We start from the raw sequence: 72,089 nt of genomic DNA, 5'->3' as shown, positions 1-72,089 counted from the left end.
CAATTGTTTACAGACAGATTATTTCACTTATAATTCACTATATCACAATTCCAGTGGGACAGAAGTTTACATACACTGAGTTGACTGTGCCTTTAAACAGCTTGGAAAATTCCAGAAAATGATGTCATGGCTTTAGAAGCTTCTGATAGGCTAATGAGTCAATTGGAGGTGTACCTGTGGATGTATTTCAAGGCCTACCTTCAAACTCAGTGCCTCTTTGCTTGACATAATGGGAAAATCAAAAGATATCAGCCAAGACCTCAGGAAAAAAAAATGTAGACCTCCACAAGTCTGGTTCATCCTTGGGAGCAATTTCCAAACCCCTGAAGGTACCACGTTCATCTGTACAAACACCATGGGACCACACAGCAGTCATACCGTTCAGGAAGGAGACTCGTTCTGTCTCCTAGAGATGAACGTACTTTGGTGCGAAAAGTGCAAATAAATCCCAGAACCATAGCAAAGGACCTTGTGAAGATGCTGGAGGAAACCGGTACAAAAGTATCTATATCCACAGTAAAACGAGTCCTATATCAACATAACCTGAAAGGCCACTCRGCAAGGAAGAAGCCACTGCTCCAAAACCGCCATAAAAAGCCAGACTACAGTTTGCAACTGCACATGGGGACAAAGATTTGTACTTTTTTKGAGAAATGTCCTCTGGTCAGATGAAACAAAAATATAACTGTTTGGCCATAATGACCATTGTTATTGTTTGGAGGAAAAAGGGCAAGCCGAAGAACACCATCCCAACCGTGAAGCACGGGGGTGGCAGCATCATGTTGTGGGGGTGCTTTGCTGCAGGAGGGACTGGTGCACTTCACAAAATAGATGGCTTCATGAGGAAGAAAAATGATGTGGATATATTGAAGCAACATCTCAAAACATCAGTCAGGAAATTAACGCTTGGTTGCAAATGCGTCTTCCAAATGGACAATGACCCCAAGCATTCTTCCAAAGTTGTGGCAAAATGGCTTAAGGACAACAAAGTCAAGGTATTGGAGTGGCCATCACAAAGCCCTGACCTCAATCCCATACATTTTGTGGGCAGAACTGAAAAGGCGTGTGTGAGCAAGGAGGCCTACAAACCTGACTCTGTTACACCAGCTCTGTCAGGAGGAATGGGCCAAAAATCACCCAACTTATTGTGGGAAGCTTGTGGAAGGCTACACGAAACGTTTGACCGAAGTTAAGCAATTCAAATTTTCCTGGTGCACCAAAAAGTGTCAAGGGAAGCCAGTTTGGATTTGTCATCACTCCTATTGTGGCGACTTGTTGTGTTGTCCTCCAGTGGCTAACTCGCTTAAATTGGCCATTTCCTAAATTCTTATGGTCTGGCTTGGCTTTTTCTGGCTTGGCTTCCCCAGTGATTTACCCAAGCACAGCTACTGAATTAACTACTAAGACCGCCATCCATTGCGCCTGTTCTTTTCTGGCTCGGACAAAGATGGATAGACTTTTTTTTTTATGCCTGCTTCGTTGTGTTAGATACACAGACTGCATACGCCGCCGCATATGAGGAATGCACACAGCACGAGACCGCACGTGAAAGTTATCTACTTTGAAATCTTGTAAAAAAAAAAAATGGAATACAGTTCTCAGCATACTTAGGCAGGCTAGCCTAGAATGACTAAAGACGGTACAGTACAGAGATGATGTTAGATGGTTGTCTGGCTGGCCAACTTGGTCTCGGAGCATTTCATATTTTTTCCGAGACACTGCATTTAGTATATGTATTCATTTGTGGATGTCCAACCATTTTGTATGATATGTTACGAATTACAATTCGTATTATATGTTACGAATTTGCATAATGTACAATATGTCACGAATTACCAATACTTAGGACATGTTACAAATTTGCTATACATAAATGTTACGAATTCTAGCTAGGTGGTTAACGTTAACTAGGCTAGGGGTTAGGGTTAAATAGGAGTTAGGTTAACAGGTTATGGGAAGGGTTAGCTAAAAGGGTTAGGGTTAGCTAATATACTAAGTAGTTGCAAAAAAATGTGTGTAAGTATAGTGGATATAAAAAAAGTTGCTAATTAGTGCAAATGCTAAAGTTATCCGTGATGAGATTCGAACTCGCAACCTTTTGGTTGCTAGATGCCCACCCATCCGCCCCGACCAACCAGCCTACTAAGTAACCATTTGTCTTATGTAACCATATCAAACGTAACATATCATACTAATTTCAGTGTCCTATGTTACTCTAGTCTATGAGAACAGGCTGGGCTGGCTGGCTGCTAGTGCCTGAGCAGAGATGAGATGACTTTAAGGAATGAAAAATTATAGTGATGTACACAACTGAAATATTTTATTATTTCATCATAATTGGACCTGACAGAGACAACGGAATATTTTCAATGTTTTGGCAATTGAATGTTCACTATTTTTGGCTTTGGAATTTCAATTAAAAAGCTCTAATCATTTTACTTTCATTATTTCATAATGCATTTAATGTGTAAAAAAAAWAAAWAAWYSRAAAAWKGGRWTTWAAAAAAWKKTTTWWWWWWAAAAACAGAACAGTCCTCAAAGCACACATCGCTCAGCAGAACTACCGTTTTTTTTAAAACTTTGGTTAGTTAACAAGGGGTCACTTGATGCTATTCAAACTTTTCTAATTTTGGATAAAACTTAGAGGTTGTGATTGAAAACATGCGGAGATCATCCATTCACCTACTCTGCATCTCAAAGACACAGTGGTTGGAACCAAAAATCTCAAATTTGGACTCATCAAACCAAAGGACAGATATCCACTGGTCTAATGTCTATTTGTTTTTTGGCCCAAGCAAGTCTCTTCTTATTATTGGTGTCTTTTAGTAGTGGTTTCTTTGCAGCAATTCGACCATGAAGTTCTGAACAGTTGATGTTGAGATGTGTCTGTTACTTGAACTCTGAAGCATTTATTTGGGATGCAATCTGAGGTGCAGTTAAATCTAATGAACCTATCCTCTGCAGCAGAGGTAACTCGGGGTCTTCCTTTCCTGTGGTGGTTCTCATGAGAGCCAGTTTCATCATAGCACTTGATGGTTTTTGCTACTGCACTTGAAGAAACTTTTAAAGTTCTTAATGTTCCTGATTGACTGACCATCAAATCAAGTTTATTTTATATAGCCCTTCGTACATCAGCTAATATCTCGAAGTGCTGTACAGAAACCCAGCTACAACCCCAAACAGCAAGCAATGCAGGTGTAGAAGCACTGGGCTAGGAAAACTCCCTAGAAAGGCCAAAACCTAGGAAGAAACCTAGAGAGGAACCAGGCTATGAGGGGTGGCCAGTCCTCTTCTGGCTGTGCCGGGTGGAGATTATAACAGAACATGGCCAAGATGTTCAAATGTTCATAAATGACCAGCATGGTCAGATAATAATCAGGAGTAAATGTCAGTTGGCTTTTCATAGCCATAATTAAGAGTATCTCTACCGCTCCTGCGGTCTCTAGAGAGTGAAAAAAGCAGGTCTGGGACAGGTAGCACGTCCGGTGGACAGGTCGGGGTTCCATAGCCGCAGGCAGAACAGTCGAAACTGGAACAGCAGCAAGGCCAGGTGGACTGGGGACAGCAAGGAGTCATCATGCCCGGTAGTCCTGACGCATGGTCCTAGGGCTCAGGTCCTCCGAGAGAGAAAAGAGAGAAGGAGAGAATTAGAGAGAGCATACTTAAATTCACAGGACACCGGATAAGACAGGAGAAATACTCCAGATATAACCAACTGACCCTAGCCCCCGACACATAAACTACTGCAGCATAAATACTGGAGGCTGAGACAGGAGGGGTCAGGAGACACTGTGGCCCCATCCGATGATACCCCCAGACAGGGCCAAACAGGAAGGATATAACCCCACCCACTTTGCCAAAGCACAGCCCCCACACCACTAGAGGGATATCTTCAAGGCCGAGTATAGCCCACAAAGATCTCCACCACAGCACAAACCAAGGGGGGGCGCCAACCCAGACAGGAAGATCACGTCAGTAACTCAACCCACTCAAGTGACGCACCCCTCCTAGGGACGGCATGAAAGAGCACCAGTAAGCCAGTGACTCAGCCCCTGTAATAGGGTTAGAGGCAGAGGAATCCAGTGGAGAGAGGGGAACCGGCCAGGCAGAGACAGCAAGGGCGGTTCGTTGCTCCAGAGCCTTCATTTCTGAAAGTAATGATGGACTTTTGTTTCTCTTTGCTTATTTGAACTGTTCTTGGCATAATATGGACTTGGTCTTCTGTATACCACCCCACCTTGTCACAACACAACTGATTGGCTCAAACGCATTCAGAAGGAAAGACATTTCACAAATTAACTTTTAACAAGGCACACCTGTTAATTGAAATGCATTCCAGGTGACTACCTCATGAATCTGGTTGAGAGAATACCAAGTGTGCAAAGCTGTCAAGACACAGGGTGGCTACTTTGAAGAATCTCAAATATATTTTGATTTGTTTAACACTTTTTTTGGTTACTACATGATTCCATATGTGTTATTTCACAGTTTTAAGGATCTCACTATTTTACAATGTGTAAAACCCTTGAATGAGTAATGCATCCAAACTGTTGACTGGTTGTGTGTGTGTGTAGATAGATGGGAAAGGGATTAATTCACTCTTTCTATCTGTCTCATTCATCTCACATTGACTGTCTGCCTCTCTCTTAGGGATGTCTTGCCATTCACTCTAAAGCTTCCTGAAGCCATCTCTGCAGCCAGGACGCCAACAGGCTTGGAGGAGGTGGCCAAGCTAGGAGCAGGTGAATGTCCACTAGACTGATACTGTACATTTGTATTGATTTAATTCATATCTGAAGCATGAAGATTTAAAAGTGTAGCCTCACTCTGTAGCTGGATGGTCATGCTAGTTGACTGTAGTCACTTTAGAAAAGTCTTGTGAGTACTTTAGGTCTAATCCCACATTCTGTTTAAACCAAAGCAAATGTTCTTTCCTTTGGCTGTTCTTGTAAATCACATTTAACCACATTCTCCAAGTTAAATTAGTAAAAGCCCAAAGCTCTGTGTGTCACCCATAGGAATAATGCCCTCTGAGCCCCAAATCAGTGGCTGCTAGGCACATGATGAGGGGAGCATTGGGGCCCTGGAACACGATAGGCCTCACTGGGGCTTAGACCTCTAACTCGGTCACTGTGCAATGTGCTCTCTCTGTGCCAAAGCTGTAATGTCGCACTGCCTCTGAAAGAGCCAATGTATAGCCATACTAGCCTCGGTGACACACTGATTTGATAACATACTTACTTTGGTGTGGTTTCGAGTGGATCTTCACACACAAACGGCCCACTGTGTAGCTTTTCCCTCTGATTAACGTGAAGAGACCGCATTGAGACTTAAACAATGCTGGGTTTGTGTGTGTTGAGGTAGATGCGCGTCACTGAAGGTTTACATGGATTTTAATGATGTTCATATAGGTGACCATGCTCGTGAGACGTGTGTAGGTAGGCTATGTCGCGTCACTGAAATATGGCTTTGGACATAACAAAAGACACCAGTGCTGAGTTCTGACATCTAGATCGGTACCTGTGACGTGGGTCTGATTTCAATACAGTTGGGCTGTGTCTATCTATGCTTCAGAGAAAGTAGACTTTCTATCATTCTGTCTATTCAACCATTTGTCTGGTTAACAGACCAGCAGAAGGTGAGCTTGATTGAAAAAGAAGTGCACATTAGCTGGACATAYTAGCAGATGCTTGATAAGTAAGTTTTTCAAGCAGTGAACCATAAGCAGACATTTCTCTTTACCATGAGGCTGAACTTTAGCAGTATTTATTCACTCTGTCATCATCTGCCTGTATTTCAGGTTTCACTCGCCTCATATTCCTCAGCTCACTCTAGATTTTCCCAGCGGACAGTTTTTTAGACCAGAACGTTTCCCCGTTAGGCCACACCCTCCCAGTGCCTCAGGTGTGTAACCTGCGAGACAGGATTTTAGATGCAACAAGTTCACACCTCGCAGACAAGTTATTATTAACACATTAGGGATGAATGTGTGATTTTCATCCAAGACGTGATTTTCTACATTATTTTATGTTCAGAACAGGGGCATTGGGATTTGATCTTAACGGAGAACTGCATTTCCTGATTTGGCGTCGTTTTTCATCAATGCTCATTAAGAAATGAAGGCAAACGAGTTGTCCAAGCACGCCCCCATTCTCATGGACGGGGCTGTAGTGGAGCAGGTTGAGAGCTTCAAGTTCATTGGCGTCCACATCACCAACAAACTAACATGGTCCAAGCACACCAAGACAGCCGTGAAGAGGGCACGACAAAACCTATTCTCCCTCAAGAGACAGAAAAGATTTGGCATGGGTCCTCAGAACCTCAAAAGGTTTTACAGCTGGACCATCGAGAACATCCTGATGGGTTGCATCACTGCCTGGTATGGCAACTGCTCGGCCTCTGACCGCAAGGCACTACAGAGGGTAGTGTGTGCGGCCCAGTACGTAACCGGGCCAAGCTTCCTGCAATCCCGGACCTCTATACCAGGCGGTGTCAGAGGAAAGAGTCCAGCCACCCTAGTCATAGACTGTTCTCTCTGCTACTGCACGGCAAGCGGTACCGGAACACCAAGTCTAGGTCCAAGAGGCTTCTCAACAGCTTCTACCCCCAAGCCATAAGATTCCTGAACAGCCTATCTAATGTTAGCTAGTGAATATTTCTGTCAAATCACAGTTATGCCAAGATGGCARGAACCAGTGTCTGGAATGTGTTTCATGAGACACTTGTTCTACAACACCTTGCAACTCGCTAACATTATCCAATAATGTAGCTAGCTAGTGTAAACAACTCGCTGTCATCAACAACACCAGGCACAATCTCCACGTTTTAATGTGTATCTAGAGTTTGATGTAATCCAGATCCTGGCCATATGATTGAACAACTTTACGGAAGCCAACTATTTCCCGATCAATATGTGCATTGCACCTGAAGCTACTGCCAAAGATCCACGGTTGTCTGGTGAATTCGTTTTGCATGGCCAGATTTGCCAGGTAGGCGGGTTTGCTCCTTTAAAACCATTCCATTAGTCTTCCTAAGGAGAGGTCCCTGCCCGGGACATCGGGCCATGCAAAGCAAACTAGCCCAGTTTTTTTCCAGAAAACATGGTTCCACCACGTGTTAATAGGCAAAAAGGAGCATGAATTGTTTATATAATTGTAATCTAAAACAACCCCCTTAAATCATGATGCATTCACTTGCCAAACTCAATTTTGGATGTGACTTTATGACCAAAATTATCCTATTTACACTTAGTAGTCAATTTTAACACACATTGTTTCTGACTCATATCGATGCCACACAGGCTGTTTACAACCAGAGAAATCGGTTCTAAGGGGCAGTTGTCCTTTAAGACCAGAGGAAAGAGTGCCCTTTACTGGCCATGCAATACCACCTCTCGTCTCCCATCCATCCTTGCTTAGCTTCAGATCCAAGCCAGCAGTGGGATGCATGGTGCTATGCTGCTGACACTTCTCAAACTTTTATCAATAATAATATTTTCCAGAACACAAATATCATTAGATGCCACTGTGCTGTTGTTGACAAGGCACCAAAATGGACTGTAAAGGTAACTGATTAAGAAAATGGAGGAGCTGCTTAATGAAAGAATAACGAAAATCAGTCACGCAARAGAAGTCTGGAGGAGTTGGGTAGGAAAAACTTTGACAGAGCTGGCGCGCGAGTGAGGGGGTGACTGGGGGAGGAGAGAATGCTCTGTTGACAGCCCGCCCCCACGCACTTATTAGCATGTGTGAGTCATAACACAATCCGTGTGTGTGAGACACGACTGCAAGGCTGGACAGAGGCAGCAGTGTGCTCTAAAGTTCTCACACTACTAAAACTACGGCAAACTAAAATCAGAGCTTGCCTTTGTCTTCTGTGAGTACAGTAAGTCAATGTTTGCTCTTACATTGTGATGTGACTTTGGCTGTGTCTGGTACGGCTTTGTGTGTTTTATTGTTCTATAGAGTGAGTTTTCTCTGTCTAGTACAGCACTGTTGTATGAGCTCTTCGGTTGGATGTGTCTCATGTAGCAGTAGGTTTAGTTCTGTCAGAGTATCATTGTTTGGTTTATGGCTTTGGTTGCGAAATTGGTGGCTGTGTACAGTCGTGTCCAGCGCTGTTCTTCGTTAGTCCTTTATGGTTAACGTTATATCGTACTGATTGGAACGTTACTTTGTTGGCATTATGCAGGTATGGTTGTATTTATTTGCAACATGTATTAATGTGACGTAGATAATAGGCATTGGTAACGTGGTATGATAACAGTAGCTTAATTGACTCGATGGTGTAACGTTGATGTGTATTGGCGTTGTTGTGCCTACTTTTTAGCTGTATCAGTGTTATTATCAGGCTATTGTAGCCTCCGTTTTTAAAATGGATAGTTCAGGATTTATCTACTTCCCCAGAGTCAGATTAACTTCTCGATTCCATTTGTATGTATCTGCTCCAGTGGAGATTTTGGCATGCACATTATTAGGGTGAGGCACATGGGCTACTAACAGTTTACTACACAACATACACTTAGTATTACAGTTTTAGCTACAGTATACATATCTACCTGACATATATTGTATGCTGCTGCATAAATTATGTAATATTTAGGACTCACAAGGAGGTCCTTCGTGGGCAAATGTTGTCATCAAAGTCTGGCGTTCTCTGGATTTATGGTGCTTTCAAGACAACTGAGAACTCGGGGGGGAAAACGAGGTCGAATCATAACGTCAGTGATCTTCAGGTCGGAGCTCTGGGAAGAGGCCCGAGTTTCCAAATTACAATTCCGAGTTGGATGACCATTCAAAACGTATTTTCCCAGTAGGAGCAATTTTTTTYCCTCCAGCTTCCAGTTGTCTTGAATTCACAGAAGTCAGATTTCAGAGTTTCCAGTTGTCTTGAACGCGGCAGAAGTCGTGCTGGATTGACAGCATGGCCAATGTTGAATGTTTATCCTTTTAAACTTGGAAAAGAGACCCTTAAAACCAGATTTGGACCACACACCCTCTCCACTGAATAGCATTTGCAATGCTTTCAGTTAGCCACTGATTCCTTCCAAACCACTCATTGTTGAATTTGGAATTTCCAACATGTTGTGTAATGTTTATGTCCAATGGATTTTGCGGCGATGTAGGGTCCCCATGAGTGACAGAACACTGAGCCAATCACGGCGCAACTAGAGAACATTACCAGCCCCTACACTGTATCTTCTGCTGGCTGCACCACCACAGAAAGCACTTGAGCTAGGCTGAAACACCTGCATTTTGGAGCTACCTTAAGAAGGCAAGAAAGAGACCATGTTTTTAACTCAATGATAAAAAATAAACTTTGTTTGCAAGCTGATATGTGACATAAATGCCAAAATAACATAATAAATAATATATGTTTTTTGTTGCCCATTTTTCATGTTATTTTGGCATTAATATGTGTCATCAGTTTGTAAAAAATAATAATAATTGAGTTAATAAAAAATAATAATAATTGAGTTAATAAAGCCTCATACAAACATGGTCTCTTTCATACTGGAGCAGATCAGTGGCGAGCCCCACCTGCCCTGAATGACGGGTTGCCACTGATCTGCTCCAGTATGAAGGAAGTTACAGGTAGTTTCGCGAGCCAATGTTGGCTGTTCCTGTAGACTTCGTCATTGCGCTAAAGCATGTTAGCAACTTCCTTCAAACTGAACACAGAGACATAAAAATGGTATCCACACATTCATCTGATACTGGGGAGGTATATAAAGGGAGTCATTGACAAAATCCTGAACTATCCCTTAAATGTGTTTCTATTATATTACAGTATCATGTTACCCTTATGTTTTGATGTTGTGTAATATYAGGCTGACTCTGGCAGTGTTTGACCTGTAATGTTATTGTGAGTTAGGGCAACATAGAAATAATATTGTCATGATGTTAATGTAATGTTAGTGTTATGTTACAGTAATGTTGCTGTTGTAGTGTCTGAACCTCTCTCTCTCCTGCAGGGTTCTGGGACTCTGAGCGTTGCCGCAGGAGGAGTTCTCTCTCCTCGTTGTCCAGGACAACCACCCACGACCAATCACCTAGCCTGAGGCCGAGATCCGTTTACACCCCCCTGGTCACCCGCACCCCGTCCCAGCTGGAGTGTTCCCAGTCCAACGGGGCTCTCTGCTTCATCAACCCCCTCTTCCTAAAGGTTCACCACCCAGAGGGTGGCAACCACACCTTTCCCTCCTACACCAGCCACCACAACCCCCAGCACCTAAACAATAGCAGTACAGCTACAACTGTACAAGTACAACAACAGCACTGTACCAGCAACCCAGAGCGACTTAAAGACAGCCCTCAACCCCATAGCGACAGCCCTCAGAGTGATAGCCCTGGCAACAGCACCCAGCATCATAACAGCTGTGTCAGCGTGAGCCGGGCTAACAGAGTTTCCCTCTCGCCACCTCCTCGCCCCCCACCTCCCTGCTGTGCCCCCCGTCGCCCTGCCTCCCCTCAACGCCAGCGYAGCATGCCTGAGAAGATATCTTGGATCAACCCCCCCAAAGAGAAGGACCGGGTGGGAGAGAGGGAGAAGGGCAGTAGCCTTCTCTCCCGCCTGGGCTCCTCTCTCAGCATCAGCCCTTCCTCATCTTTCCTCTCCTCCTCTTTCCTCTCCTCCTCCCCTCCCAAGAAGCGCAGCATCAGTGCCCCCATCTCTATCCCCCTGTCCCTCTCCTCCCCAACTGACGTCGACTGCCGTCTTGCTCTCGATGACCAGACTATTCAGAACGCCATATCTCTCAGTCTGGCTAAGCAGGCACTGAGAAACGCCACCAACCCCGATGACAACACAGAGGGAAACAGTCCGTCCACTCAAGACCAAGCCCTCTCCTGCCAAGAGGAAGGAGGAGGAAGAGGAAGAGGCGGAAGAGAAGAGGACTGCATCCAGCGCCTGAGCGACATGAGCATTTCCACCGACGACTCCACCGACTCAGTAGACTTCTCCCAGGGCTTCTTCCCCCCACTCGCTGAACCCAGCCCACCCACCACCAATAACCTGGTGCTGCCCCTCACCCACCCYTACAGCAGCATGGAGGAAGATGATGATGAAGACGAAGCAGACTTTGGAGTGAGAGTGGAGAACGACCAGGACCTGACCATCACCCCTCCCGGGCTGCGCACCAAACGACGAGCCAGTACCGGAGCCATGGTCATCCAGCAGGCCCTCAGGGGCCACTTCCGTAAGATGAGTGGGGTGTTCAGCTCTCTCCTAACCCCTGAGAAACGGGCCATACGGAGAGTCCTGGAGCTGTCCAGGGATAAGGGCTCGTACTTTGGCTGCCTAGTGCAGGACTACTTGAGCTTCTTGCAGGAGGGAGGGGGCTGCCAGGCCTGGCAGTGCCACGCCTCAGGGCTGGAGCTGCTGCAGACGCTACGCCAGTTCATCACCCAGATGAAGAGCTACCTGCGGCAGAGCTCTGAGCTGGAGCCCCCCATTGAGTCACTCGTCCCAGAGGACCAAATTGGTGAGTGGGGCGGGGTGTGTGCAAATATGTGCGTTTTTACTGTTATACAACATTTCTGCAACTATTGGACATCAGATGCTGATTAACCGTTGCTAATTTGCTAGACGTCACAGATMAAATGTACGTGAACTTCAGTTGTTCCATTGTCATCTTTGAAATGGGTAATTAGTTGACATTGAGACAACCAAACAGCTAAAGAAAATATWTTTTTAAACTATCAGATCTGGAAATATACGAACTGGACTAGACTGTATGCCTATAGACAGGGCGAGAGCAGCTCAGTGCGCAAGTCTGTACGCATGTGTGTGTGAGCTGGCCATTGTGGTTAGGATTATGTATTTAATCTCAGGCTGAGATGAGTCCTGTGTCAAATCTACACATCAATATATATATATATATATATATATACACCATTACACGAAAAGCAAACACAATCATAGAAAAAAACATTCTTCACTAAAAAGGTTCTCAGTCTTTTGAATTGCCCTATAGGTGTCAATTCATCTCATTTTAGAGAGCCTTGGACATTATTCCACAAGTAAGTTGGAAAAAAAACGAAAAGCAGATTTACTTAACTCTGTGGAGATCGAAGGGATCTCCAGGGTTGGCCATCCCTGAGAGCGGGTCTGGTATCTCGTACGTCTGTAAGCAACAATGAAGTAAGGTCTGTTTTGGAAGTTCATGCAGAAGGGCTCTATAAACAGAGTGCAATGCATCGATCTACAAGACTTCAAAGAGGGCCAGCCTACTTTTTGATACATAAAGTAGTGATGTGAACCGATTACGGTTCTCTGTGACACTGGCATATCAAACACCTGCCTAGGGGAGGGGCTTAAAGATATTCATGTGTGGGCATTATTGGGGTTGGAAACTGGCCCAAATTGTAAACAATGAAAACAAAGCCTGTTTCCGCTAGAGGATAATTCTGTGAACTAGCTAACATGAACTCAGCTGTTCCCACTGGTCCTTTTGACAGAATTGGCAGGTGAAGAAGACAAAATAGCGTGGAATTGTGAAGCAGTAACACACATGGGAGGCATCTTTTGATCCTTACATTACCATTCTCCTGTTTGCTGTGTGTCAGTAACAATCATCAAAGAGATCTGTCTTTAAGACAAAGACAGTAAAATCATTCTGGTTTCTTAAATATTCTTGATTGACAACCAATCCCAAGAATTTCATAGGCTACTTCACGATTACTTTTTCTGCAGTGTTTGGTATTGGAATTGTTTCGCAAAGTTTTCGTGGTTGCAGAAAGTGTTTTCAGTTTAGCTGAATGAATTGTCTCTGCAGATGTGCTTCAGTCTCTCCCATGTGACCATTACTTCTYTCTCTCTTTCTGTCCTTCTCTTCATCTCTCCCACTCCTCCAATCACAGATAAAACCTTTATTGCATGCCCCTAAATAGCTCTCCCTCTTTTTCTCTCTCTTTTTGTGTTCAACACTCGCATGTGTCTCTGGGTGTGTGAGGAAAGAGCATGGAGAGAGGAGGAGGGGGGGGAGAWTGGGGACCCTTGTCTCTTAAACCCACACGGCAGGTTTTTTCCCTTCTATTGCTTTMATTTCTATGCTCAGTGCCAAGTTGCGCAATATAATGTTCTGAAGCTCTGTTTGTGAGAAGTTTGCGGAAGGGAGACGCTATTGCCCAATTCCAAATGGAATGTTTGCGCTGCATGTGTGCGCCCGTGTGTGTGTGTGTGTGTGTTTGCTGCTCTGTGACGCACATTGAGGCTATATGGCACTGTGGTGGCACGATCAGTGTTGGATGTGTGAATGTAGTCACTTCTCTCCAGCTCTGTCTGCCTGTTTGTCTGCTTGCCTGTACATAACAGTACATAACTCAGGTCCACGCGGAAGCTCTGCAGGGAGGATGTTCTGAGTGAGATTAGGGGCGAGAGAGGATGTTTATTGGAAGTGGAAGGGCCCTCTCAGATAGTACGAACTGCATTGTTGTGTGGTTGGAAAGTAGCCTAACTATAAATAACTGTGTGACCTTGGCTGACGCTAACTCATTCCTAAGTGGGCTTGCTCCTCTGTGTCGAYCTGTCCCCTCTGTCACACCATACAACTCATCACTTACTTACTGTAGGTGTAACYGGTGTGAAATGGCTAGCTAGTTAGCGGTGCACGCTAGTAGCGTTTCAATTGGTGACGTCACTCGCTCTGAGACCTTGGAGTAGTTGTTTCCCTTGCTTCGCACATATTTTGTGGGGAAATAGGTAATTATGCTTAAGAGGATGACTATTGTCGATGTGTGCAGAGGGTCTCTGGTTCAAGCCCAGGTTGGGGCGAGGAGAGAGATGGAAGCAATACTGTTTAYACACATTGACCTCAAACTTCTTTACAGACTAGTGATGGGGGAAAAATCTATATAGTCAAATCGGGATATTATTTTTTGAAGGTATATTGTACAGTTTTGACTATCACAATATTATTTTTACACCAGTTGGCTGTTCCAAAACTCCAGTATTTGCCTTTGTACCTTGTTCTCCATCTTCTTTTTAAATAGGGAGCCGATTCATTTTCAGCACTTTTTTTTGACTGATCAAACTTGTTTTCTCATGGCTCTYTTGTCCCTCTGCAGCAGACATATGGTGAGCAATATGTTTGGAACCTTCGAAATCACAGTATCGAATCGCAATAGATATCATTTCGCCACCTAAGTATCGTGATAATATTGTGATGTCCCTGGCAATTCCCAGCCCTACTAATGCCCACAYACTCCCAACATCTACACATCTAGCATGTCTATAGCCTATAAGCCATACAGTTAGGCTGGTGTAACCACTGCATTAGTAGGCCTACACTACAGGATTACATGCGACCACTCCATGGTTACATGTTATTACATTCCACAGTGCTAATGACCAGAGTTATGAGCAATACYGGTACGTAAGGAAGTATAGTAACTGGAGGCACAGTGTTTAAAAACCAAGTCTAGCGAAAGTGGAAAAACATGCATGCAAAAACAAAGGCCACGGGGTATTTTGCGTGTGTGTGTACATATGTGCTCCCACTGGGAAACTCATGCGCTGAGCCCAACTGCAGGCCTRAGGTCTTGAAATGCTAGCACTGCATTCCAGGGCTTTTAACCACTTTAACAGAACTATAGGGTGCCAGACGTGCTCGACGTCTGCATGGAAAAGACAGGGAAGCGACGGAGAGAGGCTGACCTCATAAAAGATGACAGGGTGATATCCAAGTTGACATGTGTGCTTTGAGGTCTGATTGCCAGTGATTGTCATGTCTGGTTTAATCTGTTGGGTAGTTTACTGCTTACTGGAAAAAATCTATCTATTTTTAAACAATACTTTTGATAATGATACAGTGATGTTACACCTACAAGGAAATGTGTGCTTATCTTGAGTTACGGAACGAGGAAGGACTCGTTGATACGCACATTCTGAGACTTGAGTTGTAACTTTCGAGAAGTTTAGATAACAAATGCTTGGGACGAGAGACTCGCCTTTGACAATCTGGCAGACGGGATAGGAAAGAAAGAAAAGTGGGTGTTGAGTGAGTCAAGAATTAGGGAACGAGTTGAACATTCAGTGTTGGAGGAAGCTGTGGCTCAGTCTGCAGATGTCTTCAGTATAATCTGCTGAGTTTGCCCCATTCAACTGCACAGTCAGTACGATCTTTCTCTGTGGGGCTTATTCAGCTCTGTGGTTTGGATTCCCTGTCTGCGTTTATCCTGTGTATATTATGATATCATGGCTCCTATTAGCCAGTCTCTTTGAGTAAGCTTGTAAAAGCTGAGGTCTACGTAATGTCTTGATGACATGATATGGATTGAATCCCAGTCCTACTGCTACCAGGAATCAAGTAAGACTTCTGCAATTCATTAATCCTACAGATGGATGGTGCCATTTCAGTATTTGCTGTCAAAATAATAGTCTCTTTCTCCCGCTCTCCTCCATACAGACTATGTCCTAGAAAAAGCCATGCATAAGATAGTCCTGAAGCCCCTGAAAGGTGTGGTGGGGGCGGCCCTCCAGGAGTTCCAGGTCCGCAGCGGGGCGTGGCAGGAGCTCAAGGAGAACCTCTCCTTGGCCAAGGCCCGGCAGCCCCATGAGATGGGCGTGGCCAACGCCTTCCCTCCAGATCCAGTTAACATAGAGAAAATCCGTCACAAGTTCCACACCATGTGTAAACTCTATTCACCTGAGAAGAAGGTGACCATGCTGCTGCGCATATGTAAACTCATCTATACCATCATGGAGCACAAGTCAGGTACGTAGTAACACACGTATGCATAAACAAGACCAATCACATATGTGTATACACGCATACAGTGTACACGGAGGGTACAAAACACCTGGAACACCTGCTCTTTCCATGACCGTCTGACCAGGTGAAAGCCATGATCCCTTATTGATGTCACTTGTTAAATCCACTTCAAGTCAGTGTAGATGAAGGGGAGGAGACAGGTTAAAGATGGATTTTCAAGCCTTGAGACATGGATTGTGTATGTGCCTTTGAACCTGGTATGGTAGTAGGTGCCAGGCACACGGGTTTGAGTGTGTCAAGAACTGTAACGCTGCTGGGTTTTTACAGCTCAACAGTTTCCCAAATGTGTCAAGAATGGTCCATCACCCAAAGGACATCCAGCCAACTTGACACAACTGTGGGAAGTATTGGAGTCAACATAGGCCAGCATCCCTGCGGAACACTTCCGACACCTTGTAGAGTCCATGCCCTGAGGGCGAAAGGGGGGGGTGCAACTCAATATTAGGAAGGTGTTCCTAATGTTTGTAAACTCAGTGTAAATGCATGCACATACACACACCGACTCTCAAATCAAATTTTATTGGTCGCATACCCAGGTTTAGCAGATGTTATTGCGGGTGTAGCAAAATGCTTGTATTCCTAGCTCCAACAGTGCAGTAGTGTAAAATAATGGATTTAAGAAATATTAGCACSAGCAATGTCGGAGTCTGGAGTATAAATGTGTATATGTGTGTGATATATAGACATTATGGACAGTATTTGGATAGAATATTTAGTATATCTGTAGAATACAATAGTGTGTGTATATATACACAGCAATAGTTGAATAGGATGGCATTGACTAGAATACAGTATGATAGTATGAAATGAGTAAAACAGTATGTAAACTATTAAAGTGACCAATGATTCCATGTCTATGTACATAAAGCAGCAGCCGCTAAAGTGCAGGGTTGAGTTATCGGGTGGTAGGCGGCTAGTGAAAGTGACTAAGTTCAGGGCAGGGTGCTGGGTGGAGGCCGGCTAGTGATGGCTATTTAAGTCTGATGGCCTTGAGATGGAAGCTGTTTTTCTGTCTCTGTCCCAGCTTTGATTCACCTGTAAGACCTCGCCTTCTTGATGACAGCTAATACCAATGCTGTGTGTGTGTGTGTGTGTCTCAGGTTGTCTGTATGGGGCAGATGACTTCCTGCCCATGCTGACCTATGTGTTGGCCCAGTGTGACATGCCTCAACTAGACAACGAGATCCTCTACATGATGGAGGTTCTGGATCCTTCTCTGCTGCATGGAGAAGGTACAGCACACATCTGCTTTACATCTATTTCCTTCCTAAACTTTCCCTTTCATTTTATTGTAAATTGTAATGTTCAAATAAACTAAATATCGATTGTCATTGACCGCTGTTGTAGCAGTGTCAGGCTGCAGAGATGTTTGACCCTCCTCTCTCCTGTGTTCCAGGTGGATACTACCTGACCAGTGCGTACGGAGCCATGTCCCTCATTAGGAACTTCCAAGAGGAGCAAGCAGCTCGTGTACTCAGCTCTGAAACACGCAACACACTCCGCCAGTGGCACTGTCGCCGCACCACCCAGCGCAGTGCGCCCTCCGTCAATGACTTCCAGGTAATACACACACACACACACACACACACACACACACACAGACTGGATGCTTAACTCTAAGTCCCTGAATAAATGCATCTGCTAAACAACCGTATCTTTACATTTTTTCTCAGAACTACCTGCGGGTAGCGCTCCAGGAGCTGGACAGCGGTTGCACTGCCAAAACTCTGCAGGTGCAGCCCTATGCCACCACTGAGGAAATCTGCCAGATCTGCGCCTACAAGTTTAAAGTTCCCGACCCTGAGAATTACGCCCTAATCCTGCTCACTGAGGGCTCATGCCAGCAGCTAGCCCCCGACACACACCCCCAGAAGATCAAAGCTGAGCTCCACAGTCGGCCCCAGGCCGCACCTTTTCACTTCGTCTTCTGTCGGGTGGCTAACCTCAATGACCTGGCCGCGACCTCGTTTGAACCCCAGTCCAACCTCAATGACATCACACTTACCAAAGAATCTGAGCCCAACCTTAATGGTGTGGCCTTTACCCCTTCTAACCCCCAGGCCAACCTCAACCTGGGTCTCAGTCCCAGTCTCAGCCTCAGTCTACCCCCCAACCAGCACAATGGTAACTCCATATCCATCTGAGACTACAGGGCTGGAGAGTKGAAACCTCCATCTGGACTACCATCATTCTTACTGTACCCCAACAAAACTGGGCTGAACTGTGTTTAACTGGTCTGAGCTAGGCTGAACTGGGCCTAACTGGGTTAAACTGTGTCATGCTAAGCTTAGCCACAAAAAACTTCCCCTTTTGGTGAATCTTCTGTCTTGCAGGGAATCCTCACTGTAAAGCTTTGTCTGAGTACAGGAGGAGAGGAAGAGGGAAGGAAATGCAACAGATGGGGTTATTTTGCAGCTCTATTTGTGAACTTTTGGGACATGGCACACGAGGAGCACACGTGAGGGCAAACAACTCTCATAAAAGATGGATAAAGGTTTTGAAATAGTCTTGTTACAGACACAGCCAGACAGTTCAATTCCAAAAGTGTCAAAGTGCAGATTCAGGGTCAGTTTTTGGTTTGTCACTCCTAGTAGTGAAGCATAGGATTAAGTAAAGGGAAAGATGATCTCAGATCAGTAGATAGGGTTCAYTTTTATCTGCTTTGGTTCCCATCTAGTGATGTACTCGTTCAGTCCATTAACTTTTTCTTCAGACTGAAAATGTTCCTCTTCAGGCAGAAAATAGCCTTCAAGTCTTTACAGAAAATATACAGCAATTATTTTATCTGGGTGATACTTCTATAATGAATTACTTCTTGCAGTTGCTGGTAAACTGCATTGTGTGTTTTTATGGAATTTTTATGTTATAGCATTGCTTTTCTTTGTTAAAGTAAAATGTTAGGAGCAGGCATGTCTGCCAGTGATGAAATGATGAACTTAATGTTTTTATGATTCTCCAGGAGTTATGATACTGTACTTCCCTCATAGCTAATACTTGTTAATCGAGGTCATCCCTCCCGTAATAATTGGTGTAATCATATGTGATTGACTGGCTTGGTCTACGGTACCAGCGTCAAATTGCCGACAAGGTCATGAAATATTGTACTACTGACAAATATTAAAAGTAGGCCTAAGTTGCCTTGTGAAATTTAGTGTGTCGATTCTCAAACTGGTCTGAGATTCTGCGCACACACACACACACATACGTTTGTGTGTGTGTGCGCAGAATCTCAGTGTTTTGACTCTTGACTGGTAAGAATTTTAGCGTTGGGTATGAGAGGGTGCAGATTTAAAAGATGTGATGGGAAAGGAATAAGAAGAGAAGTAGAACTGAATCATTAATGAAATACAGTCTCTGTTCTTTAACTTAACACAATGTTAACAAATTGTATTCTATTGTATCAGTACTTTAATGTTTACATTATGGAATATAAACATGGGCATTGCTGGTGCTGTGGAGAGATGACAAGAAAGTGAAATGGGGAAATGTGATTGAGAGAAGGTTGAGTAGCCAGAGCATGGTTGTTAAGCAGTAGTATTATTGTTAGAAAAACGATGTAGCTTATGTTAGTTCAAATATATTAAACTATTTGGACTTTTTATAGGCGTTATCCTTTTTTTAATAGACATGTACTGTAATACAATTGCTACTCTAACAAGATATTTTAAATGATACAAATGTTACTATTTATATGCATCTGTGCTGGGATTTTTCACATATGGCTTTTTTCCATGTCTGTCATATTGCAGTTGTCCCAGATCAACAAGACATGTCCTTATGTTCCTATGCTGTCTGTGCATCATTGAATGATATTATTTTGCACTCAATACATTTTGGTCATGACTAATTAACATCGGTCCGTTGTGTGTGTGAACAGTACATCCTCACGCAGTGGAAACAGTCTTGTGTGTGTGAACTGTAATTTCTACTCCTACAAGTTTTCAGTAGGACTCTGATTCAACAGAGAGGTGTAGTTATAATGCTGGCTGGGTCCTTTAGGGTCAGCATCAGTTTCAAGCCAATAGGCTCTGATCCATTCCATTTCAAACTATTAGAAAAAAGTAATTTAAAGGTAGACTGCGATAGGATGTAGATGCATAAACAGCATAGTGGGTCAATTGCCGCAACAACTAAAAGCGTTGACGCGCGATGCTCAACTTCTGTGCTATTTTGGTGCCTGTCGACCACGCTGTGAACAGCTTGATGCAAACCTGTGCACATGCGCAGAAACTGTCGCTGTGAGAGCAGTGTTGCATCTCACTCATCTCTATCTCTGCTGAGTATCTTTTTATGTAATTTCTTTTTTTAATGATTTTCCCATTCTTTGATTGAAATGAATGACCTCAAGCAAATTCATCCCTAAAGTTTTGATCTGATCATAGAAATAGAGGATTCTAGTGCCCAAAAGCCAGTTTCACCATTTTGAAGTAGTTAACTGGGTGGAGGTTTTTTATATATATATATATATATATATACACTGCTCAAAAAAATAAAGGGAACACTTAAACAACACAATGTAACTCCAAGTCAATCACACTTCTGTGAAATCAAACTGTCCACTTAGAAAGCAACACTGATTGACAATAAATTTCACATGCTGTTGTGCAAATGGAATAGACAAAAGGTGGAAATTATAGGCAATTAGCAAGACACCCCCAATAAAGGAGTGGTTCTGCAGGTGGTGACCACAGACCACTTCTCAGTTCCTATGCTTCCTTGGTGATGTTTTGGTCACTTTTGAATGCTGGCGGTGCTTTCACTCTAGTGGTAGCATGAGACGGAGTCTACAACCCACACAAGTGGCTCAAGTAGTGCAGCTCATCCAGGATGGCACATCAATGCGAGCTGTGGCAAGAAGGTTTGCTGTGTTTGTCAGCGTAGTGTCCAGAGCATGGAGGCGCTACCAGGAGACAGGCCAGTACATCAGGAGACGTGGAGGAGGCCGTAGGAGGGCAACAACCCAGCAGCAGGACCGCTACCTCCGCCTTTGTGCAAGGAGGAGCAGGTGGAGCACTGCCAGAGCCCTGCAAAATGACCTCCAGCAGGCCACAAATGTGCATGTGTCTGCTCAAAYGACTGGAGGGTCATTTCAGGATGAGCCTGCAGGAAGGGTACCACATGAGGGAGGAGGATGTCTTCCCTGTAACACTGTGTTGAGATTGCCAATGACAACAAGCTCAGTCCAATGATGCTGTGACACACCGCCCCAGACCTTGACGGACCCTCCACCTCCAAATCGATCCTGCTCCAGAGTACAGGCCTTGGTGTAATGCTCATTCCTTTGACGATAAACGCGAATCCGACTATCACCCCTGGTGAGATAAAACTTTGACTTGTCAGTGAAGAGTACTTTTTGCCTGTCCTGTCTGGTCCAGCGACGGTGGGTTTGCCCATAGGCGATGTTGCCGGTGATGTCTGGTGAGGACCTGCCTTATTACAGGCCTTCAAGCCTCTCTCAGCCTATTGCGGACAGTCTGAGCAGTGATGGAGGGATTGTGCGTTCCGGGTGTAACTCGGGCAGTTGTTGCCGTCCTGTACCTGTCCCGCATGTGTGATGTTTGAATGTACCGATCCTGTGCAGGTGTTGTTACACGTGGTCTACCACTGCGAGGACGATCGGCTGTCCGTCCTGTCTCCCTGTAGCGCTGTCTTAGGCGTCTCACTGTACGGACATTTCAATTTATTGCCCTGGCCACATCTGCTGTCCTCATGCCTCCTTGCAGGGACACAGAGACAAACTGATATCTTTCCGACAGATAAGATCTAAACCAGGCCAGAATTTTTCCGTGTAGACCAATTTGGGTTTCCAATCTCTCCAAAAGAATGTTGTCTAGGAGCACAAAAGAAGGTCTAGGAGCACGAGGACAGATGCAGAGCCTTGGTCTGATGCCATTAAAAAGTAATTTACCACCAGTCTCAGTGCTATGATAGGGTCTAAAACCAGACTGAAGCTTTTCGTATACATTGTTTGTCTTCAGGAAGGCAGTGAGTTGCTGCGCAACAGCTTTTTCATTTTTTTTTTAGAGGAATGGAAGATTCGATATAGGCCGATCGTTTTTTATATTTTCTGGGTCAAGGTTTGTCTTTTTCAAGAGAGGCTTTATTACTGCCACTTTTAGTGAGTTTGGTACACATCCGGTGGATAGAGAGACGTTTATTATGTTCAACATAGGAGGACCAAGCACAGGAAGCAGCTCTTTCAGTAGTTTAGTTGGAATGGAGTCCAGTATGCAGCTTGAAGGTTTAGAGGCCATGATTATTTTCATCATTGTGTCAAGAGATATAGTACAAAAACACTTAATTGTCTGTCTTGATCCTAGGTCTTGGCAGAGTTGTGCAGACTCAGGACAGCTGAGCTTTGGAGGAATACGCAGATTTAAAGAGGAGTCTAATTTGCTTTCTAATGATCATGATCTTTTCCTCAAAGAAGTTCATGAATGTATTACTGCTGAAGTGAAAGCCATCCTCACTTGGGGAATGCTGCTTTTTAGTTAGCTTTGCGACAGTATCAAAAATAAATTATGGATTGTTCTTATTTTCCTCAATTAAGTTGGAAAAATAGGATGATCGAGCAGCAGTGAGGGCTCTTCGATACTGCACGGTACTGTCTTTCCAAGCTAGTCGGAAGACTTCCAGTTTGGTGTGGGGCCATTTCCGTTCCAATTTTCTGGTAGCTTGCTTCAGAGCTCGGGTATTTTCTGTATACCAGGGCTAGTTTCTTATGACAAATGTTTTTAGGGGTGCAACTGCATCTAGGGTATTGCACAAGGTTAAATTGAGTTCCTCAGTTAGGTGGTTAACTGATTTTTGTCCTCTGACGTCCTTGGGTAGGCAGAGGGAGTCTGGAAGGGCATCAAGGAATCTTTGTGTTGTCTGAGAATTTATAGCACGACTTTTGATGCTCCTTGGTTGGGGTCTGAGCAGATTATTTGTTGCGATTGCAAACGTAATAAAATGGTGGTCCGATAGTCCAGGATTATGAGGAAAAACATTAASATCTACAACATTTATTCCATGGGACAAAACTAGGTCCAGAGTATGACTGTGACAGTGAGTAGGTCCAGAGACATGTTGGACAAAACCCACTGAGTCGATGATGGCTCCGAAAGCCTTTTGGAGTGAGTCTGTGGACTTTTCCATGTGAATATTAAAATCACCAAAAATTTGAATATTATCTGMTATGACTACAAGGTCCGATAGGAATTYAGGGAACTCAGTGAGGAWCGCTGTATATGGCCCAGGAGGCCTGTAAACAGTAGCTATAAAAAGTGATTGAGTAGGCTGCATAGATTTCATGACTAGAAGCTCAAAAGACGAAAACGTCTTTTTTTTTTTTTTTGTAAATTGAAATTTGCTATCGTAAATGTTAGCAACACCTCTGTCTTTGCGGGATGCTCGTGTAACCAGGAGGTGAAGCCTCATTTAACACAGTAAATTAATCAGGCTTAAGCCATGTTTCAGTCAGGCCAATCGCATCAAGATTATGATCAGTGATTAGTTCATTGACTATAACTGCCTTTGAAGTGAGGGATCTAACATTAAGTAGCCCTATTTTGAGATGTGAGGTATCACAATCTCTTTCAATAATGGCAGGAATGGAGGAGGTCTTTATCCTAGTGAGATTGCTAAGGCGAACACCGCCATGTTTAGTTTTGCCCAACCTATGTCGAGGCACTGACACGGTCTCAATGGGGATAGCTGAGCTGACTACACTGACTGTGCTAGTGGCAGACTCCACTAAGCTGGCAGGCTGGCTAACAGCCTGCTACCTGGCCTGCACCCTATTTCATTGTGGAGCTAGAGGAGTTAGAGCCCTGTCTATGTTGGTAGATAAGATGAGAGCACCCCTCCAGCTAGGATGGAGTCCGTCACTCCTCAGCAGGCCAGGCTTGGTCTGCTAGGATGGAGTCCATCCTTTACCTAGTACACCCTTTACAGAACAGCGCAAACTGGCTCTAATCAGAATAGAAAATCGGAGTGGGAGGCCCCGATGCAGAACTGAGCAAGAGGACAAGTACATTACAGTGTCTAGTTTGAGAAACAGACACCTCACAAGTCCTCAACTGGCAGCTTCATTAAATAGTACTTGCAAAACACCAGTCTCAACGTCAACAGTGAAGAGGCGACTGCGGGATGCTGGCCTTCTAGGCAGAGTTCCTCTGTCCAGTGTCTGTGTTCTTTTGCTCATCTTAATCTTTTATTTTTATTGGCCAGTCTGAGATATGGCTTTTTCTTTGCCACTTTGCCTAGAGCATAGAAGTTATTTAGCTTGTCTGGTACGCTCGTGTCACTGGGCAGCTGGTTGCACATTTAACATGCCGATTAGAAATGAGGTAAAACTGATTTTAAGTTACCCTGCATTAAAGTCCCCGGCCACTAGGAGCGAAAACCTAGAGAGTTTTCATCTGTATTTTTCACAGCTGTCTACGTACCACCACAGATCGAAGCTGGCACTTAAACTGCAATCAATGAGCCGTATTCCGCCATAGATCGAAGCTGGCACTTAAACTGCAATCAATGAGCCGTATTCCGCCATAAGCAAACAGGAACCGCCTCTGGATGAGCGTTTTCCTGTTTGCTTATGGCGGAATACGGCTCATTGATTGCAGTTTAAGTGCCAGCTTCGATCTGTGGTGGTACGTAGACAGCTGTGAAAAATACAGATGATAAACTCTCTAGGTAGATAGTGTGGTCTACAGCTTATCATGAGATACTCTACCTCAGGTGAGCATAACCCTGAGACTTCCTTAGATATCGTGCACCAGCTATTGTTTACAAATATGCATAGGCCCCCACCCCCTGTCTTACCAGAGGCTGCTGTTCTGTCCTGCCAATAGTGTATAACCCGCCAGCTGTATGTTCTTAATGTCGTCATTCAGCCACGACTCTGAAACATAAGATATTTGTTTCTAATGTTGTGTTTGTAGGATATACTTGCTTTCAGTTCGTCCCATTTATTTTCTGGCAATTGACCATTAGATAGCAGAACGGAAGGCAAAGGCAGATTAGCCACTCGTCACCTGATCCTCACAAGGCATCCTGATCTCTTTCTGCGAAACCTACGTTTTCTTTTCCAGCGAATCACGGGGATCTGGGCCTGCTTGGGTGTCCGTAGTATATCCCTCGCATCTGACTCATTGAAGAACTTTTCATCCAATTTGAGGTGAGTAATCCCAGTTCTGATGTCCAGAAGCTCTTTTCTAAAATAGCATGGTTGGTTAAGAGCCGACAATACGGCAGCCCTACCGATTATAACGTTTTTTTAAACAGAAGCAAACGGAACGCAACTGGGATAAACATACCTGAACTTGTCCAATAGAAACTCTTGTTTGTCTGATGATTACAACCTAGATCAGCTAGATGCAGGAAAGAATGTGCAAGGCGGTAATGAATGTCTGTCACCTTGATTACTCTAATTTCTCTCAACCTGTGCACCTACGTTGTAAACTTTCATTCGTAGGCTTTGTTGTTGCAACCTCATGATGGGTATAGGGAAAATTTGAGTATCATGTAGTAGACTAAACCTATAAATGTTACATCGAGCTGTGTGAATGGAATATGAATGAGTCATCCAAAATGCTGTAATAGAAATAAGGCCATGCGCTTAAAAAAAAAAAAGTCCTCCCTCTTAAATGGCACCACCGCCACTGGTTTGAACATCTACAAATATTTTGGTCATGGTAGGGCGCTAAAGTACTGCCCAAACTCTAAGCGTGCAAAATTTACACGCAGTAGGTTTACAGATGCAATTATTGCTAAAAAATATTAACTTACAAGTTTGCAAATGTGAATACAACTACAAAATTATTTTTTTTGAATGTTCACAACTCATCAGTTACATGTTTGAGAATGAGGGGAGGGGGGAATGCCTGCATGCAGGAATGCCCGAATTGTAGGCTGCAGTTGTACACTATTGAGCTAGCAAGCCCTCTGCGACAATGTTATTGGGGCACTGGAATTCCTGATTCGTATATAAATGTTAACTGTCATTGAAGTTGGTGGTTACTGCTCCGAAGCGAGAGAAATGGTCTGCATGTTTTGGTAAGGGCTCAGTGACGTAACACYCCCAAGAAGCTCAATCAACCCGACGGGTTCACGACTCATGAATATTCATACAATTTGCCACTGCTTTTCTACCGGAGCTAAGCCACGTTCACGCGCTAGTCGGAACTAGTAAAGTCGGACATTCCCGACTTGCTAATTGGTTGAACGCAGCAAGTGTAAAACTATAACCAGTTAGCAAGTCGAAAATGTCATTTTCCTAGTTCCGACTAGCATATGAACAAGGCAGAAATTTCGCCACGGGTTCATACCTCAGTGGGTTCCCCTCAAGGTCCGCTCACAGTTCTCGTGATTTAATGCTGACTGCCGTACTTTCATACAACAAACATTTAACTCTGATGTGCAATGGACCTATATGGATCGGAGACCGATGACCAAGAGCGACCATTGTTACTCAGCCGACAAGATGATACAGTTGAAAAAGGTCAGTGCAAGCTGGAACAGCTGCTTGAATCAATCTGACTTTGTACTCTCTAAATAGCCATCTATAGGCCTTTTCACACTGCATCGTTCACCTTTGCCCCAAGCTAGACTGGCCCTGAAATAGCTAAGCCTGTATTAACACAACCATTTGTTACCCCTGGGCTAAGGTTTAGCACTGACCTAATACACACTTATATTCCAAAGCCCTGGGCTAACGGACAAACACATGCGACCAACATTATATCTCTGACACGCAACCAATGTTAAAAGCAAAGCAATAAGACATTTATTAACACTTAACACATTGCCTCTTGCACTAGCATGTGATTTCCAACAGTGGTGGTTTGTATAAACCTTGCTGACTGCCTGTCTGACCTCGTAAACAATGTTTTACTTTTGAAATTCCACCTCGCTCCTGTCAGAATGATGTGCACGAACGAGACATCAACTTTTCTGATCCAGACGAAATCATGAAATAATATTATTAAAATGGTTATATCCAATCAAATCTCAATATAAAAGCTATGAAAACAGACGAAAATGGCGCGTTTCCTGCACTTCCAATTGTAGAGTTTGTAGCTTTACTAGTTGGCTAAGTGAGAAGAGCCTGCATAGCAACCATTTTTGTTATTCATAGCAACCAATGATTTAGAGTGGGTGAAAGTTTTTTTTGTCCTCAGATGGAAATAGTATGCATCTACTTATCAAAATAATGCAGAACGCATTACAGGCATCACGAGCATATGTTAATTAAGTGACAGTGCAACTTTTGTGATGGACAGTGAGCATTCTAGACGTTTTTCTTGACCCAATTTCACACTGGCTATTTTGGCACCATGTTTCTGGGGCTAACCCCGAAAAGTCGGTCCTAAGTACATAGCCGCGGAATGTTGGGGGCTGCAGCACCCCCTGAAAAATCAGAATTCGTTTTTTCATATAAAACATTTATTAAAATAAACTATTCAATAATTTTTTCACAAGTAGCTCACTCTTGCAACAAAATACTGTCAGGCTGTAGTATAACTGCAGTACACTGTAGTATAACTGTAGTTAGAGTGCAGTATAACAGCAGAATGTTGCAATTACCGCGTCCAAAATACTAGTCTACTGCAGTTTCAAAACTGACTTTTTTTTGTAAGGGCAGGGCCTGTACTGTTCCTCTATTGGTGGACGGATGTAGCAGGCAGATCATTTTTGTACCCCCCCCAAACTACTTCCCACTGCTATGCTTCTAGCTAATTTCAAAACAGTTACTCAGATAAATTCTGTGTGTAACGTTAGTCGACTAATGCCTCTGTTTCTTGCAAAACTGTCTAACACTTCGTTGACAAAAATCAGCTGATGGAAAGAAAGCATACCCAAATGCGCAAAAAAAATAAGGGAATCTGCGCCACGTTCAGTTGTCGAACATTGCAGATAGAAATGCCATAAATAGAGCCAAAATGATTCATTGTTTTACACGGAGAGGCATGTTTGTTCTATATAACATACTGTAACGACCCGGTATTGTGTTCTGTGTTCGTGGGTGTGTTATGGTTCTCATGGCTACTAGCAGGGGTTAAATATGTCAGGACAGATGGAAAGGTTGGGGGGGTATGATGGGTAATCCCGCGGGATTTGGAAATGCATAAATAGGGATTACTGTCTCATTGTTCTTTCTCTTCTGTTCGGGGCCTTGATCTGTTCCTATGAGAGTGACCCTTAACTCGACAGGGTAACATTGTGTACGTTCGGCATTTAGCGGCGTGGGCTGTGGCCGGAACAATAGCCCAGTTTATGAATAAACCTGTGTTCTGATCTGCACACCTAGAGTCCGTCTCTTTTCCCTTTATGACCCAGCCGGGTCATTACATATGGTGTCAGAAGTGCTTTCGACTACGGATCGACACTAGGCGAGTTAGCTGTTCAGTATAGGCCGGTTGGCTTTAGCGCGACTCGCATCTACGGTCATGATACTTGGGCGAGGCGAAAATTAAGGAAGAGTCGGACAAAGTGTCCGTTGTGGCTCGGGGTACCCGGTCGGGAGGGTCAGGCGCGCGACTGCCGTAGGAAGCTGGAGAGCCACATGGCGGGAGTTAGATTGTCAGTCAGCAAGATGGCAGAACTGGCGGGTTTCCTTCACACCGCTCGAGAGCAGACGTCACGGCGACGGGATATCGACGTCACCGGGTGCGGAAATGGCTGGGCTGCTTATGTAAAAGCAGAGCAGGCGCCTATTGCCATTAGCCACGGTAGCGGCTAAACTACCCAAGTTCAATGGACAAGGTAAATGGGAAGTTTTTTTCACTCAATTCGAGTTGTTGGCTAGAGCCGGGAGGTTCTGACGAGACGAAAGCGTTACAGCTTGCCCTGAGCCTGGCAGAGGAGGCGTCGGAATGCCTGCTACGCTAGCCCGGACGAGAGGGGCGACTACGGTGCGCTAGTGGAGGCATTGGGGGCCGTTTCGGCAGCGACCGCGAGCCCAACATGCTGCGGATTGAGGAGTAACAAAAAGAGACTTCAGGGGGAATCATTAAAGGCGTTGGCAAGTGGTATTCTGAGCCTGACCAGGCGGGCTTATGCAACTATGCCGATGGGGGCAGGAGCGAGCTGGCACGGGACAGTTTTATAGAGCGCTCTCTTCCACCGAACTGGGTAAGCATGTCTAATGCGGACCACACATCTCTGCGGGCTGCAGTGGAGATAGCCAGGAAGAGGGAGCTGATCTGGGTGAGGGATTGAGAGTGGAAGTCGTCAGTCAACCAGAGGGGAGACAGCAGTGGCTGGGGTGCCAGGGGTCACAAAACCAAGTGGTTGACGAGTTGGCGGGCTAGTCAAGACTGCTTTCTGTCATGGAGAGGGCCCAGGCAACGTCCGTCCGTGTCAGCTCAAACCCTATTGTCTGCTGGGGTTGTGGCCAGCCTGGCTACATTCAGCGGGAGTGTGGCAGATTCCCCCATCACCAGGGAAACGACAGCGGGTTCTCGCGCAGGGGCAGCGCGGGCCCACCCCCCCGCCCCCGAAACCACTGTAAGCAAAGGAGGTACCAGCAGCGCAGAACAAGAGGGTGGGACTCTGCTCCCCCAGGGTGTAGCTCCCGTGTTTCCTAGTCCGGTAGTTGTGGTGGGACGTACCACCGTTGGGGACTTCTGCAATGTCATCGTCAAGGTAGAGGGGGTGGAATGTTTGGCCCTGGTCGACACGGGCTCTACAGTAACCCTGGTGAGACCAGACATACACCTGTTGGGGTGCGGGAGGCCGACCCTTGTCAGCTACGGACTGTCACGGGGGAGCTAGCCCCCATGTTAGGGAAGTGTCAGCTATCTGTGACTGTGGGGGGAGAACTGTGGGTGTCCGGTGTGGGTACAGCGGTGCAGGACCCCTGTATAACTGGGAATGGACTTTTTGAAAAACTGTGGGGCTCAGTTGGACTTAGCGTTGGGCACTTTGAGGCTGTGCGGGGGCCCACAGTGGGAATGTCGCCTTCGGGAGGGCCAGCAGGGTGCAGGCTGTCCCTCCGTCTTCCTCCAAGCTTGCAGAACTCCACCGGCATCCCGGCTGCCTCCCTTGGTCGTTGTGCCATCCCAGCGATGTCTCCGGCGGCGACGGCCTTCACTCCCCATCATGTGGCAAGCACAGGCAGCCCAGAAGCCCAAAACACACTGGCTCCTTCACCCCATCAGCCCGACGGGGGAAGGAGGAAGCTATCACGCCGTCGGAGCTGTGTGGCTGAAGAACTGTCAGGGTCTGGATGAGGGACAACAGAGACAGTTAAAGCAGCTGCGTTGGACTTTAAAGACGTTCGTTGGGGGAAGAAGGTAGGACAAAGCACCTAGTTCAGCACGAAATAGACACTGGAACGCCCGACCATTAAATTCGGCCCCGTCGATTCCCCTTGCCAGGAGGGAAGCAGCAGACACAGCTAGTTGACATGTTGCGGGCTGATTTCATTGAGCCATCAGATAGCCCTGTCGCGCCGGTCGCCATTGCCTAAGAAGGGGGTAAACTTAGGTTTTGTGTTGACTACAGGGGCCTAATTTCTGTCACCACTAAAGACTCTTATCCCCTACCGAGGATTGATGAGTCCTAACACGTGAAAGGGTCCTCGTTTCTCCTCCCTTGATCTGCGCAGTGGCTACTGAGGTGCCCTCTCGCCAGGGCACGTGAAAAAAGCCCTTCTCCACAGATAGGGCATTGGCAGTTCAAGGTGCTGTGCTTCGGGCTCTGTAATGCTCCTGCCACCTTTGAGAGCTCATGGACAGAGTGCGGCGGGGTTCTGAGAGACGAGTGTGTTGTGTACCTAGACGACATATTGGTGCACGCGCACATCGTTTGAGGGGGCATCGGGGCAATTAGGCGAGTGTTGGAGAGGATCTCGTGGGCGGGCTAAAATTACATCCGGAAAGTGCCATTTCATGCAAAGGGACGTGGCGAATCAGCTGGGTGGGCTCATAGCACGATGCCAAGACAAAGTGAGGCTGTGAGGGGTGCACCTTAGGGGGGAAAAGAGGTTAAGAGCTTCCTGGGTGGCATCCTACTATCGTAGTTTGTGAAGGGGTTGGCGGGGTAGCGGCTCCTTTGAACCACCTTCTCAAGGAGGACACTGTTTTTCAGTGGACCGAAGAGCACCAGCGGGCGTTTGGGCCCTCAAACGTGCCCTGATGGAGGCCCCTGTCCTGGCTCACCAGACCCGAACCGTCCGTTCATCCTGGACACCGACGCAAGCAATGAGGGTTTGGCTGTGCTGGCTCAGCGTGGCCCTGATGGGGACAAGTAGTAGCATTAACAGCAGAACTTTTGATAAGGTGAAAAAACGCTACTGCGGTGACAAGGAGAGAGCTTTTGGCTGTCGTGGCAGCAGTACGCCATTTCAAGTACTACCTGGGGGGCCTGCCGTTGTGGTCCGGACGGACACTCCGCCCTGCAGTGGCTTCTTCTCCTTAAGGAGCCAGAGGTCAGTGCCCGCTGGCTGAGAGCTGCAACCCTAGCACTTCCAGGTGGACACAGAGCCGGCCTCGCACAAGCAATGCAGACGCCTTGTCCCGCCGCCCGTGTGCTGAGTAGCTGTGGGTACTGCGCCAAACGGTGGAGCGAGAGAGAGAACTGTGCAGGGAGGAGATTCACCGCCACGGGGAGTCACTGAGTGTGACGAGTGCCGGAGCTTGAGGCTGTGGACGTTGGGAGTGGAGGCGTCGCCAGGAGGAGGACGCAGAGCTGCGTCCTGTGCTGTGGTGGGTGGAAGAGAGAAGACGACCGCCGTGGGGGGAAGTAGCCCCTCTATCACCAGTCACCAAAGGACTGTGGGCTAAATTCACAGTCCTTAGAGTGGCTGAGGGAGTGCCCAGAGGGGGTGGAAAAAGCCAGCGACTGGAGAAATTACGTGGCAGGTAGTGGTGCCCAAAAGGCTGCAGGCGAGCGTGTTACAGCAGCTTCATGGGGGAGTAGGCGCAGGGCATTTGGGGTCCCAAAACGTTAAAGCGCGTGCGTAAAGGCTTCTATTGGCCCAGCCACAGGAGGGATGTAGGACTTTTGTAGGCAGTGCGACGAGTGTGCTGCTAAAAAAGGACTCTCAGGTCAGTCACACCCCTCCTACAACAATTCCCAGTAGGGGAGCCCATGGAGAGACTGGGGTAGACATAGTAGGCCGTCCAACCACAGACAGCGGTAACAGGTGGATTCTAACCGCTATGGACTACTTCACCAAGTGGCCGGAGGCTTACGCTCTCCCAGACCAGGAGGCGGGGACAGTAGCTGATGCGTGTGGGAATAATCAGTCGGTTGGGTGCCACAGTCTACACAGCGACCAGGAGGAAAATTCGAGTCACGGGTGTTCCTCAGAGTTGTGTAGACGGTTAGGCCGGAGAAGACGCGCACTACTCCGCTTCACCCGAGTGATGGGCTGGTGGAAAGATTATACAGAACATTAGCACAGCAGCTGGCCATCGTTACCTCAAAACACCAGAGAGATTGGGACACCCACTTACCGTTTATTCTTATGGCGTGTAGGTCGGCTGTCAAGAATCGACGCGTGCCCCAGCATACTAATGTTAGGTCGGTTGCACACCCCCAGCCGAACTGACGTTTGGCCACCCTCCTGATAATGACGAGGGGTTTGCCTGGCCCGAACTAGTGTGTCGTCTGCAGAACCGGTTAGAAGCGGCTCACACCTTCGCAAGAGAGCAACACGAGAACGCAGGGTGCGCCAAAAGCGCCACTACGACTCGCGCGCGCTAGGGGAGGCACTTTGGAGCGGAGAATGTGTGTGGCTTCACAACCCCACGCGCAAGAAGGGCGGTGCCAAAAGCTGGACAGTGCATGGGGGGCCGTGTCTGGTGATAGAGAGAGTGGAGGTCCCCCACGGAGCAGGAAGGTGTGGTCACCGGATCGATTGGCACCTCACAGAGGGAGGAAAACGTAGGGAATGGGAGTGGAGGCCGATGTGAGACCCAGCGGAACAGTCTACGAGGACCTCTAGCGCAACCTGAGCCTGGGGGGGGCTGCTTTCGAGGGAGCGTGGAAATGACATTGGGGCAGAGGAGTGTTCTGGGGGTTCACCGCTGAGAGTCACGGGGAGGCCCAAGAGACTGATGCGACTCCGGCGTCTTAAGATTTTGTTGTGTAACCCTAGGGTAGGTTTAGAAAGGGGGGGGGCCTCAGTAACAGACCCGGTATTCGTGATCTCGCGTGGTGAGTTAGGTTCTCATGGCTACTAGCAGGGGTTAAATATGTCAGGACAGATGGAAAGGTTGGGGGGGTATGATGGGTAATCCCGCGGGATTTGGAAATGCATAAATAGGGATTACTGTCTCATTGTTCTTTCTCTTCTGTTCGGGGCCTTGATCTGTTCCTATGAGAGTGACCCTTAACTCGACAGGGTAACATTGTGTACGTTCGGCATTTAGCGGCGTGGGCTGTGGCCGGAACAATAGCCCAGTTTATGAATAAACCTGTGTTCTGATCTGCACACCTAGAGTCCGTCTCTTTTCCCTTTATGACCCAGCCGGGTCATTACAATACTTTTAAATGAACATTCCAAAATGGTGTGTCCTGCTGAACGTGCCCTAGGGGTATAGTCCCTTTGAAACAAATGGAACACAACGGGAAGGGACCTACCTGAATTTGTCCAATAGAAACTCATGTTTTCGATGCAAAACGTTTACCATTTATTACGGTTTGGACTAACGATTGCACCCCAGGGATGTAATCATTAGTCCAATCTGTTTCAAACAGTTGCGATTTGCATTGAAAACCACCGTTTCAAATTCAGGTAGGTCCCTACCCATTTCATTCAGTTTGGTTCCTAGTGAATACACCCCATGCTGGTGCTCGACTGAGGGACTTCGTTAATAGCTAGTGGACATGAGTTGATCAAACAAGTTCATAATCTAGAGTCCTACACATACATTCCACTTGAATAATAACAAAAAGAGAAATTAACAAACAAAAAAAGCATTTGCAAGAAAAATAAGATACAGTGCATTCGGGAAGTATTCAGACCTTGACTTTTTCCACATTTTGTTACGTTACAGCCGTATTCTAAAATTGATTAAATTATTTATTTTTCTCATCAATCTACACACAATACCCCATAATGACAAAGTGCAAACAGATTTTTTAAAATGTTTGTACATTTATTGATATCTAAAAAAGTATTCAGACCCTTTGCAATAAGTAGAACTCAAGTAAAAAGTAAGTAGAACTCAGCTGCATCCTGTTTCCATTGATCATCCTTGATGTTTCTACAATTTGATTGGAGTCCACCTGTGGTAAATTCAATTGGAGGGACATGATTTGGAAAGGCACACACCTGTCTATGTAAGGTCCCACAGTTGACAGTGCATGTCAGAGCAAAGACCAAGCCATGATGTCGAAGGAATTGTCCGTAGAGTGCCAAGACAGGATTGTGTCAAGGCACAGATCTGGAAAAGGGTAACAAAACATTTCTGCAGCATTGAMRGYCCCCAAGAACACAGTGGCCTCCATCATTCTTAAATGGAAGAAGTTTGGAACAACCTAAAGCTGGCCGCCCGGCCAAACTGAGCAATCGTGGGAGAAGGGCCTTAGTCAGGGAGGAGACCAAGAACCCAATGGTCACTCTGACAGAGCTCCAGAGTTCCTCTGTGGAGATGGGAGAACCTTCCAGAAGGACAACCATCTATGCAGCACTTCACCAATCAGGCCTTTATGGTAGAGTGGCCAGACGGAAGCCACTCCTCAGTAAAAGGCACATTACATCCCACTTGGAGTTTCACAAAAGGCACCTAAAGGACTCTGACAATGAGAAACAAGATTCTCTGGTCTGATGAAACCAAGATTCAACGCTTTGGCCTGAATGCCAAGTGTCCCGTCTGGAGGAAACCTGTCACCATCTGTACAGTGAAGCATGGTGGTGGCAGCATCATGCCTTGGGGATGTTTTTCAGCGGCAGGGACTGGGAGACTAGTCAGGATCAAGGGAAAGATTAAACAGAGCAAAGTACAGAGAGATCCTTGAAGAAAACCTGCTCTATAGAGCTCAGGACCTCAGACTGGGGTGAATGTTCACCTTCCAACAGGACAACAACCCATAGCACACAGCCAAGACAATGCAGGAGTGGCTTCGGGACAAGTCTCTGAATGTACTTGAGTGGCCCAGCCAGAGCCCGTACTTGAACCCGATCGAACATCTCTGGAGAGACCTGAAAAAAGCTGTGCAGCGACACTCCCCATCCTGTAGATTGATGAGGGGGGGRAAAATAGCTATTTAATCCATTTTAGAATAAGTTTGTAACGTAACACAGTGGAAAAAGTCAAGGCGTCTGAATACTTTCCGAATGCACTGTAGCTGTTTATTACGGCCTTTTGGATCGACTGATTTAGTTGATCAGCCCATGTCCATTTACTATTATTGACATTTATTATTGCCATGGCTAGTGGGACACTCCCCTGCAAGGCTACATAGGTGCATCCACTTTTCTTACCCAAGGCTCTGATGAAGTAGCCTGGTGCTAGGTGATGTTAGAAATATTTTATTTTAGCAACACGGGTGTATTTACCTACACTAGTGTTGCTTTCAATTGGGTTGCACAAAAACAGTCCGTGAGAAGCTAGACGTAAAATACAAATCCAATGCAATTTACTGTGACGATGGGCAAGACGGTTGGTCATTATGAGGGGAGGGGGGGGGGGGGGGGATTTGACACAAAATATCTAAAGGATCTTATTATTAAACAGACTTTCCAAATGTGGACCTGCTGTAGACCCACTTCCCCTCTGCTTACTTCTTGTAGGACTTTAATTTTGACAAGTGTGCCATACGTGGACAAAAAAGGAATAACTTGTAGGGGACTTTTATATTGACATGAGGTAAGCAGCAGAGATGAAGTGGGTCTACAACAGACCCACATTTGGCAAGTCTGTTTAATAATACAAACCCATTTAGTACCCAATACAATCAAATGCAACGCAAGTGTTTGTAAATACACCCGCGTTGCTAAAAGCACCTACCTGGGTCCCAGTCGGTTTTTGCTCTCTTGCCAACTCCTTATGGAATTGTGTATTGGAACTAATTTCCATCAGCTAGGGCTAGTTAAGAAACTTTTAAAGTCAAAGTTCACTCTCAAAATCGAAGTTTGTCAGATGTTTTCAGCCCTTGGTCTTATGCCAAGATTAGTTCACGGTTCATTCCACCTCAAAAAGCACAAGAAAAAGATTGACTCCCGCCATCTCAGATTGTGCTGGAATTAGAAACAGAGATTAGCATTCCTGCAACATTATTTTGTTGAAATATAATTTGACCTGTGAGAAATAAAGGTAATTGGACCCAAATGGGCCACTTTTAATTTATAGGATTCTTATATTCAATAAATATAGTACCCAACATCCGATTTGGACTGAACATATTTTCTAACACTATGAGTTAGACATGAGGAATCCAAAGAAATTGTCAAAAGCCACCCACAGACGATGACTATATAGTATTAGTTCTCTGTTTGACACTACTTTTTTTTCTATTYAGAGAAATGTGTCATTTAAGTTTTGTCCCATCCTGCATCCTGATATTTCCAGGTGATATTTCCAGGTTCTGATCACTAGATGCCTGCTATTAGGTGATTATTTTTTTTAAGGGATAATTCACTCAAATTACATATTTGGTTTTCTTACACTGTAAGCCAGTGTAACGGATGTGAAATGGCTAGCTAGTTAGCGGTCGTGCGCGCTAATAGCCTTTCAATCGGTGACGTCACTTGCTCTGAGACCTTGAAGTATTGGTTCCCCTTGCTCTGCAAGGGCAGCGGCTTTTGTGGAGCGATGGGTAACGATGCTTCGTGGGTGTCTGTTGATGTGAGCAGAAGGTCCCTGGTTCGCGAGGGGACGGACGTAAAGTTATACTGTTACATCAGTGTTTCTTAAAGTATGGGTCGCGGACCTGTTAATGATGGGTCGCGAAGTAAATGTATAATTATTTCATTAATTACGGGAATTGATTTGGCCAAGTGTAACTGCGCTCTCTGCTTAGCTTCTCAGTTTGGCAGCTGCGCCAGTGGGAGAGGGAGACGCGTGTGTGCTTTGCGGTTTCGCGGATCTTTTTTAGGAAGTTTTCTTGAAGATCACTCATCGACCCACACGCCGCATCGTTGTCTTTCAGCAGCAGACGATGCCCTGTCAGCCACTGACTTGTCATTCCCACTCACCGCTGTCATGAAATGGACTCATGCTGGACACAAGTTCTGACTGAGCTCAATCATCATGACACGCAAATACAGTGATGACTTTCTGTCCCTTTCATACAAACTTTTGAGAAATAACGAGGAGCGCCCACAATGTGTTTTTTTGCGGGGAAGTGCTTAGTAATGAGTCTTTCGAAACGAACAAATGAATAAAACGACACGTCCTGACCAAACATCCACAACATRACGGTAAACCCAGGGAGTTATTTCAGAACAGGGCAGAATGCTTCAGGAAACAGTGCTTCGAAAGTGGCAAAGTCAACTAGCAAGGCATTGTTGTCATTTTATAACAGGTGATGATAAGCAGAAATAAGGGAGTACTCTCGCTCATAGATGTGAGTTTCTCTTTCAAACAGTACAGATGAGAAATTATACTGTAGAAATTATTGTTGAAAACATGTCTAGGTTGGAACTGTTGCTGTTAAAATACAATGAATAATTTTATTCTGAACTGGAATAAACTGATTGAAGCAGGATGCTTTTTGAGGCAAACATACTCACTATTCTGCCCTGGAATTGCGTTCTCATACAAAACTAGACAGATAGCTAACAACTGAGTCTTCAATAAACTCCCAAGGCGTTGACTTTTTTTGAATTAATATATTGAAAGCGTTTGTTGTGAAACTGCGAAACACAGAAAAKAATATACTTTGGTATTCAATTCACATCGACATACTGTAGCTGTACATTATACATGTCAAGTTGAAGTTGCATAAATACAAAGCACGTGCCAAGGTACCATGCACCTGGCATAATGCCAAACCAGATAGCCAATTATGAGTAGCAACTAGCCAACTCCTTTCTTTACTCAAATGATGCGCAAACACCTCCGTACAATAACAAAGCATATTACACTACAGTAACAAAACGAAAGTATTATGTTTTACAATTCGTTTACCTGACGCACGAGCAAACTAATACAGCTGACGGCATACATGAAAGGCAAGGCAATTTGCGTGAGTAAATGCAAGCAACTAACATTGATAAGTAAGAAATTATACCAATAACAATATCATCAGTAGCAATATGCTTGAATCGAACTTAGAAACAAATATTTTCCGAGGCTGAAGCGTGACAAGAAATGGCTGCACTGAAAGAACTGCACCGTAGCGTTGTTTTTAGCCGCTTCTCTGCGTGCAGAAACGACTACTCTACTTCCTGTTTTCGTGCAGTCTTTATAAGTACAAGATAGCTCCACTAGGGGGCGATAAACACCATGGAACACAATGAAAGATCAATTTTAACCACTATAATACAATAATCTGTTACGTTCTAACAGGATGGCAGCACAYTCACACAGTTCTGGGTTGCTCATCTACAGCAGGTCATCATGACCTCAGTGTTGCGCTGTCAAAACCTGAGCCCAAAATAGACATGCTTGTTGAAAACTTCAACCAGCCACACACCTCTCATTAGGACTGTGTGTATTAGAGGTCGACCGATTATGATTTTTCAACGCAGATACCGATTATTGGAGGACCAAAAAAAGCCAATACCGATTAATCAGAAGATTTTTAATTATTTGTAATAATGACAATTACAACAATACTGAATTAACACTTATTTTAACTTAATATAATACATCAATAAAATCAGTTTAGCCTCAAATAAATAATGAAACATGTTCAATTTGGTTTAAATAATGCAAAACAAAGTGTTGGAGAAGAAAGTAAAAGTGCAATATGTGCCATGTAAAAAAGCTAACGTTTAAGTTCCTTGCTCAGAACATGAAAGCTGGTGGTTCCTTTTAACATGAGTCTTCAATATTCCCAGGTAAGAAGTTTTCGGTTGTAGTTATTATAGGAATTATAGGACTATTTCTCTCTATACCATTTGTATTTCATATACATTTGACTATTGGATGTTCTTATAGGCACTTTAGTATTGCCAGTGTAACAGTATAGCTTCCGTCCCTCTCCTCGCCCCTACCTGGGCTCGAACCAGGAACACATCGACAACAGCCACCCTCGAAGTATCGTTACCCATCGCTCCACAAAAGCCGCGGCCCTTGCAGAGCAAGGGGAACAACTACATCAGGTCTCAGAGCGAGTGACGTCACCTATTTGAAAYGCTATTAGCGCGCACCCCGCTAACTAGCTAGCCATTTCACATCGGTTACACCAGCCTAATCTCGGGAGTTGATAGGCTTGAAGTCATAGACAGCTCAATGCTTGAAGCATTGCGAAGAGCTGCTGGAAAACGCACGAAAGTGCTGTTTGAATGAATGCTTACGAGCCTGCTGCTGCCTACCATCGCTCAGTCAGACTGCTCTATCAAATATCAAATCATAGACTTAATTATAACATAACACACAGAAATACGAGCCTTTGGTCATTAATATGGTCGAATCCGGAAACTATCCTTTCGAAAACAAAACGTTTATTCTTTCAGTGAAATACGGAACCGTTCCGTATTTTATCTAACGGGTGGCATCCCTAAGTCTAAATATTGCTGTTACATTGTACAACCTTCAATGTTATGTCATAATTTTGTACAATTCTGGCAAATTAATTACGGTCTTTGTTAGGAATAAATGGACTTCACACAGTTCGCAACGAGCCAGGCGGCCCAAACTGCTGCATATACCCTGACTGCTTGCACGGAATGCAAGAGAAGTGACACAATTTCCCTAATTAAAGAAATTCATGTTAGCAGGCAATATTAACTAAATATGCAGGTTTAAAAATATATACTTGTGTATTGATTATAAAGAAAGGCATTGATGTTTATGGTTAGGTTTGGTGCAACGACAGTGCTAAATCATCACCCGTTTGGCGAAGTAGGCTGTGATTCGATGAGAAATTAACAGGCACCGCATCAATTATATGCAATGCAGGACACGCTAGATAAACTAGTAATATCATCAACCATGTGTAGTTAACTAGTGATTATGTTAAGATTGATTGTTTTTTATAAGTTTAATGCTAGCTAGCAACTTACCCCGGCTTCTTGCTGCCCTCGCGTAACAGGTAGTCAGCCTGCTATGCAGGCTCCTCGTGGAGTGCAATGCAAGGCAGGTGGTTAGAGCGTTGGACTAGTAACCGGAAGGTTGCAAAAACGAATACCCGAGCTGACAAGGTAAAAATCTGTCGTTCTGCCCCTGAACAAGGCAGTTAACCCACCGTTCCTAGGCCGTCATTGAAAATAAGAATGTGGTCTTAACTGACTTGCCTAGTTAAATAAAGGTGTAATTTTTTACATTTAAATAATCGGCCAAATCGGTGTCCAAAAATACCGATTTCCGATTGTTATGAAAACTTGAAATCGGCCATTCCGATTAATCGGTCGACCTCTAGTGTGTATGTGTGTGTTTGCTGGTCTACATCTGTGTGATGTGATCAATCAATTTATTCCAGTTCAGAATAAATAATATATATTGTATTTTAACAGCAACAGCAACTTTCTATCAATACTAATATCTACAGTAAGATGTACAGTAGGCCTGAATGTTTTTTAAATATCTGTACTGTTAATTAGGGTTGCACTATCAAAAAGCCTGTGTGTGTTCTGTTATACATCTGTGTGATGTGATCAATTAGTCCAGTTTAGAATGAAATTATTTATTGTATTTTAACAGCAACAGTTCCAACCTAGACAGGTATGTAAGAGTGTTTTTTATTGGGAAAAATAAACTTGAAAATATATTTATGGGTATTTCATTGTTTGTTTTTGTCTATATTGCATTTTTTTAGGCATAAGGGCAATGTACTGATATTTACATATAGTTGCATGTTTCTAAGCTTGGGTCCCAGGAAAACACAGAATTTCTAATTTGGGTCCCAGGCTGAAAAAGTTTAAGAACCCCTGCTGTAAGCAGTCTATGGACCAGGTATAGCAGCAACCCATGCTTTGGTCTTGTTTACCTGGCCACTTACAAGGTTAGACAACCAATATGTAATTTGGGTGAATTATTCCTTTAACAATGGGGGGACTCTTTGAAAAATAATCACCTAATTGCAGGAACAGCAACATCTAGTGGTCAGAAGCTGGTAATATCAGGATGCAGGATGGGCCATAAACCCAACTTCAAAAACAGATTTCTCTGAATAGGGGAAAAAACCATCACCAAATTAAATGAGAATACATTACATAGGATAAAGAAACAATACTCCAAGCCACAGCTCCATACTACTTGTCAAAAATAGAGAACTGATACTATATACTGGTTGTGGGATTGGCGTTTAGTGTGGAGGGGTCTGTAGATGGATTTTGATCACTTCTTTAGATTGCACATGTTTTGCTCATTGTTAGAAAAAAGTTTGGTCCACATCGGATGTTAGGTACTATAATTATTGAATATTATATAAATCCTATAAATTAAAATGGCCAATTTGGGTGCAATCAATTAGCTTAATTTCTCAGATCAAATTATATTGCAACAAGATGTTTCCCGAATGCTTATCTGTTTTTAACTACAGAACTGATTTCAGAACAATCTGAGATGGGGGGTGTCATGGCCTGCTGAAATGACAAGGAACGACTCTCACATTACATCCCACACCTGTTATTTCAGTGGTGCATCTCAATCCCAAATAAATGAGAAAGATCGGCACCTGTTAGAATGGTGCTTATCCTAGAATGGTGCTTATCCTATGAATGCCAGCACCAGTAGGTTGTAGCCTAGGACAAATCCATATATCTATTTGGCCTAGACTAGTAGAGGGACATTTCTAAAGGACTTTGAACAGGCAGGCCAATTCTAATATTTTGTCCAATTATAGGCCAAAGAGCTGATCTGATTGGTTAAAAGCCAATTTGGTGGAAAAATATTAGAATTGGACTGCTTGTGTAAACTCAGCCAGAGAGAGGAGGGGTGTATTCATTACACCAATTCTGTTGCAAAACGTTCCTTAAACGGAAGAAAGCGGAACGAAACAGGGAGGGACCTAGCTGAATTTGTCCAATAATAGAAACTCTTGTTTTCAATTTGCAACTCGTTGGACTAATAATTCCTCCCTTCCTCTGAGGTATTAACGTTTTTTTCTGGGYAGAACCCAGAAAAGTTTTCAATATTGATTGATTAGGCATGTTGCGGAAATATTAAATGTGTCACACTTTGTCAGCAAGCTGGAGAGGTCACAGTCAAATTTAGATGCATAAGTACCGGTCTGAAGTGCGCTCCAAAAGGGCATTCCTTACATAGAGCCTTGTATACTGCTATCTAAACCTACACCAACATGAATCATTGGATCGGTTCCTACATGTGACTGGCTCTGTCTCCTATCTTAACTTAAAGAACATATTCTGGGGCGTTCTGACAGATGTTCCTCCGGAGGGCCGCCCCCCTCCCCATCTCTTGACCAGACATAGGCAGGAACCAAGGATTGTTTATGACACCAAAGATAAGATGCACAAAGAACATTTCCTTTACAGGCATATTAAGTTCAAGAACTAGCCTAAGTTACATATGGCGATAAACTCGTGTGTTGCGGAATAGGTTATCTGACTTGTCATAGTCATCATGTTAGGCTTAGTATGTCAATGTCTGGACGTCGCCCCGTTTGTTTATAATGTTGTCGTCTTGATATAATTGTGTTAGTGGCGGGTTTAGCCTAATCCAGTGTTTCCCAAACAGGGGTAGGGTCTACATGCAGCCTACCATATCAACAGCAGTTGAATATGGGGGACACAGTCTCACCTTTTAGCTAACCAACCACCCTGCCAGCTTTGTGTAGTCAGTCAGTGCCACTGTTAGTAGGCCTACCATCACTGTTAAATATTTCTCCACTGTCTCATGTTTTGCATTCTCTTCTTGCCAGCAGTTTGTTTGTGCCATGGGTTGTAGAACAAACTGTCATTTTCARTTCTTGCATGTCTATTTTAAAACAACACATTTTTTTAACTGGTTTGCCATGCATTTGTTGCCTGTGCACTATTTACCAATATTACCATATTCAGCTGTCAAATATTTATTTTATACCTGGCCCTGAACTGACTGTGAGAGGTAGCCTATAGGTCTAACAGTTTAAATGAACAGGGAGCCACCCCCTTCACTCTGAGTTGCAGGTCTTATCTTACCCTCGGGTTCCTGGTTTAGATCCCCCATGGTAAAGAGTAGACAGACACGAGACACCATTTCATTCCCACAGCCATATCCATTCTGAGTAGTGGTCATGGGAGGAATAGTTGTCAGGTTGCATTAAATGAGCTTCTGTTCTCGAAGGAATGCTCTGGGTTATAAAAGGATGCAACAATAACACCCTTCAGTCTCATAAACAGCTCTTAGCCATAGTTAATGGTACTAAAAACAGAGATGCTGTAGAATATTGTGAAGGAAATAAGATACTAATACTGTAGCTGTCCTCTATGATCAACATTAGGTGAATGTGTCAATACAGCATATTTTAATAATAATTGATTATTGTGATATTTTACCGTGCCTGGTCCATTTCCAACGGGTTACAGCATCTTACAACTCTCTCTGTTTCTCTGGTCTCCCTCCACTCTCTCCTTCTATCTCTCTCCTCCYTCTCTCCTTCAGCCMCTGCGTGCTGCTCGTCGAGGTACGGTCTGTCCCTGCTCTCCTGTTATGGTTTCTTTGTGGCTTATGCCCTTAGGGTCAACCTCAGTGTTGCCATGGTTGACATGCGTAACACAGACGCCAGCGGCAACACCAGCACATCAGTGTGTCCTGCACACCCCAGCCCTGCTCGCCCCAAACACAACCACACTGTGCGTATCACCACACCAGCCCTGCTCGCCCCAAACACAACCACATTGTGAGAAATAATGTAATACTGCAACCACTATGACTGCACACAACACCACATGATAAGCGTGTATCTGTGTTGACTCTCTTGTTTGCTCTGGCCAGACAGACTAAGGATTGTTTCTGTGTGTGTCTGCCAGGCCAGTGTGTACGACTGGGACTCTGAGACCCAGGGCTGGATCCTGGGCTCCTTCTTCTACGGCTACATCCTGACTCCGATCCCAGGGGGCTACCTGGCAAGCAAGTATGGGGCCAAATGGCTGCTGGGCCTAGGAATCCTGGGAACTGTAATCTTTACCCTCCTCACCCCCATGGCTGCCGAATTGGATTACTTCTCATTACTTGTGTCCTGAGTCTGTGCCCAGTCGTAACCCAGGGATATTTTTGTTTGTCAACAGGGAGTGACGTTTCCCGCCATGCACGCCATGTGGGCATCTTGGGCCCCACCAATGGAGAGGAGCCGATTGCTCACCATTGCTTACACTGGTATTGCAAACCTAACCCACCCTGCACACACATTTCTTATTCTGGGGACTCACTCATGTTTGCATGTGTAGTATATTATTTTTATTAAAGTTACAATATGTAACTTTTTGGGCGACCTGACCAAATTCACATAGAAATATGAATTATAGATCTGTCATTCTCATTGAAAGCAAGTCTAAGAAGCGGTAGATCTGTTATGTGTGCTATTTCTATGCTTCCCGTGATTAACATTTTTTTAAATTTACCTTTATTTAACCAGGTAGGCTAGTTGAGAACAAGTTCTCATTTACATCTGCGACCTGGCCAAGATAAAGCAAAGCCGTGCGACACAAACAACAACACAGAGTTACACATGGAATAAACAAACATAYAGTCAATAATACAATAGAAAAAGTCCATATACAGTGTGTGCAAATGCGGTAGGATAAGGGAGGTAAGGCAATAAATAGGCCATAGTGGTGAAATAATTACAATATAGCAATTAAACACTGGAGTGATAGATGTGCAGAAGATGAGTGTGCAAGTAGAGATACTGGGGTGCAAAGGAGCAAAATAAATAAAATAAATAACAGTATGGGGATGAGGTAATTGGATGGGCTATTTACAGATGGGCTATGTACAGGTGCAATGATTTGTGAGGGAGATATGAGTCTCCAGCTTCAGTGATTTTTGCAGTTAATTCCAGTCATTGGCAGCAGAGAACTGGAAGGAAAGGCGGCCAAAGGAGGCTGACCAGAATGCTCATACGTGCACCATCGCGCGTATTTTGATTTTGTCCACCCACACCAGACGTGATCAGGACAATTGAAATATTGAATTATCAAAACAAACTCTGAACCAACTATATTTATCCGGGGACAGGTCGAAAAGCATTAAACATTCATGGCAATTTAGCTAGCTAGCTTGCTGTTGCTAGCTAATTTGTCTTGGGATATAAAAATTGGGTTGTTATTTTAACTGAAATGCACAAGGTCCTCTACTCTGACAATTAATTCACAGATAAAAGGGTAAACCGAGTTAGTTTCTAGTAATCTCTCCTCCTTCAGGCTTCTTCTTCTTTGGACGTTATATGGCGGTTGGCAACCAACTTTAAGGAGCATTACCACCACCAACTGGGCTGGAGTGTGAACCTCAGTTTGTCTTTCAATGACCCACGTGGGTATATGCTCTTATAAACCAATGAGGAGATGGGAGAGGCGGGACTTGCAGAGCGTCAAGCGTCACAAATAGAACCAAGTTCTAGCAGTGTGGGTGCAATGATTGACTAACGTATGTGTACATTTATTTTGCAACGCTCACGCATGCGACGTGAGTGGTGTGGTCAGAATGTAAGTTTAGTTTTTGCGTCTCTTACTTTTTGTTTTGTACACCAGCTGACATACAATATTTTTGGTTATTGAAAAGATATTTCACAGCGGTTTAGATGGTACAATGATTCTCTACACTACTTGTTTCGTCACATAAACTGAAATTAGGCGGACCATTAGAATCTTAGCAACCAGGAAATGGCAGCGCGATTCCTGCATATTGCACCTATTTAAGTTGAGGTGATTTTCTTCACAAGGCAACTTAATAAAAAAACTCCTCTCTCCAGGTGCTCAGCTGGGTACAGTGGTCGCCCTTCCCCTGTCTGGTCAGATCTGCTTCTACCTCGACTGGACCTGGGTCTTTTATATATTTGGAAAGGCCGACAGAGGGTTTGAAACAGAGAAGATGTGAAACTGAACTTTATAGCATTTGACCCATTTCACACAGGTTTTTCGTAGTGTCGGCTTTGTACAGTTTTGTCTTTGTTCATGCTTACAATGAATACAGACACGGTTTCCTTTATGCATTCCTTTTTTAGGGAACATAAAGGGGAAAATACTTGGTGGGAAATATGATTGTGGGGAATTTAAGTGCATGTCACAAGCAAAGCTTGTGCGGCATGTCCGTCCGTGTGTTTGTGTTTACATTTTAGTCATTTAGCAGATGCTCTTATCCAGAGAAACGTACCGTTTGACCATTAGTGCATTATTTGACTGTGTGTGTTTAGGTATTGTGGAGATTGTGTGGTTCATCTTGTGGGCTCTCCTTGTCAGTAACACTCCAAGCACACACCCGCGGATCTCAGAACAGGAGAGTCTACATCACTTCTACCCTGAATAAGGAGGTATGTTGCAAAAGCAGCTGGGAATTGTAGTGTCTGATCTTTATGTCTAAGGCCCACTCTTTGTAAATTGGCAGACTACGGTTGTGTCAGGTTCATGAATATTAAGTACATAAATATAGAATACAGTGGTCAAATACGCAGTGAAGTTATGTACAGCTTTTTTGTTGTTTTTTTGTCCTCAGTACAGTAGCAGTGTAAACTGGCACACTATTTGGTGCAACAGCAATCTAAACAGGAGGAACTGACTGCCTTTTTATGAACACTGTTATATGCAACCCGTTTTACTGCGGTCACATAACTTTTATTGTATTTTTACTTCACATTTGTTATGCAACACTTGGCAGACATTGAGACATTGAAAAAAAAAAGGTGTTTCTAGCCAAACATCCACAAAGCGCTTTTCTCAGCCACCCTCAAATAAGCCTGTGATAAAAGTGATATTTCACATGGGCAAGTCTAGTGTTATTTTAAGATGGCCATCTTTGATGTTCTTGTGTTCAGATCTCTCCGACGGGGGACCACATCCCCTGGGGGTCCACCTTGAAGGCCATTCCGCTGTGGGTCATAGTGGTGGCTCACTTCTACCACTGGACCTTCTACACACTACTTACCCTGCTGCCCACATACATGAATGATGTATTGGGCTTCAGTATCAAAGAGGTGAGTTTGTTAGTTCTGGTCACACACCCAGCCACAGTCTCTGTCATTAACCCAGTGTTTGTTGTATGTGGTCCCGTTAGCACGGTGCCCTGTCGCCTCTGCCCTACACCGGCTGTGGGCTGCTAGCTGTGCTGGGGGGCCAGCTGGCTGATTACCTGAGGGAGAACTTCTTCTACCGCACTGTGGTCATCAGGAAGAGCTTCAGTCTCATAGGTGAGGAGCAGCATTACAAGGGGACAGAGAGAGACACTCACAGATGAGCACATATACACACTCACCCACACATACATTCATGCTCACACGATACATGCTCACAATCCACATATTCAAACACGTTCAAACACCCACACTGTCTCTATCTTCTAGCTGTATCTCACATTACCTCTATATTTGGATAAATCTAATTTTTTTGTTTTGTTATCAATGTCTTCCCTCCATGTATCCTATGTTTACCATATTCGGTGGGTGTATGTAGGTATGATTGGTCCGGCAGTGTTCATCGTGGCTGGAGGATTCGTAGCCTCTGGCTTCAACATCAATCACCGCGACATTGCCCCCCCCCCATAAGATACTGAGATCACTATTGATACTGTTACTAGCACTTCATTTTTAGAGAGAGGAATGACCAGGAATGTATAGCATAGTAAAATGGTTATAACACAGTAATAACCATTGAATTATTGTCTTGTTGTGAGATGTGTGTAACTGTCAAAAAATTGTGTGAATGGTCCTTTTCCCTTTTTAGTTATGCTGGAATTTTGTTGGGAATCACAAACTCCTTTGCCACGATACCTGGTATGGTGGGACCAGTCATAGCAAGAGCCCTGACCAAAAATGTAAGAATCTGTTATCATCACATATCTTTCAGATAATGAAAGTACAGTATTATAAAACACTTTGCAGAACTCATGATTGTTGTAAGTGTAGCAAAGTTAAATTAAAGGAAAACAGCCTTGTAAATAAAACTTTTAATATTTTAATGTTTGTTATTTTTGGTAAGTGGACCCCATATAATGGGTGTAAGTGCATTTTTTAAAATCAATTATCAATGATATTACTCTTTATGTACGAGGCTGAGAGGAAAATGTGCAGTTTTATAGCTAATATCATGCTTTTCTACACATTTTTGCAATGATGCTGAGCGTATTTTACATTATTAAAGAACATTTCCTGCTTTTGAGAATAAATGCAACTCGCAAGCACGCAAACATGTCACATGTAACTTGATATGTGAATAAATTCTATAAGATTTGCAAGCATGCAACTCAATTTGAGAATGAATGCAACTCATTCACTAAACTTGCGACTGATTAACCTTCTATGAAGCAGAACTACATTTGACGATTTTGAATCTGCACACTCAATAGTTGTATCACTAATTTAGCAACTGACCTCTGGCAAAAGTTTTGTAGGTGAAAAAAAAGTGCTCTGCATGCAAGTGTAGCACATGGGGATGTGTAAAACTTCTCTTCAGCTTGAAGTGTCCCCACTGCACCAGCGAATAGCTAGCTTTTTGCATGGCGCCGACTGGTAAGACTCTTCAGGAGGACGGTCACATGTGCTAGGAAGGAAAATGGCCCGAGTTCGCTCCAGGTATGGGCCGAATCGGTCAGGAAGTGGTACTTGAAAACATATTGTTTTCACCACTTCTGAAATCGTCAGACAAAGTTCCGCCCCAATTCATTTTCATAGAGGGCACGCAGAGCAATGCTCAGGGGATTGTGGGAAGGTGAGTGGTGAGGACCATACTAGCAAAGCGGTAGAAAAAGTTCAGCTCTGCTCTACTTTCTGCAAATTGCACACCCCCACCACTGCCTTAACCAATCAGGTGAGGAGCATATGTGCTTGAAAAACTTCCGTTCATGAAACAGTTCCGCCTGCCATTAGTTCCGGGCAAGCAAGACCAAAAAAGATGAAGGAAAGCCAATCATTGCTCTGTCTGGTTTTCCAATTCTATATGATGTCGCTTTGCTAGAATACAGAGACAAAATCAGAAGGTCAATGGCATGGAGGAGGATTGCAGAGGGTGTTGGTGGGTGAAGAGAGATTTGTAAGAGATGTTTGCTTGTTCTGTTAGCTAGCTATGAAACTCAATCAATCTAAACCTCAAAACTGATCAAGGCCATTATTTGTGAATGTGTTGACTAATTTTTATTATATTTGCCCACCAAAGGGTAGAAATCACCAGTAACACACAACATTGTAAATTAAACACCGGGCATGAATTTCCCATGTCAAATGCTACAAATTTAATTATGGTATCTTAACATCATGATTCTCATATATTATATCTTATGGCTCTTTCATTATACCTGTGTCTTGATCTGGATGATTATAGCTCACTTCCTGTAAAATACATTGGCCTACATGTAATGGGTACTTTAGGTAAAGGAAATTGTGGTTTTGACTTGCAAACATTGTGCAAAGCTCTCTTCGCCTAACTTCAACATCAACATTCTCTGCAATCCTCCTCCATGCCATTGACCTTGTACTCTAAAATCATTCTAAGCAAATAAGGTAGAATTACGCGCCCCAAGATCCTTATCGACATTTTGAATTACCCTACAAATTGTCAGCTCCTTATTTTCATATACATTAATGTACCTACAATACAAGGGATGGATTTGCATTAAACAATTTCATGTCAGAAAAATAAAGGAGGTTGGTTAGCCTCATATATTATCTGCTGGTATCATTTTAAACAGGTTTTGCTGTTTTTATTGACATTTGTCAATAAAACTCATGAATACATCTATTTATGTCTACTTGTTTTGTATTCTACTTGTAGCTCTGGTTGTCCTGAAAAGAAAAATGGTAAAAAACTTCACTATGAGGCTAAATATAAGACCTGGACATGAAGATACAGTTGAAGTTGGAAGTTTACATACACTTAGGTTGTAGCCATTAAAACTCGTTTTTCAACCACTCCACAAATTTCTTGTTAACAAACTACAGTTTTGGCAAGACGGTTAAGACATCTACTTTGCATGGCACAGAATTTTTCCAACAATTGTTTACAGACAGATTATTTCACTTATAATTCACTGTGTCACAATTCCAGTGGGTCAGAAGTTACGCAAAGTTGACTGTGCCTTTAAACAGCTTGGACAATTCCAGAAAATTATGCTATGGCTTTAGAAGCTTCTGATAGGCTAATTGACATAATTTGAGTCAATTGGAGGTGTACCTGTGGATTTATTTCAAGGCCTACCTTCAAACTCAGTGCCTCTTTGCTTGACATCATGGGAAAATCAAAAGAAATCAGCCAAGACCCCAGAAAAAAAATTGTTCATCCTTGGGAGCAATTTCCAAACGCCTGAAGGTACCACGTTCATCTGTGCAAACAATAGTACGCAAGTATAAACACCATGGAACCACGCAGCCATCATCCCACTCAGGAAGGAGACTCGTTCTGTCTCCTAGAGATGAACGTACTTTGGTGTGAAAAGTGCAAATCAATCCCAGAACAACAGCAAAGGACCTTGTGAAGATGCTGGAGGAAACGGGTACAAAAGTATCTATATCCACTGTAAAACGAGTCCTATAACGACATAACCTGAAAGGGTGCTCAGCAAGGAAGAAGCCACTGCTCCAAAACAGCCATAAAAAAAGCCAGACTACAGTTTGCAACTGCACATGGGGACAAAGATTGTACTTTTTGGAGAAATGTCCTCTGGTTTGATGAAACAAAAATAGAACTGTTTGGCCATAATGACCATTATGTTTGGAGGAAAAAGGGGGAGGCTTGCAAGCCGAAGAACACCATCCCACCACGGGGGTGGTAGCATCATGTTGTGGGGGTGCTTTGCTGCAGGAGGGACTGGTGCACTTCACAAAATAGATGGCTTCATGAGGAAGGAAAATTATGTGGATATATTGAATCAATCTCAAGACATCAGTCAGGAAGTTAAAGCTTGGTCRCAAATGGGTCTTCCAAATGGACAATGACCCCAAGCATACTTCCAAAGTTGTGGAAAAATGGCTTAAGGACAACAAAGTCAAGGTATTGGAGTGGCCATCACAAAACCCTGACCTCAATCTTATAGAAMATTTTTGGGCAGAACTGAAAAAGCGTGTGTGAGCAAGGAGGCCTACAAACCTGACTCAGTTACACCAGCTCTGTCAGGAGGAATGGGCCAAAATTCACCCAACTTATTRTGAGAAGCTTGTGGAAGGCTACCTGAAACGTTTGACCCTAGTTAAATAATTTAAAGGCAATGCTACCAAATACTTATTGAGTGTATGTAAACAACTGACCCACTGGGAATGTGATGAAAGAAATCAAATCTGAAATGTATCACTCTCTACTATTATTCTGCCATTTCACATTCTTAAAATAAAGTGGTGATCCTAACTGACCTAAGACAGGTAAGTTTTACTAGGATTAAATGTCTGGAATTGCGTAAAACTGAGTTTAAATGTATTTGACTAAGGTGTATGTAAACTTCCGACTTCAACTGTGTGTGTATGTGTGTGTATATATATATATATATATATATATATATACAATGCATTCAGAAAGTTTTCAGACCCCTTGACGTTTTCCAAATGTTACGTTACAGCCTTATTCTAAAATGTTTTAAATACATTCTTCCCCTCATCAATCTACATATTGCATAATTACAAAGCAAAACGAGCATTTTAGAAATTTTTTGAAGGAAAAAAACCTGAAATATAACATTTACAGTGGCTTGCGAAAGTATTCACCTCCCTTGGCATTTTTCCTATTTTGTTGCCTTACAACCTGGAATTAAAATATATTTTGGGGGGGGTTGTATCGTTTGATTTACACAACATGCCTGCCACTTTGAAGATGCAAATATTTTTTATTGTGAAACAAACAAGAAATAAGACAAAAAATCTGAACTTGAGCGTACATAACTATCCCTCCCCCCCAAAGTCAATACTTTGTAGAGCCACCTTTTGCACCAATTACAGCTGCAAGTCTCTTGGGGTATGTCTCTATAAGCTTGGCACATCTAGCCACTGGGATCTTTGCCCATTCTTCAAGGTAAAACTGCTCCAGCTCCTTCAAGTTGAATGGGTTCTGCTGGTGTACAGCAATCTTTAAGTCATACCACATATTCTCAATTGGATTGAGGTCTGGGCTTTGACTAGGCCATTCCAATACATTTAAATGTTTCCCCTTAAACCACTCGAGTGTTTCTTTAGAAGTATGCTTAGGGTCATTGTCCTGTTGGAAGGGGAACCACCATCCCAGTCTCAAATCTCTGGAAGACTGAAACAGGTTTCCMTCAAGGATTTCCATGTATTTAGCGCCTTCCATCATTCCTTCAATTCTGACCAGCTTTCCAGTCCGTGCCGATGGAAAAACATCCCCACAGCATGATGCTGTCACCACTATGCTTCACTGTGGGGATGGTGTTCTCGGGATGATGAGAGGTGTTGGGTTTGCGCCAGACATAGCGTTTTCCTTGATGGTCAAAAAGCTACATTTTAGTCTCATCTGACCAGAGTACCTTCTTCCATATGTTTGGGGAGTCTCCCACATACCTTTTGGCGAACACCAAAAGTGGGCGGCCCTCTCTTGGCAGGTTTGTTGAGGTGCCATATTCTTTTCATTTTTAATAATGGATTTAATGGTGCTCCGTGGGATGTTCAAAGTTTCAGATAATTTTTTTATAACCCAACCCTGATCTGTACTTCTCCACAACTTTGTCCCTGACCTGTTTGGAGAGCTCCTTGGTCTTCATGGTGCCGCTTGCTTGGGGATGCCTCTTGCTTAATGGTTTTGCAAACTCTGGAGCCTTTCAGAACACAGAACAGGTGTATGTATGTGTGTCTGTGTATATATATACTGAGATCATGTGACACTTTGATTGCACACAAATTGACTTTATTTAACTAATGTGACTTCTGAAGGTAATTGGTTGCACCAGATCTTATTTAGGGGCATCATAGCAAAGGGGGTGAATACACAGGCATCTTCTGCTATTATTTTGGGTTGAGTCCTTCAAAGATTTCCATTGGGAATTGTTGGTTGCAACAGGCATAAACAATTCCCAATGGAAATCTTTGGAGGACTTAAACCAAAATAGTTGATTACAACCATATACAGTCATTGATTACAACAATATCTAAACCATGTTTTATAAATACAATGTGATTCCATAATCTTATGGGCAGCCACAACTATAATTTGCGAAAAATAAATATTCATACTTAGATATCTGTGCGTTTTCAAAACTTGTACATTACAAATTATAAACCGACAATTATCACGTTTCAGGGAAGACCCAGATGCAGACAGTGTCCAGGTAACAAAAGTGTATTACTAGAACAGTGGGCAGGCAAATTGACAGGTCAAGGGCAGGCAGAGGTCATTAATCCAGATCAGAGTCCAAAAAGGTACAGAACGGCAGGCAGTCTCAGGGTCAGGGCAGGCAGAGGTCAATAATCTAGTGTGGTGTGACAAGGTACAGAACGGCAGGCAGGTTCAGGGCAGGCTAAATGGTCAAAACCTGGAAAACTAAAAAACAGGAACTAGAAACAGACAGGACCAAGGGTAAAAACGTGGTAGGCTTGATGAACAAAACGAGCAGGCAACAGACAAACAGGGAACACAGGTATAAATACACTGGGGATAATGGGGAAGATGGGTGACACCTGGAGGGGGGAGGAGACAAGTACAAAGATAGTCTATGTGCACAATAGTCTGTGTGCCATCTCAATCTAATCTCAAAATGAGATGGCAATATCTACAGTACAAACAAAGATAAGACAAAGTAGTCATAAAGTTGCCTAACACTAAAATGTAAGTAATTATATGCCATGTAAAAAAAAACATTTGTGGAACACATTTCATAACAATAAATGAATGTACTTTTTTTTCTGAGTACAAGATGAAAATACATATCCATATTATAATTTTGTTATGGGGGGTGTGAGATTTATAAATGTTATTAAAATATGTGATCATACATTTTAAAATATATGTCACGTTTATATATGGGTTTTAAATATATGATCATATATTTTAAAATACACAGACTTTTCTGTTTGCATTTACGTGGGCTGGCACCCATGTCTCACTGGCCCATGGCTCCAGCGTCAACTCACACCCCTGAGTAAATACTTTGTAGAAGCAACTTTGGTAGCGGTTACAGCTGTGAGTCTTTCTGGGTAAGTACTGTATCTAAGAGCTTTCCACACCTGATTGTGCGAACTAATTTGCCTATTATTCTTTTCAAAATTCTTCAAGCTCTGTCGAATTGATTGTTGTTCATTTATAGGAAACCATCAGGTCTTGCCATAGATTTTCTAGTAGATTTAAGTCAAAACTTTAACTCCCATACTCAGGAACATTCACTGTCTTTTTGGTAAGCAACCCCAGTGTAGATATGCCTTGTTTTTTAGGTTACTGTTCTGCTGAAAGGTGAATTAATCTCCCAGTGTCTGGTGGAAAGCAGACTAAACGGAAACGAGAGTTAGCCTCTTGTCAATATAGGGGGTGCTGTTTCAACTTTGTAAAATATCGTTCCCAAATTAAACTGCCTCGTACTCAATTCTTGCTCGTACAATATGCATATTATTATTACTATTGGATAGAAAACACTCTCTAGTTTCTAAAACCGTTTGAATTATTTCACCTCTCCGGTACATCGCTGGCGTWAGCAGCTAATTCTACAGGAGTAGAGGACATCTTTCAACCAAAAGACGATTGTTCTGGACAAAGGACCACTTGCCCAAGATTCTGATGGAAGCTCATCAAAAAGTAAGAGCTATTTATGATGTTAATTCGTATTTCTGTGGAAGAATGTAAAATTATTAGTCCGCCATTAATTTCGGCATGGTCTCGCTGTAACGCACGCTGTATGTCGAGTAACGTTAATTTAAAAAATCTAACACAGCGGTTGCATCAAGAACTAATGTATCTTTCATTTGCTGTCCAACCTGTATTTTTTAGTCAAGTTTACGATTAGTTATCGATTAGATTAGGTGCCTCTCCAAGATGGCGCCGGACAGATTGCTTCAAGTTTGGCTACAATTCACATTGTATAACCACGATWTGTGCCGYTAAATATGCACATTTTCGAACAAATCCTATATGCATTGTGTCATATGATGTTACAGGACTGTCATCTGATGAAGTATATGAAGGTTAGTCAAAAATTATATATCTTTTGCTGGTTTGTTAGGATCGCTAACCTTTGCTGCTGGTAAATGGCTTGTGTTTCTGGCTATTGTGGTAAGCTAATATAATGCTATATTGTGTTTTCGCTGTAAAACACTTAAAAAAATCTGAAATATTGGCTTTATTCACAAGATGTTGGTCTTTCATTTGCTGTACGCTGTGTATTTTTCAGAAATGTTTTATGATGAGTATTTAGGTATTTGACGTTGGTCTCTGTAATTATTCTGGCTGCTTCGGCACTATTTCAGATTGCAGCTGCAATGTAGAACTGTGATTTATACCTGAAATATGCACATTTTTCTAATAAAACATATGCTATACAATAAATATGTTATCAGACTGTCATCTGATGAAGTTGTTTCTTGGTTAGTGGCTATTTATATCTTTATTTGGTCGAAATTGTGATAGCTACCTATGCAGGAAAAAAATGGTGGGGAAAAAAAGTTGTGTCTTTTGCTATCGTGGTTAGCTAATAGATTTACATATTGTGTCTTCCCTGTAAAACATTTTAAAAATCAGAAATGATGGCTGGATTCACAAGATGTGTATCTTTCATCTGGTGTCTTGGACTTGTGATTTAATGATATTTAGATGCTAGTATTTACTTGTGACGCTATGCTAGGTCAGCTTTTTTACTGATGGGGGTGCTCCYGGATCCGGTATTGGGACCAATTAGAAGTTAGCACAATAGAGCTAACTCTCTATTCTGTTTATTTTTTTATCCTGAAAAACTCCCCAGTCCTTAACAATTACAAACATACCCATAACATGATGCAGCCACCACTATGCTTGAAAATATGGAGAGTGGTACTCAGTAATGTGTCAGTATTGGATTTAACCTAACATAACACTTTGTATTCAGGACTAAAAGTGAATTTCTTTGCCACATTTTTGGCCATTTTACTTTAATGCCTTGTTGCAAACAGACTGCATGTTATGGAATATTTTTATTCTGTGCAGGCTTCCTTCTTTTCACTCTGTCAATTAGGTTAGTATTGAGGAGTAACTACAATGTTGTTGATCCATCCTCAGTTTTGTCCTATCACTGCCGTTAAACTCTGTAACTGTTTTAAAGTCACCATTGGCCTCATAGTGAAATCCCTGAGCGGTTTCCTTCCTTTCCGGCAACTGAGTAAGGAAGGACGTCTGTATCTTTGTGGTGAATGGGTGTATTGATACACCATCCAATGTGTAATTAATAACTTCACCATGATCAAAGGTATATTCAATTTTTGCTTTTTTATTTATTTTACCCATCTACTAATAGGTGCCCTTTTTGCGAGGCTTTGGAAAACCTCCCTAGTCTGTGGTTGAATCTGTGTTTGAAATTCACTGCTTGACTGCAGGACCTTACAGATAATTGTATGTGTGGGGTACAGAGATGAGGTAGTTATTAGATTCATGTTAAACACTATTATTGCATGCCGAGTGAGTCCACGCAACTTATTATGTGACTTGTTAAGAAAATGTTTACTCCTTAACTTATTTAGGCTTGACATAACAAAGGGTTTGAATACTTATTTACTGAAGACATTTAAATTTTAAATTTTTTATTACTTTGTAAACGTTTCGAAAAACATAATTCCACTTTGACATTATGGGGTATTGTGTGTAGGCCAGTGACACAAACTCTCAATGTAAAACCATTCTAAATTCTGGCTGTAACATTCCAAAATGTGGAAAAGTCAAGGGGTGTGAATACTTTGATGGCATGTATGCATATGCTTCAGACTACAGATTTAAACCTCTAAGGGATCGGTGTCTCTATACCGGGACGGTTGTTGCTAACGTGCACTAATGTGACTAGAATGACGTTGTAAGAAACAGCCAGCTTTTCACGACATAGACATGTCTTATATGGGCAGAAAGCTGGTTGAGAGAATGCCAAGAGTGTGCAAAGCAGTCATCAAGGCAAAGGGTGGCTACTTTGAAGAATCTCAAATATAAAATATATTTTGATTTGTTTAACACTTTTTTTGGTTACTACATGATTCCATATGTGTTATTTCATAGTTTTGATCTCTTCACTGTTATTCTACAATGTAGAAAATAGTAAAAATAAAGAAAAACCCATGAATGAGTCTGTACACAAGTGGAAAAAGCACATAGGGTTGGGAAGTTCAGCTCTTTTTACTGACACATCTTTTCGACTCGTTCAGTAAAATTAACCGGTGGTGGAAAAAGTACCTAATTGTCACACTTGAGTGAAAGTGAAAGTCACCCAGTAAAGTACTACTTGAAGAGTAGTAAATGTAATTGCAAAAATATACTTAATTATCAAAAGTTAAAGTAGAAATAATTTCAAATGGCTTATATTAGGCAAACCAGACGAAACAATTTAAAAAATATTTATTTCATTTATGGAAGCCAGGGGCACACTACAATATGCAGACATAATTTACAAACAAAGCATTTGTGTTCAGTGAGTCCTCCAGACCAGAGGCAGTAGGGATGACCAGTGCATGAATTGGACCATTTTCCTGTCCTGCTAACCATTTGAAAATGTAGCTAGTACTTTTGGGTATCAGGGAAAATGTATGGAGTACAAAGTACAATATTTTCTTTAGGAATGTAGTGAAGTAAAAGTAAAAGTTTTCAAAAATACAAATAGTTAAGTAAAAGTACAGATACCCCAAAAAACTACTTAAGTAAAAACACTACAAAGTACTACTTAAGTACTTTAGCCCACTGAAAAGAACAAATCTTTCGACTTATTTCATTAATTTGAATCAGTAATGCCCAGAGCACACAGGACCGCCTACCGGCAAACAAAGAGTATTGATACTACAAGCCTCTTGTTCACTTTTCATTCACCACAAGGGTAGTGGTGGGGAGTTGCCTCCTTAAGAGTTGATTCCACCAGTCCTTGCCCGCCGACTCCTATTTCTGGGTGTCGAGACTTCTACGATTCTGTATTTTTGAAAGGAGGAAACTAATTTCCATAGTATACTTTGAGAACACGAACTCTCACATCTTTCACAGCAATGAAATAGAGAGCTAGCGAGGGAGAGAGAGAGATGGAAGGGCCACAGCCAAGCATAGGTAGGCACGTTTCCAAGTGTTTTGGGAGTCGAGCAAGAGACTCCAAAAATCCTGAAGTCGTGCAGCACTACATAAGGGGCATATTGGGGATGTCATTTATGACTGAGACATGTACAATTGTGCTTTAAACAATGTACATTTGTTGATGGCTAGACATAAAAATTATTATTTATTGCTACATTTGAAACAAGGTCTAGTTGTGGCAGCAACCGGACAAGATTTTGAACGACTACTTGCGGATGTATTACCATTACAAAAAAAGATTGCAGTTTTGAAACCGCTGTAAAAGTGCAATAACTGCAGTCGACTGTGGTATTTTGGAAGCAGTACTTGCAGAATAACTGTAACTGCAGTTACACTGCAAAATTACTGCAGTAAAAAAAACTGTGTTATTTTGGACACAGTATTTCCAGCACACTGCACTATAACTGCAGTTATACTGTAGTGTAATTCAGTTTTACTGCACTGTGACTGCAATATTTTTTGTAAGGTTTTGCTTGACTGCCATGAGGGCGACAATATAGTTCGAATTGCAGCACCCCAAATGATTCGTTCTTCAGTTTTTTGAGCAAGTGTTACAGAATGTCCCTGCCGAGGGCGCTGTGGGACTAATTTCCAGCATGTGTGTTGTTGTTTATGTCTGGCTTGAGCCATGATGAATGACTCTTACCCATCCTCCTTCCTCACCCTTTCTCCCCCTCACCTGAGAGATCACGTCTCCTCCAACTCATGGCTTCAGCCAATCAGACAATAGCCATGTGTCTCACCCCTGTGCACGCTCTAGCCATGCAGTCTCTCCAGGTCCTGATTGGCTAGCCAGCCTGACAACACTCTCAAAAGGGAGTAAATATTGGCACATTATACCTGAACGTGGTATTCCAGTCTGTGTTTGTGGGTGGACATACAGTATGTGCATGGAATGCTTGAGTAAATTATTAATGTGGTTTAGCTTGGCTTTGTATAGCACTACGTAGCTATTACAATGTTATATGCTGAAGTTGTTATTAGTATTGGCTATTACCTTTTAGTGTAATACTTGCTATTTATGTTTCCCATTTGTATAGCCTCATTGTATAGTATTAGGTAAGATGTTTACATTAACTCTGCTGTTATTATTGTACTAATATTTAATACCTGGTTATTAGAGAGAGTCCTTACCTATTGTGCTATTGTATGTGTGTTAACTCTTGGGCTGCCTTATTCCCTCCTAACCAGCGGCCGTGTCAGTGAGTCACAAACCAAACCAGTGAAATACGTAGGGCCGGGTCGCTCAATTTCACAAAGGCTGTTGAGAAAATACTCAACAAACAAGCAAAATCACATTTCCTTGCATAGAGGCTGAATTGACGTTTAATATTTTAGAGGCTGAATTGACGTTTAATATTTCAAAGACATGATTTGATATTAACTTTTTAGAGATATTGTAAATGTTAATTACACATTAACAATCAATTAATAACTTGTTTGTTTCTTTAGGAATCATTATACAATTCAGTTAATGGTTGAGCGACAGACTTGACACTTGTTATTAACAGCTGCTGAGCGCAACTGTAGATCCGAGTTACTAGGCACCGCTGTTAAGTCATGCTGCTTACTTAGCGAGTACCACCAAAGATTATGGATATACTGACAAGATACATGTCTCTCCACCCTAACAATGAGAGTCGTTTGTCCACGAAGCGGCACAGCGTGCTGTCTAGCTCCCACCTATCCTTTCTTTGGATTGGTGGATACATCTTATTATTGTATCCTTTTTTTAACATTAGTTTAAAAAATAAAAAAATATTATCTTCATTTATGGAGTAACAAGTACAATATTTTCTTTAGGATTGTAGTGAAGTAAAAGTTGTTAAAAATAATAAATAGTAATGTACAGATACCCCCAAAAACGACTTAAGTAGTACTTTAAAGTATTTTTACTTAAATACTTTACACCACTGATTAGTGGTTCCACTTCCGATTTGGCCCATACCTGGCGAGAACTCGGGACCTCTACCTCGTTAGCACATGTGACCGCCCTCCTGAAGCGTCTTATATACAGTACACACTATGGTCTTACCAGTCGGCATCACGCGAAAAGCTAGCTATTTGCTGGCGCAAGTGGGGACACTGCCCGCTGAGGAGTACGTTTCACACATCGCCATGTGCAACACTTGCTTGCAGAGCAGCTCTTACAAAACAGACAATTCACCCGTTGCAATTGTTGTAAATGAGTTGCATTCATTCTCAAATTGTGTTGCATGCTTGCAAATCGTATTGAATTTATTCCCATATCAAGTTACATGTTTGCAAGTCTTATATTTTTTCACACATCACATTACGTGTTTGCGAGTATTGCTGCATTTATTCTCAAAATAATTTACATGTTTGCAAATATTTTTTGCAACTACAAAACTGATTATACAGGTGCAACTCATATTTTACATGTGCAAGTCATACTTTACATGCCTGCACAATACATTGTCTCTAATTTACTTCCATAGCAGGACCTCATGTTTAGAAGTCCATGCTTATGTTATAGGGTCGGTCTTATTTATAGGACCTTATTTAGTTTATACACAATTATTATTTATCTCAGAAAATTCTTGTACGGATTATATCCATAACCGCTCGTTCCCTAACTGAGGAAAAATACACTTTCATTGACGAATTCAAATGAAGTTGACCAATACAAATTAGGGAAAAGTCCGGGGTTGTATTCGATAAAAGTTTGTATTAAAAGTATGAATTTCAGCACCACACGGAAGGACTGCGGTTGTATAGGACAAACATAGGTACAGGTAGGCGTTTTCAGAATTACAATTTTTACAAGTATGGACTGATGGCAGCTCAATGTTGTCGCTAGCAAAACGCGGGACCTGTTATCATAACTCAACTGTGCCTCAATGTAAGAAAACGGAGTTGAGTGTGCCTCGTCTACTCGTTCCCTTGCTCTGATGCTCTGTCTAGGACGGTCTAGGAGGGGGTATGAGAATTGAGCGCAATTGCATAACCCCCTACTGTCTGGGATATAAGCGGATCAGCATCTCGTCACACAAGGTCTTTCATTCAGCACCGAACTTGACTGTCGTTTGAGCAGGTAGGCAACAGTTTCCGATAATATTTCACCCTTTGATAAATTGTTCTCAAATGCAATGCTGTAAATGGCGAATGATTGAATTATCTTTTTCTATTTTCCATGTGYCCTTATAATATTGTTGTCCGTGATGTTTTTGTGCGTGTGAATATTGCATTGACGCTGGAAGCCGACAGTCGGCCGTTAATGCGCATAGATAGTCTATTCCAGTAAACAGAGGGATGAGAGAACATGGCGGCAGAGGCAGAAGGAGAGCTCGAAAAGCTAAATCCCCTAGACTCCCTTCGAATTATCTGGTCGCGCTGCTAATTGTAGCACCCGCCCCCGTTTTCTAGTCCCCTATTTATAAATGCATGGACAGCGAAGGAAAATGAACAGTGGAGAAAAAAAACTATTGCAAAGAAAAAATAAACTATTGCAAAGCTACCAGATTTTATAGTAAAAATAACTGTCAGTTCTGATTATATCTGGTATCAGCTTCCAGTGCACATAGATAATCTTGCAGAACTGGCTACCGTAACAATTTCCATACATTACTCAGCTAATGAAATGTTATGTCATAAATAAATAACAACCTAGGGTGTTGATTAATGTGGCAATTGCAAAATTAGGTGAATTTGTGATGATCTTGTGTTTATCTGTCATTGTCATGTTGCAAATCAATGAAAATGAATCCACACTACTGCCCTAGTAAAGCCAGAAATTGTTGACATGTTATTCCCCTTCATTTAACCTGTGGATGCATGCACTGCAGTAGTCTGGCTTCAGAAATGGCTGCTGCACTTCCAATGGCAAGGATCATGACAAAATGGAGGACTATCTGTGAGGCTATAGTTGGCAAATTGATACGGAATACGGAGGATATTCAGTGACATAAGATCTGATCGTCTCAATGTCTCATTACTGAGTTGAGAGCTGTGGTGGCAGAGGAAAGGAGGGATAACTAGCTGGCCTGCTAAGTGGAAGAAGAGAGGTGTGTGGAGGGATGTGAGGAGAGGAAAGAAACTCTGTGTGTCTTGAGCTTGACACAATTCTGTGCCCACTGAYGTGATGCCCAATTTGCTGACATTAAGTGATTGCTTATTTGTCTCGTGGTGACAAATATGTGAAATTGTTTGTGTGTGTAAACTGTGCTTGCCCTTAGAAGTTATACTGAGGCAGTAGCTGCTGGGGCTGTTACGCAATGGCAAGTCAGTTGTAGTGTCCTTGTGCTATAATTCAATATATTCCCTGCTGTGTTTTTGCCAAGGAAATCCYTTAAGATCCGTTGACCGTGCTGCGTTTTCCATTTGCAGACTCTCACTGTCACTTTAACCATGGGCAAGGAAAAGCTTCACATCAACATTGTGGTGATCGGCCACGTGGACTCTGGAAAGTCCACCACCACTGGCCACCTGATCTACAAGTGCGGTGGCATTGACAAGAGGACCATCGAGAAGTTCGAGAAGGAGGCTGCTGAGGTGAGTAGGAGTTCGTACTGTACTTTGCAATCAACTTTTGATAGTCCTTTCTTCTGTAAGCCGACGTGTTATGAAAAGGGTTTGTAGACTGCTGTTATATTGTATTATTCCATCATCTTTATAGGCTACTTAAGGATAGACAATATATAACAATATGTGTCAAAAATGCGACAATCCTTCATCTTGGGAGTAAAATTCACTACAATGTTACTCCTCAGTAACATGTTTATAACCAGTGATGTGTGGTTTTCTCAGATGGGGAAGGGCTCATTTAAGTATGCCTGGGTGCTGGACAAGCTGAAGGCAGAGAGGGAGCGTGGCATTACCATTGACATCTCACTGTGGAAGTTTGAGACCAGCAGGTACTACGTCACCATTATCGATGCTCCCGGACACAGGGACTTCATCAAGAACATGATTACTGGAACCTCCCAGGTCTGAACCACAATGACAGTCTTTCCTTACACACAGACACTTGCCAGGTCTTCACTTGCAGGGCCTGGAAGTCTATTATTAAACTTGCAGCTTTGGTTTTCAAGGATAGCTTATAGCTGTACTGTAACCCCAGACAACTTCAGTAGTCGTAAAGTGCCTTCGTAGCATATGACTTTTTTGAAAACTTATTGTATGCATTATTCCCATGTTCTGGTGTTTACAGGCGGACTGTGCAGTGCTGATCGTGGCGGCCGGCGTGGGTGAATTCGAGGCGGGCATCTCAAAGAACGGGCAGACCCGCGAGCACGCCCTCCTAGCCTACACCCTGGGGGTCAAGCAGCTGATCGTGGGAATCAATAAAATGGACTCCACTGAGCCCACCTACAGCCAGAAGCGCTATGAGGAGATTGTGAAGGAAGTCAGCACCTACATCAAGAAGATCGGCTACAGCCCGGATATGGTAGCCTTTGTTCCTATCTCTGGCTGGAACGGAGACAACATGCTAGAGGCCAGTCCTAACGTACGTAAGCACAAAACTAAAGCGCATTTCTTGTTATTTCTGGTCATTATTCTAGGATAGCGTTGCAGCCACAGTGAGCCATCTATGACTATATGTAATATAATCTGCTCTCCACTTTAATTTGAAGAAAGTACGGTCAATGTGTAGCACAGCACACTTCATAACTTTGCTTTGAACATACTGCTAACTCCTGTCTCCTGCATGCTCAGATGACCTGGTTTAAGGGATGGAAGATCACCAGGAAGGATGGCAGTTCGTCCGGGACCACCCTGCTGGAAGCTCTGGATGCCATCCAGCCCCCGTCTCGCCCCACCGACAAGCCCCTCCGCCTGCCCCTGCAGGATGTCTACAAGATTGGAGGTGAGCATCACACCCACCCTAGAGGCTGTCAATCCATAATGATGATACATCTGTCACGCTCACTTTCTTATCCTCTCTCATTCAGGAATTGGCACAGTGCCCGTGGGGCGTGTGGAGACGGGTATGATCAAGCCAGGCATGGTGGTGACCTTTGCCCCTGTTAACGTGACAACCGAAGTGAAGTCTGTGGAGATGCACCACGAGGCTCTGACCGAAGCAATGCCCGGAGACAACGTGGGCTTCAACGTCAAGAACGTGTCCGTCAAAGACATTCGCCGTGGCAACGTGGCCGGAGACAGCAAGAACGACCCCCCAATGGAGGCAGCCGTCTTCACTGCTCAGGTGGGCAGGGCCAGACACACACACACCAACACACACACACACACACACACACACACACACACACACACACACACACACAAACTACTGTAGAGGTGTAAAAACCATAGAACCAAAAGTCATACAACTACAAATAATTATTATGTTTAACTATGAGACACAGTAATGATCACATGGATAAAAGTATTTGTGGCGATGATACAGCTTAGTAGTTACTATTAATATCCCATATTTTTCTTTCCACTGTTTCACACTGCTCTTCTCTCTTTTCTCACAAATATATATTTGTGGCACAGTGTGATGAGCTGTGGAGAACTATTTTGGGCAGAAAAGGAGCCAACATTGAATGTCATGGTTACCACATCAGTGCTGATACAGGTGTTGACAGAACAACCATGTTAACTGTGTCTGATGTTCCCTCCTTTAGGTGATCATCCTGAACCACCCAGGTCAGATCAGTGCTGGCTATGCCCCGGTGCTGGACTGCCACACCGCCCACATCGCTTGCAAGTTTGCTGAGCTCAAGGAGAAGATTGACCGTCGCTCAGGCAAGAAACTGGAGGACAACCCCAAGGCCCTGAAGTCTGGGGATGCCGCCATCGTGGATATGGTCCCGGGGAAGCCCATGTGTGTGGAGAGCTTCTCTGAGTACCCTCCACTAGGTGAGTAATGTTGGGTAGTAGTTCTCTTGGGCCTGGTTGKAATTCTTTGAAAAGCATTCCACTCTCCCTTGAAGTTACCATTGATCTGACATCCTCTCGCTCTCTCTCTCTGCAGGTCGTTTTGCAGTGCGTGACATGCGCCAGACAGTGGCAGTCGGGGTGATCAAGGGTGTTGAGAAGAAAGCCCCCTCCACTGGCAAGGTCACCAAGTCCGCCCAGAAGGCCCAGAAGACCAAATGAATGTTGTGCTGCGCTGCCGACTCCAGAGTCACCCATGGCAGGACAGTGGTCACCCAACCCCACCCCCCTATTGGCTGCTTCAACTCCATAGTCAAGGACTGGTTAATAATCACAATGCATCGCAAAAGTATCAGAAGGAAAGAAAAAAGAAAGCCTAGTCCTTAAGACAGTGTTTGTTCTTACTCCCATTTCAAAGTGGCTAGATTCATATGTATTTACGTTGTAATAGCACATTGCTAGTTTTAAACGTGTACTGTTAAATAAGTGAAAGGCCATGTCCCCCGTGTGTGAGATATTTTAACCATAGAGGGGCGCGGATATAACTCACTCTTCACGCAGTCTGTTGTCTTGCTTTTAGTGTTTGTAAACTACCTGGTGCTTTATAGCAGCCTATGGTAATACAACTTAAAACTCTTATAAGTAGAACATTTGAGAAAAGTTAAGTGTATGTTGTATTATAGCTTTAAAGTAAACAAAAAAGCTAAACATTTTACATTTGTCTCACTCTACGCATACTGAGCAGACCAATTGTTGACTCTCCAAGCACTTTTAATTGGCATTTTGTTAACTTTGCACTGGAAAAGGTTTTAATTGGCAGAAGCTGTTGTATCTTACTCTGTTCAAGATGGCAGAAGCCCTGTTCATGACATTAAAGATGTTTCAACCAACCAGAATGTTCACGTACACAGTTTTTGCAGATGCACGAAATGCTTGTTTCTCGCTCCGACAACGCAGCAATATCTAGCAATACAATAACAATACACACATAATAAAAAATAAATTAAGACATCAGGTTGAGCAATATCAGAACGTGCAATGTCAGAACCAGAATGTAAATATATCCAGAATGTATCTGAATGGTGTGTATAGACAGAATGGACAGTAGGGGAGTGAAGTAATTTGAGCCGAAGGGTTACTTGAGCCACGACCTTTTTCTAGGAAACACAAAATGAATCTTGACCAAATATTAAGGAAGATGTCATCTTCAAATCAAATTTGATTTGTCACATGCGCTGAATAAAAGACCTTACAGTGAAATGCTTGCTTACAAGCCCTTAACCAACAATGTTTTAAGAAAAAAATATTGTTAAGTAAAAAAAGATAAGTAAAAAATTGAAAATTAAAGTAAAAAAATAATTAAACAGAAGCAGTAAGATAACAATAGTGACGCTATATACATGGTGTCTGAAGGAAGAAACCACTTGGGAAAAGTGGTAAGCAAGTTAGGTCCAAAACACTGATTTTCACAGTCAAATAAATGTATTGTGTTACAGTGGCTTGCAAAAGTATTCACCCCCTTGGCATTTGTCCTATTTTGTTGCCTTGCAACCTGGAATTAAAATAGATTTTTGGGGGGTTTGTATCATTTGATTTACACAACATGCCAACCACTTTGAAGATGCAAAATATTTTTTATTGTGAAACAAACAAGAAATAAGACGAAAAGACTGAGAACTTGAGCGTGCATAACTATTCACTCCCCCAAAGTCAATACTTTGTAGAGCCACCTTTTGCACCAATTACAGCTGTAAGTCTCTTGGGCTATGTCTCTATAAGCTTGGCACATCTAGCCACTGGGATTTTTGCCCATTCTTCAAGGCAAAACTGCTCCAGCTCCTTCAAGTTGGATGGGTTCCGCTGGTGTACAGCAATCTTTAAGTCATACCACAGATTCTCAATTGGATTGAGGTCTGGGCTTTGACTAGGCCATTCCAAGACATTTAAATGTTTCCCCTTAAACCACTCAAGTGTTGCTTTAGCAGTATCCTTAGGGTCATTGTCTTGCTGGAAGGTGAACCTCTGTCCCAGTCTCAAATCTCTGGAAGACTGAAACAGGTTTCCCTCAAACATTTCCATGTATTTAGCGCCATCCATCATTCCTTCAATTCTGACCAGTTTCCCAGTCCCTGCTGATGAAAAACATCCCCACAGCATGATGCTGCCACCACCATGCTTCACTGTGAGGATGGTGTTCTCGGGGTGATGAGAGGTGTTGGGTTTGCGTCAGACATAGCGTTTTCCTTGATGACCAAAAAGCTCAATTTTAGTCATATCTGACCAGAGTACCTTCTTCCATATGTTTGGGGAGTCTCCCACATGCCTTTTGGCGAACACCAAACGTGTTTGCTTATTTTTTTCTTTAAGCAATGGCTTTTTTTCTGTCTCCTCTTCCGTAAAGCCCAGCCCTGTGGAGTGTACGGCTTAATGTGATCCCATAGACAGATACTCCAATCTCCGCTGTGGAGCTTTGCAGCTCTTTGGTTTCTTTGTTGCCTCTCTGATTAATGCCGTCCTTGCCTGGTCAATGAGTTTTGGTGGGCGGCCTTCTCTTGGCAGGTTTGTTGTGGTGCCATATTCATATTTCTTTTTTAGTAATGGATTTAATGGTGCTCCGTGGGATGTTCAAAGTTTATGATATTTTTTTATAACCCAACCCTGATCTATACTTCTCCACAACTTTGTCCCTGACCTGTTTGGAGAGCTCCTTGGTCTTCATGGTGCCACTAGCTTGGTGGTGCCCCTTTCTTAGTGGTGTGGCAGACTCTGGGGCCTTTCAGAACAGGTGTATATATACTGAGATCATGTGACAAATCATGTGACACTTAGACTACACACAGGTGAACTTTATTTAACTAATTATGTGACTTCTGAATGTAATTGGTTGCACCAGATCTTATTTAAGGGGTTCATAGAAAAGGGGGTAATACATATGCACGCACCACTTTTCCGTTTAAAAAATATATATATATTTGGAAACAAGATATTTTTTACCATTTCACTTCACCTATTTGGACTTTTTTGTGTATGTCAATGACATGAAATCCAAATAAAAATAGTAAAAACGCCAAGGGGGATGAATACTTTTGCAAGGCACTGTTTAGGTTTCATGCTCGTATCTAAAACAAAGTACATATTTTTAAGATTGTTTTATACATCAGGTGGGGTCTCTATAAGCTACAATATGAGTTCCTTAACCCAGCATGAAAGTGCATCCTTGTAGCTGTGTGGGCTAATATATTCATGTGTTTTTGCCTACGGGTAGGTTGAGCCAATCGCCATGGGGTAAATTGAGCCAATGGCCACCATACCCCATACAAATTATGAGTACATTTAGTCCGTTTTATGAGTAATATGCATGGTATTTTTGCAATGTGTCATGCATATGAACTCAAGTGCATTTTTATTGTTACAAAGCAGACATCATCATGCCCCTTGTATACAAACATCATGAGGTTCTTGACAGAGCAGTCCAGGAAGTGAGAGAAGGGAAGAAGTCCAATCGAGCAGCAGCAAGGTATGAAAAAATAGACTGTATGACACAGAAATGGTACATTGACAAAAAGGAAGGAGTATCTGTGCGAAAGAGAGGCTATGATAGAGTAGCAGAGGCACACACAGTTTCATCTGATGACATGGACATGCTTGCTAAAGGTATCAAGAATCTTCAGACCAGTTTAATGCGCTTTAGTAGCCTCAAATGCAGAGAACTAAACTACAAATTGACACATTGACACAACATCCCTGTCCCAGACAACTGGTCAAGAAATAGAAGGGTAAGTGATATTGAACAGAGAGATCTACAGTGCCTTCAGAAAGTATTCATAACCCTTGACTTACTTCACCATTTTTTGTGTTACAGCCTGAATTGAAAATCGATTTAAAACAATCTCACCCATCTACACACCATACCCCATAATGACAAAGTGAAAACATGTTTTTAGACATTTTAGCACATTTATTGAAAATGAAATACAAAAATATCTAATTTACATACTGTACGTATTCACACCCCTGAGTCAATACTTTGTAGAAGCACTTTTGAAAGAGATTACAACTGCAAGTCTTTCTGGGTAAGTCTCTTAGAGCTTTCCACAAATGTGCAACATTTTCCCATTATTATTTTCAAAATTCTTCAAGCTTTGTAGAATTGGTTGTTGATCAGTGCTAGACAACCATTTTCAGGTCTTGCCATAGATTTTCAAGTAGATTTCGGTCAAAACTTTAACTCGGCCACTCAGAAACAATCATTGTCTTCTTGGTAAGCAACTTCAGTGTAGATTTGGCATTGTGTTTTAGGTTATTGTCTTGCTGAAAGGTGAATTCATCTCCCAGTGTGGTGGAAAGCAAACTGAGACAGGTTTTCCTCTAGGATTTTGCCTGTGCTTAGCTCCATTCCATAAATTTTTTTATCCTGAAAAACTCCCCAGTCCTTAACAATTACAAACATACCTAACATGATGCAGCTACCGTTTTGCGTGAAAATATGGAGAGTGGTACTCCGTAATGTGTTGTATTGGATTTGTCCCAAACACAACAAGTTGTATTCAGGACAAAAAGTGAATTGCTTTGCCACATTTTTTGCAGTATTAGCTTAGTGCCTTGTTKCCAACAGGATGCATGTTTTGGAATATTTGTATTCTGTACGGGTTACCTTCTTTTCACTCTGTCAATTAGGATAGTATTGTGGAGTAACTACAATGTTTTTCATCCATTCTCAGTTTCTCCTATCACAGCAATTAAACTTTGTACTGTTTTAAAATCACCATTGGCCTCATGGTGAAATCCCTGAGCGGTTTCCTTCCTTTCCGGCAACTGTGTTAGGAAGGACGCCTGTATCGTTGTAGTGACTGGGTGTATTAATACACTATCCAAAGTGTAATTAATAACTTCACCATGCTCAAAGGGATATTCAATATCAGATTTTTTTTTTTTTACCCATCTACTGACCAATAGGTGCCCTTCTTTGCGAAGCACTGGAAAACCTACCTGGTCTTTGTGGTTGAATCTGTGTTTGAAATTCACTGCTCGACTGAGGGAACTTACAGCTAACTGAATGTGTGGGGTACAGAGGTGAGGTAGTCATTAAAAATCATGTTAAACACTATTATTGCACACAGAGTGAGACCATGCAACTTACTATTGGACTTGTTAAACACATTTTTACTCTTGAAGTTATTTAGGCTTGCCATAACAAAGGGGATGAATAAGTACTGACTCAAGACATTTCAACTTTTCATTTTTTATGAATTTGTAAAGATTTCAAAAAACATAATTCCACTGGCATTATGGGCCATTGTGTCTAGGCCAGTGACAAAAAATATCTACATTTAATGCATTTTAAATTTAGGCTATAACACAACAAAATGGGGAAAAAGTCTGAAGGCATTGTATATCTGAATGTAGGCATAAATTTAAGATATACAATATACCACACCCCCATTCCATTAATTAAACGTTGACCTACAGTGGCAAGAAAAAGTATGCGAACCCTTTGGAATTACCTGGATTTCTGCATAAATTGGTCATAGAATTTGATCTGATCTTCATCTAAGTCACAATAATAGAGAAACACAGTCTGCTTAAACTAATGACACACAAACAATTATACGTTTTCATGTCTTTATTGAACACCCCGTGTAACATTCACAGTGTAGGGTGGGATAAGTATGTGAACCCTTGGATTTAATAACTGGTTAACCCTCCTTTGGCAGCAATAAACTCAGCCAAAGTTTTCTGTAGTTGTGGATCAGAGCTGCACAGCGGTCAGGAGGAATTTTGGACCATTCATCTTTACAAAACTGTTTCAGTTCAGCAATATTCTTAGGATGTCTGGTGTGGACCGCTCTCTTGAGGTCATGCCACAGCATTTTAAATCGGGTTGAGGTCAGGACTCTGACTGGGCCACTCCAAAAGGTTATTTCCTTCTGTTGAAGCCATTCTGTTGGTGATTTACTTCTGTGTTTTGGGCTGTTGTCCTGTTGCATCACCCAACTTCTGTTGAGCTTCAATTGGTGGACAGATAGCCTTACATTCTCCTGCAAAATGTCTTGATAAAATTGGGAATTCAGCGAAGCAGCCCCAAACCATGATGCTCCCTCCACCATACTTTACAGTTGGGATGAGGTTTTGATGTTGGTGTGCTGTGCTTTTTTTCCTCCACACACAGTGTTGTGTTCCTTCCAAACAACTCAACTTTAGTTTAATCTGTCCACAGAATATTTTGCCAGAAGCACTGTGGAACATCCAGGTGCTCTTTTGCGAACTTCAGATGTGCAGCAATGTTTCTTTTGGACAGCAGTGGCTTCTTCTGTGGTGTCCTCCCATGGACACCATTCTTGTTTAGTGTTTAACGTATCGTAGACTCGTCAACAGAGATGTTAGCATGTTCCAGAGATGTCTGTAAGTCTTTAGCTGACACTCTAGGATTCTTCTTAACCTCATTGAGCATTCTGCACTGTGCTCTTGCAGTCATCTTTGCAGGGAGAGGGGAGAGGAGCAACAGTGCTGAACTTTCTCCATTTAGAGACAGTTTGTCTTACTGTGGACTGATGAACATCAAGGCTTTTAGAGATACTTTTGTAACCCTTTCCAGCTTTATGCAAGTCAACAATTCTTAATTAAAATGAGGTCTCCTGAGATCTCTTTTGTTCGAGGCATGGKTCACATCAGGTAATGCTTCTTGTGAATAGCAAACTCAAATGTTGAGTGTTTTGTATAGGGCAGGGCAGCTCTAACCAACATCTCCAATCTCGTCTCATTGATTGGACTCCAGGTTAGCTGATTCCTGACTCCAATTAGCTTAGGTGTTCACATACTTTTTCCAACCTACACTGTGAATGTTTAAATTATGTATTCAATATAGACAAGAAAAATACAACAATTTGTGTGTCATTAGTTTAAGCACACTGTTTGTCTATTATTGTGACTTAAATGAAGATCAGATCAAATTTGATGAATAATTTATGCAGAAATCCAGGTAATTCCAAAGGGTTCACATATTTTTTCTTGCCATTGTACCTGCACCATCGCCCACTGTCACAGGACACCATCACCCACTTATCCCAAGGC

General features: G+C 43.0%; 2 protein-coding genes and 1 pseudogene across 3 annotated transcripts in view; all 3 read left to right on the top strand.

The window, feature by feature from the left end:
• The window catches only part of LOC112080851 (Ras and Rab interactor 2a), a 27,299-nt gene extending 7,700 nt beyond the window's left edge, over window positions 1-19,599 (top strand). For both annotated transcript variants that reach the window (XM_024146784.2, XM_070442732.1), the window contains 6 exons: window positions 4,651-4,742; window positions 9,974-11,482; window positions 15,407-15,715; window positions 16,873-17,004; window positions 17,169-17,332; window positions 17,446-19,599. In XM_024146784.2, coding sequence (XP_024002552.1) covers window positions 4,651-4,742; window positions 9,974-11,482; window positions 15,407-15,715; window positions 16,873-17,004; window positions 17,169-17,332; window positions 17,446-17,916 — 2,677 coding nt within the window. In that variant the 3' untranslated portion in view covers window positions 17,917-19,599. The remainder of the gene's footprint in view (window positions 1-4,650; window positions 4,743-9,973; window positions 11,483-15,406; window positions 15,716-16,872; window positions 17,005-17,168; window positions 17,333-17,445) is intronic.
• A 6,385-nt stretch (window positions 19,600-25,984) lies between these two features.
• On the top strand, window positions 25,985-48,485 carry LOC112080845 (sialin-like; annotated as a pseudogene).
• Window positions 48,486-61,141: 12,656 nt separating this feature from the next.
• On the top strand, window positions 61,142-65,908 carry LOC112080850 (elongation factor 1-alpha, somatic form-like). The gene is made up of 8 exons (XM_024146783.2): window positions 61,142-61,227; window positions 62,520-62,684; window positions 62,940-63,119; window positions 63,343-63,639; window positions 63,849-63,999; window positions 64,085-64,341; window positions 64,766-65,000; window positions 65,116-65,908. Exons 2-8 carry the CDS (start codon window positions 62,541-62,543, stop codon window positions 65,238-65,240), a joined length of 1,389 nt encoding a protein of 462 aa, XP_024002551.1. The 5' UTR covers window positions 61,142-61,227; window positions 62,520-62,540; the 3' UTR covers window positions 65,241-65,908.
• The last annotated feature ends 6,181 nt before the right edge of the window (window positions 65,909-72,089 follow it).

This window comes from Salvelinus sp. IW2-2015, unplaced genomic scaffold (assembly GCF_002910315.2).
Source record: "Salvelinus sp. IW2-2015 unplaced genomic scaffold, ASM291031v2 Un_scaffold16527, whole genome shotgun sequence".
Taxonomy (NCBI): Eukaryota; Metazoa; Chordata; class Actinopteri; order Salmoniformes; family Salmonidae; genus Salvelinus; species Salvelinus sp. IW2-2015.
This window is presented reverse-complemented; position numbering and strand designations above follow the sequence as displayed.

Bases quoted from the DNA above. Each gene is read 5' to 3' on its own strand.
- LOC112080850 (XM_024146783.2), top strand. From the start codon at position 62,541: ATGGGCAAGGAAAAGCTTCACATCAACATTGTGGTGATCGGCCACGTG. The intron at 63,640-63,848 runs GTACGTAAGCAC...CTGCATGCTCAG, and splicing joins TGCTAGAGGCCAGTCCTAAC to ATGACCTGGTTTAAGGGATG. The intron at 64,342-64,765 runs GTGGGCAGGGCC...TCCCTCCTTTAG, and splicing joins CAGCCGTCTTCACTGCTCAG to GTGATCATCCTGAACCACCC.